Genomic DNA, 66587 nt, shown 5'->3' with positions numbered 1-66587 from the left:
TTGGTATCATGATCCAATTATTACGCTTGTTTATTATTGACGGAGCTGGTGGTATTGCTCAACGTAATTTTACACAGCCGTATTAGTTTCGCGGGGATACCAAATTCCGACATCGCGGCATAAAGGCAACTTCTCTTCGTGCTGTCGAAAGCGGCTTTGAAATCGACAAATAGATGGTGTGTGTCGATCCTATTCTCGCGGGTCTTTTCCAAGATTTGGCGTATTGTGAATACCTGATCTATGGTGGATTTTCCAGGCCTAAAGCCACACTGATAAGGTCCAATCAGCTCGTTGACGGTGGGCTTCAGTCTTTCGCACAATACGCTCGATAAGACCTTGTAACCTATGCTTAGAAGGCTAATTCCGCGGTAGTTGGCGCGTATGGCGGGGTCGCCTTTCTTGTGGATTGGGCAGAGCACACTTAAATTCCAGTCGTCGGGCATGCGTTCATCTGACCATATTCTGCATACGAGCTGATGCATGCACCTCATCATCTCAACACCGCCGTACTTGAATAGCTCGGCTGGCAGGCCGTCAGCTCCAGCAGCNGGCGTTCTTCCTGTCGGCCAGCATCTCAAGCTCTTCGCACTCACGTATTTCGGCCTCTCTCTTCTTATTGCGGCAAATACGTCTCGCTTCCTTCTTCAGTTCCCTATAACATGGCTCGCGTTGCGCCCGATCGCAGCGTGGCCCTGTAGGCGGCATCTTTTTTCTCTGCGGCTTCTTGACCTTCCTCATCGTACCAGTTGTTTTTTCGGGCTCGCTGAAATCCAAATACTTCTTCGGCAGCGGTACTTAATGATCGGGAAATGTTTTTCCACTGCTCGCGTATGTCGGATTGTTGAAGAGTGCTCTCAGAGAGCAGGTGTGTGAGTCGAGTGGCGAATAAATTGGCCGTCTGTTGTGATTGCAGCTTTTCGACGTTACGCTTTCCTTGCATTGTTGGGCGCACATTTTTTGCTGCACAGAGGCGGGTGCGTATCTTGGCTACAACAAGATAGTGGTCTGAGTCGATGTTTGGCCCTCGGAGTGTACGTACGTCTAAAACGCTTGAAGCATGCCTTCCGTCTATCACAACATGATCGATTTGGTTTTTCGTTTTTCGATCTGGAGATAGCCATGTAGCTTGGTGGATGTTCTTATGCTGGGACCTAGTACTACATATTGCTATGTTTCGGGCCCCGGCGTAGTCGATCAGCCTCAGTCCGTTATCGGACGTTTCGTCGTGGAGGCTGAATTTTCCGACAGTGGCGCCAAAGATCCCGTCCTTGCCCAAATTGGCATTCAAATCGCCAAGCACGATTTTGACATCGTGTCGGGGGCAGCGCTCATATGTACGTTCCTGTTGAAAAGCGAAGCTTGTTGACCGGAGCGACAAAGAAAAACGATGAGGATAAAGTATAATGAAAACTTTATGCTTTTTTTAATTTAGTTGAATTTGTTCACAAGAGAAAAATGTAATGGCGGTTTGTGTGTGTCTTTTCTAATACTCCCCCTCACACCTGGCATGCTGGATAAACAAACCAAGTCCTCGAATAGCTTCTTCATGTCGTGCTTGTGTCAGCGCTTTGGTAAATATGTCTGCTTCAAGCTCTGTACTGGGTGTATATGCCAGTCCAATTATTCCCTGTTCCACGACGTCTTTAATGAAGTGTTCTTTTATGCTTATATGCTTACTTCTTCTGTTTACGATGGGGTTCTTTGCGAGGTGTTGTGCTGCTTGGTTGTCGTTGAATATAGTGATTTTTTCGGTGCTCACTCTCATATCAGAGAGCAGTTGTCTTAGATTAATGGCTTCTTTTGATGTTTCTGTCAGTGCCATGTATTCGGCTTCAGCTGTAGAAAGTGCAATCGTCCGCTGCTTCCTTGATTCCCAAGTGAACACAGCTCCGCCATATTTGAAACAATATCCAGTATATGACCTGCGATCGACTTCGCAGCTGGCCCAATCTACATCCGAGAATCCTTGTAAAGCCTTGTTTTGTTTTTTGTACGTTAGACATAGATTTTTAGTACCCTTTAAATAACATAGTACTCTCTTGGCGGATTTGAAATGTGCGTCATCGTAGTTATTGTTGAATTGGCTAAGGTAGGATGTAGCGTACATAATGTCCGGTCTGGTTGCGATCGCTAGGTACATTAATGACCCGATTAGGTTTTGGTATGGTAGTTCCGTTTTAATTGGTTTTTTTTTGCAACTTTAGCCCTTGTATCATAGGCGTTTTTGCTGTTTTGCAATCTTCCTTATTAAATTTTTTAAGTAAATTTTCTATATAGTGTTTTTGACTTACTAATATTGCATTGTTTGTGTATTCAAAGTTAACACCTAGGCAATATTTTAATGTACCTAGGTCTTTCATTTCGAACTTATTCATGAGAGTTTCTTTTATTCTTTCCATATGATTCTCATTTGAATAAGCTATTATTAAGTCGTCAACATATAATGCCAAAATGACTTTATCTCCCCCTTTCGCAAGTGTGTAAACGCAAAGGTCAGCATTTGACGACGTGAAACCACTTTCTTTTAATGTATTGCCGAGTTTGTTAAACCATACTCTTCCGGATTGCTTTAATCCATATATTGCTTTTAGTAATTTGCATATTTTCTTTTTTCCAGGTTTTTGCAGGTTTTGTAACATAGTTAGAGCTTTAATATATACGGTTTTAACTTCGTTGATGCTTTCTTCAGCTATGATATCAAGTAAATATTTTTCCAAATTTTTTGGTATTTCCATTTGTATGTCTTCTTTTAGTTCGCCGTTGAGGAATGCTGTTTTCACGTCTAACTGAATGATTTTTAAATCGTGCTCGACTGCCATGGCTAAAATGGATCTAATTGATTTTAATTTTGTTACCGGAGCGAATGTCTCGTTATAATCTACGCCATATACTTGAGTAAATCCACGAGCAACTAATCTTGCCTTCTTTTTGTCTATTTGTCCGTCAGAACCAATTTTTTCTTTTAAAACCATTTTGCAAGATACGATGTTTTTACTTTTGTTGCCCTTTTCTATTATTGTCCACGTATCGTTTTGTAGATGAGCTTTAATTTCTTCTTTTATGGGTTGCTCCCACTCTATGGAGTTTTCGTCGTAATTATCGCTTGGGCACAGGTGTGGCACTTAGTCTTGTAACCGCTGAGGAGGGCGTCTGCTTCTTTGCGGCTTTGAATCATCTTGTTCTGTGTTGGTGGATATTTGTTGTTCCCCCTCTGGTTCGCTAACTCCCGTCTCGTTTGAACTTGTATTTACGTTATATTTTTGCTGAGAAGAAACTTGAGGAGGGCTGTCAGCCAGTGTTCCTGTTTTTGTGCTTCAAAGTGAATATGATCTGCATTACTTGTGGCTTTTACTTCAACATTTGAATATTCATTTTTTGTAGAATTTTCTTCGTTGTACATTTTATTTACTGATTTTATATCCCTCGTAATTTTTAATTTATGTGTCTTAGGTAGCCAAATCCGATATGCTTTGCTTGTCTCTGAGTAGCCTAAGAAAATTCCTTCATCGGCTCTGCTGGAAAATTTTTTCTTTTGGCCCTTATTTAGTGCATAAACTTTGGCTCCAAAACAATGCATGTGCCTTACGGATGGTACACGGCCAACCCATATTTCAAATGGAGTTTTATAATTTGTAATTTTTGACGGGGTTCTATTTGTTACGTAATTCGCATTTAGTATAGCTTCAGCCCAGAAACTTTCAGGTAATTTGGATTGAATTAACATGCAACGGGCCTTATCCAATAAGGTTCTATTTTTTCTTTCAGATGTACTATTTTGTTGTGGCGTGTATGGGGCAGACAGCCTTCTTACGATGCCATGACTTTTAAGGAAGTTTTTAAACTCAAAATTTGTATATTCCGTCCCATTATCTGACTGTAGGTATTTGATTTTTTTATTTGTAAGATTTTCGCCTTCGTTTTTGTGTTCTTTAAATTTATTTAATACTTCATTTTTATGTTTCAGGAAATATATTTTGCAATACCGACTGTACTCATCGCTAAAAGTAACAAAATATCTGCTGCCTCCTAAACTGTCTATTGGCATTGGTCCACAGACGTCACTGTGGACCATTTCTAGCAATTCGCGAGCTCTTTGAACGGTGACTTTGACATTTTTTCCTTGGATGCATATTTCACAATCTAGTTTTTCGTTTTCATTTATGTCTAAGCCTTTAAGTGCGTTGTTTTTGTAAGCTAGTTTCAGATCATTTTCATTTATGTGACCTAAATTAACGTGCCACTTATATAATTGACTTGACACTTAAAGTGATTTTTCTGTTTTTGTATGTTTTATTTCAGTACGTATATAGTACAGGTTATTTTCCTTTTTCGCCTCCATAATCTTTTTGTTTTCTTTATTGTAAATGACGGCAATGTTTTCGAAAAAATAAACCTTACACCCTTTTTCAGTTAACTTTCTCACTGAAATTAAGTTTGTCGACAGCCCAGGAACGAACAATGTTTCACGTAGATTTATTACAGTGTTTTTGTGGCTGAAGCTGACACTGCCTTTGCCTTTGCCACATATTTTCTCAATTTTATTAAACGAGGCTAAAGGCTCTGTTATGCATACTTGGCATTGCATGCACTGCTATACCATTTTTACGTAGAAATCAAAAACCAACAGACTTCTACGTATGTAGTGCTGTGCGTTCGATAACCGATTACACGCGAGGCTCATTTAACAGATTTTTTATGTGACAGCTCTCAAGCCGTGCCAAGTATGCATAACGGAGCCTTAACTTTAGTACACTTGCGTCAGTGCTGAAAATGTTATCGAACATTTTTCTACTGTAACACATGTGTGCTGTGCACCCGCTATCGAGACACCATTTATGAACATCTTTTTTTACCTAATTCTGGTGTTGAAGCAAATTCGTTTATATAAAGGTTTTGTACATTTTCATTTTTTACCTTCTTAGGGCCGGTTACTCAATGTCTGGTTAACACTAATCTGCGGTTGAACATCGTTATCGACGTCTACGACTCCATTTATACAGCAGTCTTTAATTATGTGTCCAGGTTTGTTGCAAAACCCACACTTAAGGAATTTTTTGCTGGTTTTCCCTTTTGACTTGCTTGTGAACATAGCCTCATCTTCAGACTTTTGACTAACCGCTCTTGCCTCAGACTCTTCTAAAATTTTTACTTTGAGTTCTTCGGGTGAGGGCAGTGAGTCCCTTGATTCGATTGCAATCCGGAAACTATCAAATGCGGTAGGAAGACTGTAGAGCATCATAATGCTCAGAAGGTCGTTGTGAATTTTGATTTCCATATTTGCAAGTTTATCCACGGTGTCCATGAAATCATTTAGGTGCTCTCTCATAGAAACATTTTCTGCTGAGCTAGCCTTTTTAAGTATGAGCTTCTTTAAGAGTGTGGCTTTCCTAGCTGGTCCTTTACTTTCGTAGATCTTCGCTAATAAGTCCCATAACTCTTTGGATGTGGTGGCGTTTTTTACCTGTCGCAGGTCCGGTGGCGAGGTTATAAGCAGCAAGTCTGATCGCGCAAGTAAATCTTGTTCGTCGAACAGGTCAAATGCCGCCACGATCTGCTGATTATATGGGATATTTCTATGCCCTACTTATAAATAAGAGTCTCCAAACAGGATCAATACCGGAAGAATGGAAAAATTCATCAATAGTGCCCGTCAAGAAAGTTAGAAAAACGGTTAAAGCTGAGGAGTTTAGGCCCATCAATACTCTCCCTAGCTTGGAAAAAATGCTAGAAACCGTTGTGAAAAACCAGCTACAGTACTATGTGGAATCCAATAAAATACTCATAAAAGAACAATCTGGATTCAGAGCTAAGCTGAATCTGGTGCTTTCTCAATGGAAAGAAGATCTTAACAGACACCTTAATGTAGTAGCAGTAGATAAACTAAAATACATTGGTATAAAAGACACTGAGCTTGACTGGTTTAGAAGCTTTCTATGTAATCGTAGGCAACAAACAATAGTTAATTCAAAGATGTCTAGTAAGGGCCGGTTGTTCAATGTCTGGTTATCACCACCACTATACTATCGACGATTTCGACATCATGCATATAACATGTGATCGATAAAGCAGTCGTTGTACATAACCGGAGCTTCTACCTCCGATTTGTGCTAATCAGACATTGAACAACCGGCCCTTATCCGTAGAAAATTTGTCACCTAAATGTAACTATATTTCTGCATTAATAGGCTGTTTTTGCTTACGCGTAAAAGCACATTTAGCGCATTTAGCTCTAAATGCTACTCTAAGGGCCGTTTGCACCATGTCTAGTTAACGCTAACTGGAGGTACATCCTTCAGTTAAGCACGTTAACTGCTTTATCGATCACATGTTATATGATGGGTGTCGATAACGTCGATAAAGATGTTTAACTGGGAGTTAGAATTAACTAGACATGGTGCAAACGGCCCTTAANGGCTATAAAAAATTGTGATACTATCCCTCTTTTCAAGCGGCAGCTATTTGACTATTGTAGAACGCAGCCTACAAGACAGTGATGTATCAACAATAGCGTGGATTGGAAACTAGGCCTTTCAAACCACCAAGATATCGAGACTAGGCGGATCGGAAACTCGGCCTTTCCGACTACCTAGACCCTTAGATAATAAACAATAAACGTGCGGATTGGAAACTAGGCCTTTCCAACTATCACGAAAGCGCGACTGGGTGGATCGGAAACTCGGCCTTTTCAACCACCCAGGAGATATNTGAGTGAATTACAGCCCTATTCCGCCACACTGACTCACCGCAATGACAATTGAATTATGCCAATTGTCATTTTTATTGTCATGACCTTTTGGGCAGGTGACAAGACAAAAACATATGTTTGTGTTGATATAAAAAGTGCGACGATTTAAAAAATTTGTGAAAAAAATGAGAGATGACTGCCGTCCGTGGTCCCCCACCTGTTCCAATTAAATCCACATGCACTTTTCGTGCTCTGCAGCGGAGCTGATTTTTCCACGCCGCTAATGTCTGCGAAATAATGTGTGTATGCAAATGTATTCATGCATAAAAAAAAGATATAAATACATACATATGTATGTATGTAAATATACAAAACTTACATCTTTCCACTTTGCTACAGAGTAAAAATTGAGATTTTTGGCCATTTTTCTAAAGGGTCCGTAGGGAACCATAGGGGGCCTAGGTGGTTGGGGGTTGCATTTTTGTCAATGGCGGTTCATGCCCTCTCCAAAAAGGTCATTTGGAGGTGCCACGCCCGCTCCCCCTTCGCCAACCGCACCTTTAACGAACGGCCATAATGCAAAGTTTCCCCCATTTTTGTATGTTTGAAACATTAATACAGCCATATGCTTACAGCAGTAGTACACGTGTATGATTAAGGTACGCATTCCCTCTGAGAAACCAGCAATTACTGAACCATGGCGATATATGTTGCACAAAGTTTGAACCTTGGATTTGTACGGCTTTTCTTAATGTATAAACAGTATTTAAAAAAACTAATTAAAATTGAATAATAATAAGATAAATGGTCAAATCTTGTCGTAAAGTTTTGATAAGCACTTGAAGTGCTATTAAAATCTCAAATTTTAGTACTGAATCCACAGGAAAATGTCTCTTTTATCCATTAATAATAACTTAAATATGCTTTTTGTTAAGATGTATACCTGAAAATGTATACATACATATTTGCGTTAAATGCAGTACATGCGCGCGTGGAATCAATTTGTAAAAGTGTCAAATACGTAAACGTATGTAAACGTATGTACATAAACAATAAAACTTTCTCATGAATACCATAAAATCATTGGTCTTGAAGGGAATATACTAAGAAAATATATGAGCGAATTAAAAAGTATGTACAATTTATAGCCGAAAAGGACATTTTTTGTATAGATTTCGTACTGAAGGCACACTTTTATTTCCCAACACTGATACAGAATGTAAACAAACACAGGGTTGCAAGGAAAAAAAGTTGAACGAGCTCAAAGTTGGCTGGCGACCAACTTTGTTGAAAGCGATTAGTTGAAAGGCCGTTCGGACGAGGCGATTTTTGCTTTCAACTAAAAGTTGCCTGAAAAATCGCCTCGTGCGAAAGCCCTATAATAGGGCATTCGCACGCGGCGATTTTACAGGCAACAAAAGTTGAATACGTAGTTGAATGAGAAGTTGAAAGTGAAAAAGTTGCCATCCCTATTCAGACGAGGCGATTTTGGATTCAACACGAATCGTTATTTACATTATTGAAAATCAATTTAATCGCAAAATTTTATCAATTGGCGTAAATTTGGGAAGCCAAGCGTTGGTAGAAGTGCTTTTAGCGAAGCTGAAAGATAAAATAAGAGTAAAAAAGTAAAAAAGAAAAAAAAGTATGTATACAGAACAGTGTTGGCATTTTTGGTACAATTGTACTTGTTTGATACAATTTCATTTACAATATACTTTCCTACTACGCAGTACTTTTTAGTAAAATTTTGTAATGAATACTAAAAATATATAGCTCTGAAAATTCACAGTTCGCCTGTTCGTATTTACCTTTGTAAGTTTTGAAAAATGGCTTGAACGAACCAGTATAATATAGCCTAGCCAAATTTTTAAAGAAACTTTTCGATATTAAGTTTTATTAAAACAAAATGTCAAAGTCAGCTTCATATAGAAACAAAGTCTTCGTTAGTTATAAGAGATTTTCTTAAATATAATACCTTTACGGCACTCACATATTGACAAGATTTTACTATTTATTTTATTATTCGTTAATTTTAATTATCTGTTTATAAACTATAATGTATTTGTAGCTTTATTAATATTCTTTAGTTTTTAGCCCATTCAATTTTAGTATAATAAAGTGCAAATTTAAAGTAGCTGGGACTTACCTTTGAACTTGGCAATTTTGTTTTGTCGACGATGTCAGCCATTTTCTTCCATACGAAAGGTGTTCGACGATTTTTTTATATGGAGTAACTTAGCAACACCTTCATCAAAGAAATCTTAAAAAGTTAGTTATATTAAAATTTAATGGGCTAAAAAGCCACACACTCAAAATAAAACTAGGAAATCGAATTAAATAGATCGAAATTTTTACGAAAGTGTGTTGGTTTTTTTAATGTTGCACAAAGTTTGAACCTTGGATTTGTACGGCTTTTCTTAAAATATAAAGCGTATTTGTACAAAAAATAATTAAAATTGAATAATATTAAGATAAATGGTCAAATCTTCTCGTAAAGTTTTGATAAGCACTTGAAATTCTGTTAAAATGTCAAATTTTAGTACTGAATCCAAAGAAAATGTCTCTTTTATCCATTAATAATAACTTAAATATGCTTTTTGTTAAGATGTATACCTAAAATGTGATAATAATATTTGCGTTAAATGCAATACATGCGCGCGTGGAATCAATTTGTAAAAGTGTAAAATACGTAAACGTATGTACATAAACAATAAAACTTCTCATGAATACCATAAAATCATTGGTCTTGAAGGGAATGTACTAAGAAAATATATGAGCGAATTAAAAAGTGTATACAATTTATAGCCGAAAAGTGACATTTTTTGTATAGATTTCGTACTGAAGGAACAATTTTATTTCCCAATCACTGATACAGAATGTAAAAAAACACAGGGTTGCAAGGAAAAAAAGTTGAACGAGCTCAAAGTTGGCTGGCGACCAACTTTGTTGAAAGCGATTAGTTGAAAGGCCGTTCGGACGAGGCGATTTTTGCTTTCAACTAAAAGTTGCCTGAAAAATCGCCTCATGCGAATGCCCTATAACCGATTCAACATCGCCTGAGAAGTTGCCTGAGAAGTTTTTTACACACGTGCACACGGGCGACAAAAGTTGAACGAGTTCGAATGTCAACGTTAACTTTTTAAAATTGTGGTAATTTATTGAATATGAATAGAAGAAAAATTTTAAAACTTAGCATCAACATAATTGCTAAAGAAATAATAAAGATTTAATCCATGAACTACGCAAGGAAGTGTTAAAGAGGAAACGTACAATATGGGTAAGGAAATGGGTTCGTCAGCGTGAATTTTTTGGCGCTTCTGATAATTTGTACAAGGAGCTTGCCTCAGATGATCCGAAAAACTTTCTGCAGTGTTTAAGAATGACCACCGAACAGTTCAATTATCTTCTCCAAAAATGTGCACCTTTAATAAAAAAAAAAACAGGATACAAGTATGCGAGCAGCGCTCTCACCAATAATTAAATTGCAATTTTCTTAAAAATTTTTGGCAAGTGGTGACAATTAGTAGTTTACTCGAATGCGCTATGTAAAGCTAGTTCATCTTCATAGGCTTCAAAATCGTTGCAAGGCTCCAACTCTGCCTCTATAACATATTAAATGCAGTCATCATCTTCAAAATAGTTGTCTTCACGCGTTTCAGCCAATTGGTTTGAAGTTGTGCGAATATGCTTTTGCTGCTTTGAATATTGTTGCTTGTGACCGTTAAAGTCTAGTCCGCTTTTGTGCTAAATAATTGTTTATGAATAATTGTGAAGAAAGTGGTTCTTCTAATGGCACAATGCTGCCCAAAAACATCGAGCTCGCTCTCTTCATTGTTAGAAATATTTTCCAACCTTCCTATAGCTTCCAGAATTGACTTCATTTGGTAAGAACTTACTTCTTTTTGCCTGAGAGCACTGCGGCACATCATGAGGAAATTGTGAATTTGTATCTTTTGCAGTATTTTTTGTCTAAACAGTATTATCATGACTAATAAAGAAAATTTAAAGCTATCAAAATGTGAAAATTTACCAAGTTACTTTTACTGGGTCTCCCGTCAATCACCTTTTTCAAAAAAACGGTCCGCTGTTGCAAACCACGACAGCCACGGTGCCAGCACCACTCTTCTTTGAGGCTGCTATTTTGCCAGCCTCCCTTGTATACGCTGTACGTATACCTTTTTTTTTTGTTTTTAGCTCTTCAACTGAAATTTTTAAATCCATCTCACTTAATATTGCCTGGAGGGCCTCTTTCCGGGCAAGCAATTATATTATTTTCATTCATTTTGTACGAATGTTTATAAATTTACTTGTCTCTATAAAAAATTATGCAATTATTTCCAATTTTAAAATTGACAAGAAAGGTAAACCTAGTTGAATAGACAAAAAATCACCTGGTGTCATGTCTATTTTGGGGCAAGCGATTTTATCGCTTTCTAGAAAATTTAAAAACAATTTGCACAGGCGATTTTGTTGAAAGCGATGTTGAATAGCTCGCCTCATGTAAATGCTGCTTATGAGAAACCAGCAATTACTGAACCATTGCATGAACCAAAAATATAAGATCACGTAAGAACGCGACGTTGTATTTGTAACTGGTTTTGAGAAAAAAGTTTGCGAAAGCGGGTTCGTCAGCTGAGCGTTTGTTTACATAACAAGCACCACTATTTTACACTTTTATTCAAGTAAAGAAGAGTTAATTCAACATGACAACACATTTTAAAGCATTTTGTTGCATCATTTTACCTAAATTGTGCGTTTAAAGTGGCTGACAATAATTTTGGCTAATTTTGGTTTTCGTTGTTTTCTTTGCTTTGTTTACTTTTCGCTCGTTTTCCAGTGAAACAAGATGGCGTAGAACCCGCTAAAAAAATCGACTTTTTTCACTCTCTTGTTCTTACGTGATCTTGTGTCTTTCGTTCATGGAATCATGGTGATATACATCGAGGGCGACGGCTTTATCTTATTTATCGAATTGGTAATATCGATGTTTTCGATGAATCGCTATTGTGTACTGTTCCAAAAAAACTCATATTATTTTTTAAATTGCCAATATAAAAATGTCACAACGCTCTCGAAATAGTAACCGTCGGAATCAACTTAAACACAAATATGCTCAAAATTCACAAACTACGGATGAGCAAAATCCAGTAATAATCGCATTCCAGGATTACGCGCTTGAACTGGATGACAAACATGATCGCTATGAAAGAATTGTTAAACTCAGCCGTGATATCACCATCGAAGCGAAACGAATCATTTTTCTTCTGCATACAATAGATGGTAGAAAAAATAACCGTTCACGAATACTGGACGAGGCGGAAGAACGGCTCGAAAAAGTTGTTGCAACAAATTTCAAGTCCGTAGCCCTCGAACTAAATGGACAAGACCCCTATCAATACCGGTGTGCGTATTCTCCGGGTCTACAAGAATTTATTGAAGCGTATAGTTTTATGGAGTATTTCAAACATAGCGGGGATGAAACGCCAACTACTGTATCGGACTGGAGCATTCTACAACAAAAAATGCAGTTCGCACATCAAGATGAAGCTAGTCAAAAAGATGACGGGTTAGGAAAAGAACTTGAGGTTTCACTTGGTCAGGAAAAACCCGTTGGCAAAATAGGTACGTCTAATACCAACTCATTTATGAAGCTTTTTATAGCTATTTTATTTGGGAGTGTCTATTTACACGCGCCACGGTAACTTACCGTGGATCCACGGTAAAACTACCGTAGATCCACGGTAAAAATTTACCGTAGATCCAGGGTAAAAATTACCGCAGATCCATGGTAAAATTACCGTAGATCCACGGTAAAAATGGCCGTAGATCCACGGCAAAAAATAACCGTAGATCCGCGGTAATTTCTGAGAAAGTTTATTTACCGCGAATCCGCGAAAAAAAAATTACTGGATTTACAGCTATTTTCGAAGCATGCGAATAACTATTTTTTAACAGTAGATCTACGACAAAAATTAGTGTGGACCCGGGGTTATCTATTTTCCCAACGTGAATGAACAATCTTAATTTCTCGTGGGTCACGGCAGTGTATTCACCATGCGTAGTATTTGATTTACTCACAATAGACGTATGGACATACCTAAGTGACAGCCATTCATTCAATCAAAATATAATTCGTTAATTAATTGATGTACAAAGTATAATGTTCCATACGCCGAACTATAAAATAGTGACAATGTATACTTTTCCAAAACGCATCCGAAAAGTTATCGAAATTAATCAGTGCATCAAAAAAAAAGTTGATGCTTCGTTTGTTTTTGGTTACCATTGGTGTTTTAAAAATGGAATATTCAGTATAATTGTTCACTGTTATATCGCATATTTAAAACATGCAATGTATGTGGTTGCAATGTTTCGCAACTTTGCACAAAAAAACAGTTTGAATGCCGCAGTATAACAATATCCAAACATTGTATGGTACGTTTTGGAAGTCAGCCTATCTTTACCGTACATCTAAATTAAAAAGGTGGTTCTTCGCGCACTTTGGAAATCAAACATCTTCTTCGGCAAGCAAACATCTTCAGAAATTGCCATGGATCCACAGTAAATTTTTATTTATTTGTTATTTATTTTTTTATTGCAGTCATATGAAACAGACGTTCCTTACAGACTAGAGATAAAAATTTAGCTACTTAGATGATACGTGTAAAACATAAAGCACTCTACAGTTTCGAGATGAAAGAAAAAATAAATTAACTTTTTGGAGGAGAGAAATCCAGGTCGATAGAATTCGAGATCGAGTTAAATTCGTTTAAAGCTCTTGAAATAAGAGCATTTCTGGCATACTCCGTTTTAAAATTTCCTCCATAAAACGGCAGAGGACTGCGAAGATTCCTTAGAGGAACATTGAAGTTGACCTGCTCTAGGAGCGTAGGGCAATCGATCAAACCATTTATTAAGTTAAAGGTAAAAGTTAGAGATAGCAAAGATCTTCTGGCTTCCAGAGATTTAAGGTCTATTAATAGCAAACGAAATTATACGATGGAATAGGCTCGCTGAAGTTAAGATTTCTGAGGGCAAATTTAAGAAAAACCTGAACCCTTTCAATCCTATTAATTAGGTTTGAGTGGTATGGCCTCCAGATAAAAGAAGCATATTCTAACTTAGAACGAACAAAAGATGTGTATAACAATTTAAGTGTATAGGGGTCAGAGAACATTGAGCTCTGACGCCTGAGAAAACCAAGTACAGCGTAAGATTTAGAAATGATGTGACTGATATGACTGTTAAAAGACCAATTAGAGCTGAAAATTACACCAAGGTCTTTGATTTCTTGGACTTTTTGAAGTTGAGTCTGAGAGATTACATAAGACGTCGAAAGAATATTGTGACTAGGAAAAAGTAACTTGAAAACATTTTTAATATTCAGAGAAAGGCGAGAGCTGAGACACCAGTTGTGTAGAATATTAATCTCGGACTGAAGTCTTACCGCATCATGCGCGTTTTCAATCACAGCAAAAATTTTTAAATCGCCAGCATACAGCAAAAATTTAGCAAATGAAAAACAAGAACTCACATCATTTATAAATAATACAAAGAGTAAGGGACCTTAAATGCTACCTTGAGGAACCCCCGATGAGGCAATGAAAGATTCCGAAGATACCGTGGTTCTACGGTAATTTTCCCGAGGATATACGGTAATTTTTACCGTGGATCTACGGTAAAAGTTACCGTGGTGCGTGTGTATAGACTGCCATTTTATTTTCTTGTGAATAAGCCCTTAAAGTTACTACAATATAGCATATATCGTCACCTGAAATGTAAAAAGACGTAACAAACATCATCGTTGAAATGCAAAAGGTCGTAACTAATAAAAAATTCAAAATTCACTTTTTGATTTATATGATGGATTTCGTCGAATTACAACTCCCAACATCATTTTATGAAAAAAACGCGTGAATCGAATCAAAATCCTTTTACACATACTTGTAGACAACAGACAATAGACAACGCTTTATTACAAAAATTTAATTTACTAAATCTGTGCACTAATTTAACAATAATGTCGGTTGGAAATATGGTACTTGTTGCAAATTTCCGAGGTATACGTACACTGATTACTCTTATTCTGCCTTAAGCAGCCACTTAATATCTTCATTCTTATGTTTATATTAACTTTACACATTACACTATTAGTTGTTAGTTGTTTTATTCCTTTAGTTGAAACTTATTCGTCTCAATTTATTAATTAAAGTTGCTATGAAAATCACCCGTGCGCCTGTGATTGTATATACAAATTAAATGGGGGGAGGGGTGACTTCATAAAGCGGCGCCCATCCTCTTTCGTTTAGGGGGGGTTTGTTTTTGCACTTCAGGTGACGATATGTATGTATGAGCATGTATTTATTTATTAGCAGCAAGCCAGGGTGTAAATTTTGTCGTCGATCCCACCGAGTTCATTTTGGGAATAGCGGATCTAACCGGCGAGTTGATGCGGCGATGCATTAATTCTTTGGGAAGTGGAGAAACCAACGTGTGCTTGGAGTCATGCAAAGTTCTTCAACAATTCTTCACAGGGTATTGTATATGCAAACAAAGCAAACCGTTGAACTATATTTTTTTTTTCTACAGCTACATAAGCCTTAATATACAGCGCTGCCGTGAACTATCTCGTAAGATTTATACAATGCGACAAAGTGTAATAAAAGCCGAAAACGTATGTTACAACGTAAAAGTGCGCGGCGGAGAAGCAGCAAAATGGGGATCTGTTTTGGAAAATAAAGTAAACGAAGATCTAGATGAAGGTTTCTATTAAACGAAATAAAAGATTTAACAAAAAATGCATATACATAAAGGATTTGTTATTTCACGGATATTCTTGTAATACGTCCTCAGTCTCGGGGGGGGTTTTTAAAGTGTACAAGGTGAAAAGAATTTTGCCTTCTTTTTTGACTATCTAAGCCCTATAATCAGCATTCGGAACACACAAATCTGTTCCAATTTTTTTTTTTTTTAACTTGTACGTTACTCCATAGTTTTAATATAGCAGTAGAGAATTATAAGGCCAGCTCAAAGTCTACAAAGCCATATGGCCATATATCGTCACTAGACACGAATAAAGGAGCGCTAGTGTTTCGACGGCGAAAAAAAAAACCGTAAAAAAAATTTTGCGGTTAAGAAAACCTTCGACGAAGAAAGACGCGTAACTTAGTTGACGGCGAAGAAAGACGCGTAATCATAGATTTATACTTGGTCAAAGACAGTCACTTCAGCATCATCCTTAAATCTCTTTGGGGAATTTACATACTTTTACACCCGCAAACATGGTTGGCTGCGAAAATAAGTTTACGCGTCCTTCTTCGCCGTCAAATATTTTAACGCGTCTTCGCCGTCAACTATGTTAAGAGTTTTTTTCGCAGAAGCTTTCTTTAAGCGGTCAACTTTTGAGCTCGCGCCTTTATTCGTGTCTACTGACGATATGTATCACATATCGTCACCTGAAATGTAAAAATTCGTAACTAATAAAAATTCAAAATGAACTTTTTGATTGACATGATGGATTTCATCGAATTGCAACTCCACACATCGTTCTATGAAAAAAAATATTAGTCACGGCTTTTTCCATTTCAGTGATGATGTTGTTGCGTCTTTTTGCATTTCAAGTGACGATGTATGCATATGGGTATTTCCATGATAAAAATATTTGTAAGGTTCAATCGCTGAGAGCGAACTTTAGGAATTTTGACGTTTGCTAGCATTTTGAAAATTTCGCTCGCCGTCATTTCGCATTTGTTTGTTTTTATTTTCACACAAACCAAAGAAATATATTTCTGTCGAAACAACAAAATTTGAATATACATACATATGTATGTAAATAAATAAATGGAAGCAATTGTGTGTAATGGACTTCTGCCCGCATATTAAGGCCAAGGTGTTGTACGTAGTGACAGCTCATGTCGACGGCTCCCTTACAAAAGGTTGTAATAAGGAAGCACGAGAGAAACGGGAAGAAAAAAAGGTAATTCTCTAGTGTAGGGTAACAACCCCTAAAAAAGGTCCGGAAAAGTCGGGAGGGGTACCAAACGACGCGTTTCGGCCCCCCTATTAACAATCTGTAGGGGGAGGGTTAATATTATTAACCATTTAAAAGTTATAAACAAAAAACTTTTGTTAAATTTCGTTGTTTTCTATGAGCAATTACCACGTCAAAAATGCACTAAATAACCAGTTTACACTTTTAAAACACTATTAGAACGTCTCCGGTTATAATTTTATGCAAACCAAATCATTTATTCACTTTTATCTTATATATTTCGTTAATAAAACATAGTAAACAAACTTTGCGCCTGCCAAAATTATTATAACCTCAAATCGCTGGTATTGCCACTTTATTTCACATTTCATTTGCGCTATTATACTCAGTTTACACTATACACTTCTTCTTCTTCTTCTTCTTCTTTTTTACTTTCACCTAAATAAGATATTCTAACCAAAATATAATAGCAAATTTCGCTATACCATGGCAGCGCTACTTTTATGGTTTACTGTTATTTTAGCTGTAATTAAAAGTAAGCGTCATGGAGTGCTAAAGTGCGATTTTTTATTAAAAATTTTCATTATTTATCAAAGTATTGATTGAAGTATTGAATCGCGCGATTTTTTATTAAAAATTTTCATTTATCAAAGTATTGATTTATATGGAAAAAGCGCCGCAGGCGAAAATTTTTAGTAAGAAATCGCGCAATTTTTTATTAAAAATTTTCATTATTTATCGAAGTATTGATTTTTATGAAAAAATCGCCGCAGCCGTAAATTTTTAATATCGCGCGATTTTTATTAAAAATTTTCATTATTTATCGAAGTATTGATTTTTATGAAAAAATCGCCGCAGCCGTAAATTTTTAATATCGCGCGATTTTTATTAAAAATTTTCATTATTTATATATATATTAAACGAAAGAAGATACCGAAAAGCATTGAACAGTGCACACACCTTATAAGGAAAAGTGAATTATTACGAAATACTAATACAGTGGCAGCACTATAGCTATTTTGGAATCTCGCGTTTCAGTTCGCAAAGATTGTCAACTTCTTTTTAATAACAAAATAATCTATCTTAGGTTGGTAAAACTATGTGTTTGTTTAATAAATAAGTTAAATTATATATTTTAATAGTGTTTAAAAAGTGAGAACAGGTGATTTAGTGAATCTTTGTCGGTGTAATTGCCCATAGAAAACAACGAAATTTAACAAAATTTTTTTGTTCATAACTTTTAAATGGTTAATAATATTAGCCTTCCCCCTCCGGATTGTTAATAGGGGGACCGAAACGCGTCGTTTGGTACCCCTCCCGACTTTTCCGGACCTTTTTTAGGGGTTGTTACCCTACACTAGAGAATTACCGAAAAAAGCCCGCTTTGCGAAGTAGTACGAAATTTGGTACTATTTTTCATATCAAATTTTGTATATAAATAGTTACAAACGGTATATTATAAGCTAAATTCGCGAAAGTAGTATATATAACGTAGTACTTATGCAATAAATGGTAATTTAGTTTATTAAACACAATGTCCTATAATTATAGTCAAACTTCCAAAACCAAAAAATTAGTGGTGACCCCGAGTCGTTACAACATGACGGAATCGACAAAAGGGCGCATCGACGGATTGGGAGAATATTTCATCGAACAAAATACCAACTAAAGATGTGGAGCTTGTATCGCAATGCAAGCTGCGACCGTTCTGAACTGAGATGCCAGACAAATGGTTTCTACAAATTGAGGCCACCTTTCAGTCGTACAAGACCACATCTTATGTCGGTAAATATAATCTGGTCCTCTCAGCAATTAGCAGCGATGCTTTAAAGGAAGCTGCGGATGTTTTAAAAACCTTACCAACTCAAGACCGATATATTAACCTCAAAAGTCAACTACTGTCACGCTTTACTGATTCAGCCGACCCACATAGGGTGTTCCGATTGTAGGAGGACGCATACTTACGTGTTCGTATCTAGGTTGGAAGATTAAATGCATTGCTGCAATATGGGCATCGGAAATGGTTTTGAAAACGCTTTATTTTTAGCAACCTCCTAGGGTGGTCACCGGTTAAAAAAATCAGATTCCACTTTAATTTAGGGAATTAGATAATTCAAATATGTATCACAGTAAAAGTAAGAAAATGTAATAAAACTACATTTTTGTAATAATTACAGTAATATAACAGTCTTATTTATTGTTAAATGAATGTTGTAAGTATTAACTTGGAGTAAATTAGGGTCCACAATTACTGAAACATCGGAGTTTTCGTATTTTAAACGTATTGCTTTTCCATGCCAAGATAATTAAGTGCACCGAGTTTGGTATAAATTTATACAAATTGACAGCATCGCGACAATTGTGCACCCTACGTCGAATTTGTCCAAAAGCAAGTCAGACGCATTCTAAGCTAACCTGTTGAAGGATTACATAGAGATCACACTACGTGATGCTGCACCAAATGTCGATAGTGAAACAACCGTACACCACATTGTCACCAATGGTCCCCCAGTCCACGAGCGCCCACGCAAACTCACTGGTGAGAAGTTAAACGCCGCAAAAGAAGATTTTAATCTGTTGCTGCATCATGGTGTCATAACACCTTCGAGCAATCAATGGACAAGTCCCATCCACATGATGCCCAAAGAGTCCGGTGGCTGGCGCACTGCAGGAGACTTTCGCTTAAAAATCAACATACAAAAATTCCATATCGGTGGAAGTGAAGTAGTCTACTTAGGCTATTCTGTGAGCCAGCATTGTTACCAGCCTCCTGAGGAAAAAGTTATCCAAAGCCTCAAACAGTTGTTGACTCGCGCCGCTTCCTCGGTATTGTAAATTATTATAGGCGTATTTTGCCTCACGCAGCAGAAATTCAAGCTTCCCTCAGTGAGTGCCCATCGTCCATCTCGCTGTAAATCCTTTGGAGAATACACAAAGCCCACGTTTTTTGTCGAACTAAAGTTTAAAATTTGTTATTTAATTTTCCGTTGTCAACGAATTAGAATAAAGTAAATGTCAAATAATTGTTCAGTGATTGCAAATCAGTTTTAGAATAGGGAATGAGGTAGTTTAGTACTTTTTTTAAGGCGGTAAAATGTAGTTTTTTCAAGAGGGAAACATCGATTTTGCTAAGGGAGTCAAGATGGCGGATTAGAGCGAGAACGCTGTCAATATCCAACACCTTGTATTAAGGCGAAGCTTTTGGCATGCATTTGAAGATATTTTACCTTAAAGGCACTGCACTTTTACAAAGAACTATCTTGTGCTTACATTAGGTCAGGTGGTACAAAACATGAGTCGAGCATACATAGGGGCACTTTGGCAAATCCGTTTTCATAACACCACAAACCTCGATCCATTTTTGCTGTATACACGATAGTTGCGGGAACTTGAGGATCTTTAGATTGCATTGCTTGCAGAGGAAAACGAATTTGGGCAGCCGTTAAAGCAGCAACTAATTTTTCGTTTCCAATTTTGTTTTTTCAACTTCTGAATAAATAAATATTTTAAATCTTAAATTTTCATTTGTTTATTTTGAATTTCTTTGACATTAGAAGCATTTCTAGAGAGAAAACTCAAAATGCTAGCAAACGTAAAAAAAACCCCCAATGGCGGACGAATTAAGCGAGCGGGTTTACCCAAGGCATAACAAGGTAGAAGTCAAGAATGATAGAATACAAGATTGCGCCGATCAGAGAGGATTTTTGAGAATAACTTTTGTGTGACGTCACACTGGTGCAATTGCGAGAGAGAAATGCCAAAACGTGAGCAAGAATGGAAGAAGAAGAAAAAATGTTGCAAGGAAAATGTAAACAAGTTGCACCAGTGTGACGTCATGCAAACAACGATTCTGTCAAATTCGTTAAGAGAGGAATAGCGGTCCGAGATCGGCGCAACCTTTGTATTCTCTCAATCGTGGGTAGAAGTGATTTCGACATTTCTCTCTTTTGAAGTGCGACTGAAATGTCAACTCTTAACGCTATAGCATGATAAAAACATAGCAAGGTTGAACCGTTCTCTCAATTTGTCGGCCATGATTTTTTTTTGAAGTTTGCCAACATTTTAAAATCATATAAAAGTGAAAATAAAAAATTNAAAAAATTTAAATTGTGCGAAATTGTTGTTGCTTGAGATTGAAAATGAAAATGTGTGTGTGAGTTTGTGAGTAAATTTAAAAATTAAATTGTTTGGAAACGTCAAGAATTTCAAAAGTGACTCTCAGCGGCTCTACCTTACTATATTTTTATCATGCGCTATAGTATTCAAAATTATTATTTTTTATATAAATTTTCATGCGACTGATTTTAAATACATAATAAAATGAAAAGGAATTGCGAGCGGTGCGTTGTGTTAGTCAAGAGCCTGGGCAACAAACTTGTGCGTTATTTTAAACATTCGAATTGTCAAGTGAAGCAGGAACGGTGGGCAAATTGCTGCGATGTTTCATTAGGAGACTCTGGAGACGTGTGGTCGTGACTTTATTTGTTGTCCATCGCAGCCGAGTATTTCTAAGTGGACGCGTTTGGTCCCAGGTGCAGGATTTATCATACCGAATATGAAAAGAAAATCTCCCTTTCATATACATACATGGATAGACCAAATTTCAAATGGTGGTCTGAAAAAACCTAAACCAGTATTCCTTGTTGACATATAGAAACTGAAAGTAATTTTTAATGAATTTAATGCAAAGCAAATTTCGAATAGCAAAAATTTAATAGCTAAATTATTGAAGTTAAGTTCTGATGTATTTTTTATGCAAATTTTACTCTTATTAAATCCCAAATATTTAAAGGAAAATCTCCCCAATGTTTACATCTGAATATGAAAAGAAAATCTCCCTTTCATATACATACATGGATAGGCCAAATTTCAAATGGTGGTCTGAAAAAACCTAAACCAGTATTCCTTGTTGACATAAAGAAACTGAAAGTAATTTTTAATGAATTTAATGCAAAGGAAATTTCGAATAGCAAAAATTTAATATCTAAATTATTGAAGTTAAGTTCTGATGTAAATTCAGAATAATCAAACTTTTTTAATGGCTAATATACTTTAGAATTAAGTATTTCAATAAAAAAATAAATGCTCAAAANGAATTTAATGCAAAGGAAATTTCGAATAGCAAAAATTTAATATCTAAATTATTGAAGTTAAGTTCTGATGTAAATTCAGAATAATCAAACTTTTTTAATGGCTAATATACTTTAGAATTAAGTATTTCAATAAAAAAATAAATGCTCAAAAACATTTGGATAGTAAAAGCAAGAAAATTGTCAAAACGGTCCTATAAATGAGTGTGTTTCATTTAGTGTGTAATTTTGTGTAAGTATGCATTCCCATATTTACATTAAACCGAAAATTCAATAAATAAAATGAAGCTGATTCTAATGAGATTTTAAATATTTTCATATTTACAAAAACCTTCTTTTCAAAGATGTTGAGTTCTATCAAATATGGTAACTGCATAACAAAGGGTTAATTTCTTTGTTTACATTTTTTGACATTACAGTCAGGTATGAGAGATCTCGACTGAATTGTCACTTCTACCTTCTTGAATATGCCTTGGTTTTACCCATGATACAAAAAAGAAGGTAGTTTCATTAGCTCTGATCCAATACTTTTCGTGAAAAATCCTGTAAAACTGCAAACAGCAAAATTACTCTCTGAAGTGAGAGTAAAAAGTGAGTAACAACAAAAAGTACGGGAACAAAAAAACCATTTTTCCTGTAAAAACGTCAGCCAGTGATTGCTTGACACTTTTCATGATTTTACCAGAACAAAAAGTTCGGGTAAAATATTGCAACTTCATTCTCTACACAACTCTCCAAAAGTCGTTCTCATTTACAGGATTTTGGAGGATTTCGGAGTACGGGAACATTTTTCCTGCAACTTCCTGCAAGTTCGTGTAAAATCCTGTAAGTTCATGGAGTACTGGATCAGAGCTATTGTCACTTTTCGGACGCCATATTAACTACCTGACAATTAAGCAGATGATGACATTTCGTGCTGCCATACCAAGTCATCAATAATCATTTATTTATTTTGAAAAAATTATTTACAAAATTAAAAGGAAATTTGTCTTTGATCTGAGCAATAACGAAAATGGAAAAAATTAGTTATTATTAAATTCGTTTATTCTAAAGCCAATCACCTAAAAGGATTTGGATGTGCTTTGCAAACGTTAGCCCCAGTAAGGCTTTAACTTCGGTGCTTCATGATATGAAAGATAATATGGTTATGGACGACAGGACGTACTCCCGATTGAACTGGCACTCAGAGTTTGGAGGAAAATAGTTAGAGGGAAGCCCAATGCCCTAAGTGCAGCTTGTCTGTCTGTCACCGCAGACATGTAAACTCATTCCCCTCCACCTCGCCCCACTCAGTGTTATACCGGCATCCGTTTCTTTCTAGTCTGCAGGTGGCCTTTAAGGCTTCCCTACGTATGAAGAAACAAAGTAAGTGCAGCAGTGCATCCAGAGTAGCGCCACGTGTTGTAGAGAAAGCTTCCGTACAGCACACGGCAGTAGTTCTTTGAAGTTTTGCAAGCAGGCTTCCTACGTTCTTGATTCAGAATCTGCTCCGCCATACGTGTTTACATTGCCAAAATGCTGCCAATTCTTTAGAGGTTTTGTTGTTGTTGTTGTAGCGGCTACAACAACCCCGCCCAGGACGGTTGGTATCTCAGTCGTTGTCGTCAAGTTCCACTAACGGCAACCCTAGGAAGCGTGCAGCTTCTGTGGGGTTTGTCCACAGGGACAAGGCCGTTAGGGTTGTCGGGTTTTCCGGGCATGCGAAGAGATGTTTCGAGTCATGTGGGGTCTCTCCGCATGCCGGACACTCATTCGGCACATCCTCATTCAACCTACTCAGGTAGGAGTTCAACCTGCTGCAGTAGCCGGAGCGAAGTTGTGCAAGAGGTTTTGTGTTCCACGATAGTTTTGTATACAGAATTACTTCTAGGTACTTCACTTCGGAAGAATTCTGAATTTCGGCTCATTCTCCGAAGCCTGGTTTCGGAATTCGCTTTAATGACGAAATAGCTAACAATACGTCTATTTCGGTTTATTAAAAAAAAGAGTTTTGGTATGTAAATATATTTATTTAGTTTAAAATAAAATGAAAAAAAGTATTTTAATAAATAAATGTTTCAAAACTGGTTTTTATTTTATTTCTTCGTCCCTGCACATCGATTTTATTCAAAAGATCTTTTAAACGCTTGAGAAAAAGGTTCAAATTTGATTATCGAACACATCAACTTGCAATTTTTTATGCAAATTTTACTCTTATTAAATCCCAAATATTTAAAGGAAAATCTCCCCTCAAAAAATTTCAATGTGGCAAAGCTCACATGTGGCTCAATGTTTACATCTGGAGAAATGTCAAAAATCCGCTTTATAACCAAAAAATAGTAGTAATAAAACTACCTTCTTTTTTGTATCATGGTTTTACCTTGAAATATTTGTATCATAGGTATTTCCACAATATAATAAACAAAGTGAAATTTATATATGACGTACGCTTATTTGAAAATTTAAACGTAGATAATTCATATATTTGTCTACATTACCCCTGGGTGCATTCCAAAACGTTAAAATACAAAGCATCAGTCTCTTATTTCCAGGCCGTACTAGATGAAGGGCCTGTTCGAGGCACGTAATTAAAGCGGCATTACTGCTGCACTGATGAAAATTTGCAAGTGCCCAACTGACAATACGTTCCTAGAAATTCGCACCGAACGTGATACTTTAATAATTCGCGCAACACTGCGGTTGTGATTGCAACTCGAACAAGCATGAAGTCTTACTTGCGTAACCTACTTGAAAACTAGCATCTAACCGTGGTTACTCACATTTGGCATTGCAATCTACTCAGGCTTAAAAATAAAAGAGACTGATGCTAGTCAAGAACGCAGAACGTATACTTAAACGCAGTCAGTGTACGCAGAATTTTGTCGATTACTGGAGCCCTCAGTATTGCTTACTACAGTGTTGCCGCTTCTCAATGGCTTTTCATAAACTTACCTTTTCAACTACAATTTTTCGTGCTATAATAGATTGTAGCTAAATATAAACTACTTAGTTTTCAACAAAAAACCTTATTCCATTATACTTATGTATGATATAAATTTCAAATATTTTAAACGTATTTTGAATAGGAAATTGTAACTTTTTTACCATCTGCAAAACTGACGAAGTGGCAACCATTTATAGAAGGAAGAAATCAGCTGACACGGAAAAATCTAAATTCCGCAGATTTCTGCGCTACGGGCTACAACTACAGAAAAATTCTGCGGTGAGTTTTCATTTACATGGCGCTCTGGTAAGACAGATCGTGTCAGCTGACTCGGGTTTACGTACCGGTAGGTGTACATTCTTGACTAATTTCAGTTTTTGCTGACAGGCTGTAGGTGTGGTTTTGGTTAGTTTATTGGTGTTCTAGGTTCGGTGTGTTGTGTATCTTGAATAAATTGTAATATAAATGGAAGAAATTGTAAAAGATAAGAGCAAATGGCAAAAAACAGGTGATCTCAGCCTTTAGGCATATTTTGGCAATCAGCTGATAGTGTGTTTACTTAGGAAACTGTACGATGATTCGAGTGCTTGGAAAGCAATTCTTGATCATAATAATAATATAATTCCACCCATGATAAAAACATAGCAAGGTAGAACCGTTCTCTCATTTTGTCGGCCATGATTTTTTTTTTTGAAGTTTGCCAGCATTTTAAAATCATATAAAATTGAAAATAAAAAAAAGTATCCAAATTCAGATCTTATCTGCGCTTTTCTGTATTCTGAGATTAATCGCTATACACAAAAAAAGTATTATGCTGCGCCATGGCTACTAGACCAACTACACCTTTTTCAGTTTAAGTTCAGAAAGTTGCAATTTAAATTCAGAAAGTTACAATTCAAGTTCAGAATTTCCATTTTAAATTCAGAATTTCCATTTCAAATTCAGAAAATTACAATTCATATTCAGAATTTCTATTTCAAATTCAGAATTTCCAGTTCAAATTCAGAAAGTTACAATTCATATTCAGAATTTCCATTTTAAATTCAGAAAGTTGCAATTTAAATTCAGAAAGTTACAATTCATATTCAGAATTTCCATTTCAAATTCAGAAACTTTCATTTCAAATTCAGAAAGTTACAATTGAAGTTCAGAAATTTCCAATTCAAATTTAGAAATTTATAATTTAAGTTCAGAAAATATCAAATTAAATTCAGAAAACTTTTTATTTTAAATTTGCATTGGAAGAAAAAGTCTTCCCAAACAACGACAGTCAATTTAACCAAGGACCGTAACGGCTATGATCTTTGTGATAAAAATCATAATTAAATTTTCATAATTGGACTTGTATTTTTACAAGTTTTAATTTAACTTCCTCTGTATGTATGTATGATTGCTAGGGGCAAATTTTGCAATTAATTTATTACCAACTTCCCGATGACCTAGAGAGTTGAAACTTCACGGTTGGCTCAGAACCCGATGACAATGAAATACAAAATATGAGTTAATCCGATAGGTGGCGCAGGAGTCGAGATATTTTAAAAATCTGTATTTATAGACCGATTCTTTTCATATTTAGAACGCATACTATCTACAAAAAGAAATAACTCCACGAAAAATTTTGCGGATACGTTTGGTAACCGAGTATTTATGGTCCGACCACCGTGGTTTTATTGTGTTAAATTGTAAAATATATGATTTATAAAAAGAATTAATAGCGAAAATCTTAAAAAACGGCGATTTTTGTGATGATATTAGCAAATTCTACACCTTTTTCAGTTTTAGTTCAGAAAGCTGCAATTTAAATTCAGAAAGTTACAATTCAAGTTCAGAATTTCCATTTCAAATTCAGAATTTTCATTTCAAATTCAGAAAGTTACAACTGAAATTCAGAATTTCCATTTAAAATTCAGAAAACTACATTTCAAATTCAGAATTTCCAGTTCAAATTCAGAAAGTTACAATTCAAATTCAGAATTTCCATTTTAAATTCAGAAAGTTGCAATTCAAATTCAGAAAGTTACATTTCTAATTCAGAATTTCCATTTCAAATTCAGAAAATTACAATTCAAATCCAGAAATTTACAATTTAAGTTCAGACAAATTAAGTTCAGAAAACTTTTTATACCTTGTATTCAATGGAAATATGTGTATGTATTGAATTTGTGCAATTTGTGTAATTATTTATTTTCATTTAGAAAAGGGTAACAATTCAACAATTGCAGTACATACTTAGTAGTCATGATAATAACACACAAAAAAAAACTATCACATTAAATTCACTGGCTATCGGCTATTATGAGCTATGCAAGCGTGTCGTTGAGTTTCGAGTTTTTTGTCGAACAGAATTTTGCTTTCGTTGGTGTATCGAAGTAATCGTACAGTTCCATAAGTAAAGTAACTCTTCTTCTTACCGTTTTTTCTGGCAGGCTCTAGGTGTGTTTTTGGTTAGTGTATTGGTTTTTTGGTTCAGTGTGCTAGTGTATTTTTAATAAATTGTAATAAAAATAAAAGAAATTGTAATAGAAATGAAAGAAATCGTAAAAGATAAGAGCACATGCCAAAAAACAGGTGATCTCAGCTGTAGGCATTTTCTGGCAATCAGCTGATAGTGTTTTTACTTATGAAACTGTACGATGATCGAAGTGTTAGAAAATTGTAAAAAATGTATGATTCTGCATTTGTTTTCTTACTTTTTGGCGGCTAGACACTAATTTTAAACAATTTATATTAATTTCAAGCAGTTCTAACGTCGTGAATAGTAAACACAAGCTCGAAAGTATGGTTTTAGATATGAAAGAAAATCCCTACACGCTATTGGCACGATCTCTGAAAACAAAATCATGGAGCTGTTTATAGTTTTAATATATTTTAAATAGATTTGGATCACAAAATTTCTTAAATATATTGTATGTCAAAATATATTCGAAAGACTGCACTTAAACTCTCTCGTTTTCTACTCTTGGCCAGTTTTTTAAGCCCTCACCAGGGATCTTATTGTACCCGATTTCAATTTCGCAACATCGACTAGACTGTTTTTCATAAATACTATTAGAAGTTGGAATTCCATTCCGTTTGCACTAAGAGGCAAGTTAAATAAAAGCAACTATAAAACTCTCATATATTCGCACTTCTCTAAAAACCCAAGCAGGCCATCAGAATTTAAATTAGTTTAGTTTAGAATTAAGAATTATGTATTATGTATTATTTATTATTTACCTATTTATTTATTTATTTTGTTTTGTCCTGTGTAATCACCAATATTTCCTATGTCCTAATTATGCGTACCAAATTTTGTTGTACTAAAAAAGAACACAATTCTTATTGTACTAATGTAACTCTTTGTTGATAAATAAATTCAAATTCAAATTCAAATTAATCCTCTGACGAATCGTTCAACCAGAACTCCGTTGTGCTAATTAAATTTTTTTTACCACGCTTTTATACTCACTTTCTTTTTTATTTCATATTAATTTCCACAAATTTACATATGTACATATGTATAAGCACTCTATTTAGTTTGCTCGATCTGTAAACAAAGCTTTTCAGCGGTAAAAAATATACTATTGTGAACAACCTAAACGAGCGAAATTCATAATAGCGCTATTCTTCATGGAATGAGCGCCATAATACCAAATGAAAATTCGTTCGATCAGTCGAAGATCGAATGAAACTCATAATAAGGGCCATTGAATCTGATGTATGTAAATTGTGAAATTTGTAATGTTTGTGAAGACGGTAATCATATCATTTTTAAATGTACCAAGTATTCTGTTATTCGTAAGAAATATCAATTTTTAAGATCTATTGAAGACTTATTTAGAAATCATAAATTTGATTATTTCGCTCCAATGTGAATATATTAAATTTAATTTATAATGTAATTGCATATGAAAGAGGGTTTAGCGCTCTCTCTGGGCAAATAACTCTTTCTTCTTCTAATAAAACTTTGGAGTAACTTAAGTTTAAAGGAATGAAAATTTGGAATTTTTAACCTGTACCAAAACCCATATCGTCCCGTTTCTGCCTCAACCACGTATCTACAATTTTTGGGAAAACTAATATTACCACTTATAACAGCTGTATAAGCATCACACTATTTGAAAATAGAACAAAGACTTAATGAGGTTGCTCACTACTGTTAGTGGAACCAGAAACATTAAGTAAAAAATGCGTTTATTGTATCCTAGGGGAAGAAATTAAGCATTTTTTCTTACACTCTCTAAAATATCTCTATTGCAGATACGAGGTTAAGGCAGAAACGGGACGATATACGAGGGTCCGTTTTTTTTAATTGTGAGAGCTATTTAAAAAAGTGAGCAATATGTTAACATGATCTTTCAAAATACATCCAGCCGTTGGAGACAAACATAGAACAGAAATATCGTCGCTGCCATGTCAAACTATCGAATGTGCAAAAATACCTTTTCATTTAGGATACCTTGCGCATGCGTTTAGAATGATACGCAACTTGCCAAATCGTCGAATTTCTAGCCGTAGAAGCAGAGGATATTGCCTTTAACAAAGTGTCGAATCCGACACATTTTCCTAATGACAAGATTTTTTACAACAGTTTCTTTGCTCCTGAAAAGTACCGCTTTCACATTCGATAGTTTGACATGGTAGCGACGATATGTACTCTATAAATAATAAAAAAAATTATAGCGATTTAAAATAGGTCATCGATTATTTATTCTTCCACTTTATCACAAGAATCATAATCATCATCATCATCCTCATCAATGCTATTAGGCAGATAGTCCGAATCAAATTCCTCGTCGTTACTAAACGGCTCATCCAAATCATAATCGTCGTCCAATACACAGCCGTTAGTACTTGAGTTAAGAGCATCCTCATCCTGTTCATGCTGACGTTGCCGTCCCCTTAGTCGGTAATTTTTGTAATTTTGCTCAAAGTTAGCTTGAAGAAGAAACCAAATTCGAGTAAACATATAAAAAAAGAAATTATTTATTCTAAATGCGAATTGTTATTCAATAATTATTTTGGATGAATCGATTAAAGCAAATGTTTTGTACTAATTTACTTTACTTTCTGGTGGATGATTGAAATGCTGGAAATGTGCTGGATTCCGACGATAACAAAGGCTACCGTATGGACAGTCAGGTGTGCCCTTAGGAGGGGGTGGATAATTTGGCCGTTTGTAGTCATTGTCACCGGGATGCGCTTCTTCTATTCGGTGCACTGGGTTACGTCTGCATAAAAAGTTTATGACGTATTTAGCCACGGATTAAAATTAATATAATACCTATAGCAACGAATCCCAAATCTACAAGATTCTCGCGAAGAAGAAGAGCAAGCATCGGCTTTCTCTATCTTAACAGCTCGTTTAATATCAATTGTACTGGTAGAGCCAGAACCAGATTGACACATGTCGTTAATGTTTCCTCCTTCATTGCTCTCAACCAAAGGTTCGGATTTAATTTCAAATACTAATCCGTTACCTCCGTGACCGTTTACACGTTCTTGATCAGAATTACTCGAAGTTTCGGCGTTTTTGTTTTCAAATATACTTGTATTTTTCTCGGCTTCATAGGTTTCAATTGAAGCATCGATGTCATCCGACAGCCTGACGCGCTTTGAGTCGTTATCTGCACAAGATGAAACGCGCTTGAGATAATCTCGGTTTTCATTTTCCTCACCATTAGCACCTAAAATGTTGCAGTTATTTATTTCAGATACGTCCTTTACTTTTATTCCAGTGCTGCAGTGCGCGCCATCATAAAGATTGATCCTTTGTGAAATAGCCGAACTAGTTGATTCTGCTGAAACCAATTTTCTATTTTTAGGATCTAAGCCAATATCATTTATCACTGGCAGCATTCTGAGCAATCTTTTTCAGTAAAATTTTAGAACCGTTGTAAAATAACGCATTTACTTTGTTTTTATTTTCTGCATTAAGCGATAGAAGAAAAATATCGTCGATACTATCGATATATCGATGGTTTGTGTTTTAAGTTCTGAACACATTGAAAACGACGAGCTACCGACCACAGCTTCTAATTTGTCATCTCTATTATCTAATACAGCGTTTTTGCTGCATTTAAAATTCAACATTTAGCACTTTCGAACATATGTTTTCGAAGAGCGTTCATGCTATAGCATTTAGCAAATGTACATTTACGCGAGTTCGAAATCGTATGCTTTTGACAAACAGCCGTGTTCCAGTCTCTTATTTAGATGCGTATATATNGCTTTGTCGATGGTGACATGATTTCTTTGAACGCGGCAGCGACATTATGAATTTGTATGAGTTTGACATAAAAGAAGAGGAAGAACCTTATCTGTCGCCAGAAAAATAGAAATAGATCTAATCTGGCCACAACCACAGCCGTCGCGTAGCCCGGTCGTCGCCAAAATAATTATCTACATAAGGCTATCTGCACACTTGTCGTCCAATCATAGTTGCGTTATCGTCTCGCCCTGAAATTTTGAGCCGAGCACATGCATTTCAAAGGAGATTGGCACACTTGTCGTTATCGGCTAGTTATCGGCAAAGTGTAGAAGATGCAGAAACGGATAAGTACGACACTGTCGTTTGCTTATCGTTGTGCACGCATTGTTTGTTTACATTTTATGGGAAAAAATTAGTGAAAAAGTTAATATTTTCATTAAAATTGCAAAAAAAATAGCTTTTTTTCATAAAAGCTGTGGAAATTATTAAAAAGTGCATAATTGCATTACAATTCAATAAATGTGAGCGTTTTAACTAAAAAATATGACGAAATTGTAAAAAGCCTGTGTTTGCATGCTCAAACCACATTTCAGGAAAAGAAAAGAAGAGATATTACTGAAAAATGATGTCTAGAATTCTTGCAGCACAGTCTATATTTTAAAAATTGCAGGTTTTTGTCAATACTTCACGAAAATATCAACCAGAAAAACAAAAAATACCTGCTCCAAGTGAATTTTTAGACGCCAAATGAATTGAAATATCACGACCGAGTGTGCGAAAGTGTAGGCGTCATGTAATCGTTGCATTATGATTGTGACGATGAAGCAACTATGATTGGACGACCAATGTGCAGAAAGCCTAAGAGTACGTGTTAAAATAATTTGACAGCTGTGGTTTGTAGCTCGTCGTTTTCATTGTGTTTGGGCTATAAGAGTACGTGTTAAAATAATTTGACAGCTGTGGTTTGTAGCTCGTCGTTTTCATGGTGTTCGGGCTATTACAAAAATACTATCGATGTTTTAAGACTCGATACTGTCGGCTATAAATCATTGGGCCTGAGCACACTAGTCTGCTCAGTCAGACTGAGCAGTCCACCCCTCGAACGCACACTGGACTGGGCAGTCGGCCAAAAACAGGTTTCAGTTTTGTATACATGAACTACGCATGATTGTGTTAGTGCATGTGGCACATGCCCACTGGGAAAATAGGTAAGCACCTAACGAGGTAAGCCATGTTTTCTTTCAGTTTTTAGTACCAAAATTGTCATCATGGCCAATGCATCTACTAGTAAAGCGCAAAATGAACACCTCCGACGACACATTACATACATACATAGATACATACTTCTGAGCCGCTTTACAAAGTAAGTTACGTGTAATGCAGAGCAGTCGCTCGGAGTAGTTCGGTGCTTGAAAATAACTTCGGCTGCACGTTATTTTGTAACTGACAACGTTATTAGTAGACGACATTGGCCATGATGACAATTTTGGTACTAAAAACTGAAAGAAAACATGGCTTACCTCGAAAGGTGCTTGCGTATTTTCCCAGTAGGTGCAAACAAAACGAAATAGAAAACATGTCTATGTGTTCAATCCGCGATTTTCGCGGACTGAAATGAGCGAGGTAAACTCGAACTCCCTACTCCCTCCTATCCACACAAAACCGGTTTTAAGCGGACTGAGAAGTCCAGTGTGCGGAGGCCCATTGTCATTTTGAAATAAACGTCACGAGAGACGAGAAAAATTGAAGTCGCATATAAATATGGTGAAAAGATAAAAGTCCCACGTAATTATTATGAGAAGACGTAAATAATTTTCGTCTTGAAATAAACGTTTCGAGAGACGAGAAATATAAAAATCCCATATAATTATTATGAAAAGACGTAAATAATTTCCATCTGAAAATAATCGTCCCGCGAGACGAAAAGGATATTTCTCGTAAATAATTATTATACAAAGACGAAAAGAATTCCTCTTAAAACAAGGCGACGTTCTTGATTTCAAATATTAGGATAATAATTATTTTGGGTCTCTGTTTAGAATTCTTGCGGGACCAAGAATTGCAGCTTGTGGATTTTTCGACGATGGAAGCTGCTTTGGAAGAATATATTGGAAAATTAATTTCAGTTAACAATTGTAAGTTATTGTTAGAATTTTAGCTTTGGATGTACACAGTTATTGCACCCTTTGCTATTGTTTATGCTCAGTTTGCGCATTGTTAGGCTTTCTGCACATTGATCGTCCAATCATAGTTGCTTCATCGTCACAATCATGATGCAACGATTGCATGACGACTACACTTTCGCACACTCGGTCGTGATATTTCAATACATTTGGCGACTAAAAATTCACTTGCAGCAGGTATTTCCTGTTTTTCTGGTTGATATTTTCGCGAAATATTTACAAAAACCTGCAATTTTTAAAATACAGACTATGCTGCAACAATTCTAGAGATCATTTTTGAGTAATATCTCCTCTTTTCTTTTCCTGAAATGTGTTTTGTGCATGCACACGGACTTTTTACAATTTCGTCATATTTTATATAAACGCTCACATTTATTGCAATTATCCACTTTTTAATAATTTCCACAGAGTTTGTGCAAAAAATACTAATTTTTATGCAAGTATTCACTTTTTCACTAATTTTTCCCCATAAAATGTAAACAAACAATGCGTGCACAACGATTAGCAAACGACAGTGCCATCCTTATCCGTTTCTGCATCTTCTACGATTTGCCAATAACTAGCCGATAACGACAAGTGTGCAGATCTCCTTTGAAATGCATGTGTTCGGCTCAAAATTTCAGGCGAGACGATAACGCAACTATGACTGGACGACAAGTGTGCAGATAGCCTTAGGCTCCCTACAAGACGCGATTGACAGAAATTGTAATTGTAATTTATTGCAGTCATATGAAACAGACGTTCCTTACAGACTAGAGATAAAAATTTAGCTACTTAGACGATACGTGTAAAACATAAAGCACTCTACAGTTTCGAGATCAAAGAAAAAATAAATAAACTTTTTGGAAGAGAGAAATCTAGGTCGATAGGATTCGAGATCGTGTTGAATTCGTTTAAAGCTCTTGAAATAGGAGCATTGCTGGCATACTCCGTTTTACAATTTCCTCCATAAAACGGCAGAGGATTGCGAAGATTCCTTAGAGGAACATTGAAGTTGACCTGCTCTAGGAGCGTAGGGCAATCGATCAAACCATTTATTAAGTTAAAGGTAAAAGTTAGAGATAGCAAAGATCTTCTGGCTTCCAGAGATTTAAGGTCTATTAATAGCAAACGAGACTTATACGATGGAAAAGGCTCGCGGAAGTTAAGATTTCTGAGGGCAACTTTAAGAAAAACCTTCTAAACCCTTTCAATCCTATTAATTAGGTTTGAGTGGTATTGCCTCCAGATAAAAGAAGCATATTCTAACTTAGAACGAACAAAAGATGTGTATAACAATTTAAGTGTATAGGGGTCAGAGAACATTGAGCTCTGACGCCTGAGAAAACCAAGTACAGCGTAAGATTTAGAAATGATNCAGCGTATGATTTAGAAATGATATGACTGTTAAAAGACCAATTAGAGCTGAAAATTACACCAAGGTCTTCGATTTCTTGGACTTTTTGAAGTTGAGTTTGAGAGATTACATAAGAAGTCGAAAGAATATTGTAACTTTTGGAAAAAGTAACTTGAAAACATTTTTTAATATTCAGAGAAAGGCTGTGTAGAATATTAATCTCGGACTGAAGTCTTANATGCTGCAACAATTCTAGAGATCATTTTTGAGTAATATCTCCTCTTTTCTTTTCCTGAAATGTGTTTTGTGCATGCACACGGACTTTTTACAATTTCGTCATATTTTATATAAACGCTCACATTTATTGCAATTATCCACTTTTTAATAATTTCCACAGAGTTTGTGCAAAAAATACTAATTTTTATGCAAGTATTCACTTTTTCACTAATTTTTCCCCATAAAATGTAAACAAACAATGCGTGCACAACGATTAGCAAACGACAGTGCCATACTTATCCGTTTCTGCATCTTCTACGATTTGCCAATAACTAGCCGATAACGACAAGTGTGCAGATCTCCTTTGAAATGCATGTGTTCGGCTCAAAATTTCAGGCGAGACGATAACGCAACTATGACTGGACGACAAGTGTGCAGATAGCCTTAGGCTCCCTACAAGACGCGATTGACAGAAATTGTAATTGTAATTTATTGCAGTCATATGAAACAGACGTTCCTTACAGACTAGAGATAAAAATTTAGCTACTTAGACGATACGTGTAAAACATAAAGCACTCTACAGTTTCGAGATCAAAGAAAAAATAAATAAACTTTTTGGAAGAGAGAAATCTAGGTCGATAGGATTCGAGATCGTGTTGAATTCGTTTAAAGCTCTTGAAATAGGAGCATTGCTGGCATACTCCGTTTTACAATTTCCTCCATAAAACGGCAGAGGATTGCGAAGATTCCTTAGAGGAACATTGAAGTTGACCTGCTCTAGGAGCGTAGGGCAATCGATCAAACCATTTATTAAGTTAAAGGTAAAAGTTAGAGATAGCAAAGATCTTCTGGCTTCCAGAGATTTAAGGTCTATTAATAGCAAACGAGACTTATACGATGGAAAAGGCTCGCGGAAGTTAAGATTTCTGAGGGCAACTTTAAGAAAAACCTTCTAAACCCTTTCAATCCTATTAATTAGGTTTGAGTGGTATTGCCTCCAGATAAAAGAAGCATATTCTAACTTAGAACGAACAAAAGATGTGTATAACAATTTAAGTGTATAGGGGTCAGAGAACATTGAGCTCTGACGCCTGAGAAAACCAAGTACAGCGTATGATTTAGAAATGATATGACTGTTAAAAGACCAATTAGAGCTGAAAATTACACCAAGGTCTTCGATTTCTTGGACTTTTTGAAGTTGAGTTTGAGAGATTACATAAGAAGTCGAAAGAATATTGTAACTTTTGGAAAAAGTAACTTGAAAACATTTTTTAATATTCAGAGAAAGGCTGTGTAGAATATTAATCTCGGACTGAAGTCTTAGCGCATCATGCGCATTTTCAATCACAGCAAAAATTTTTAAATCGTCAGCATACAGCAAAAATTTAGCAAATGAAAAACAAGAACTCACATCATTTATAAATAACACAAAGAGTAAGGGTCCTAAAATGCTACCTTGAGGAACCCCCGATGAGGCAATGAAACATTCCGAAGAACAACCATTAACAGAGACCACACAGCGCCTATCCGACAAATAAGATTTGAGCCATTGCAAAAATACTGAGTGGAAACCCAGTGAGGCTAGCTTGCTGACCAACAAACTGTGCGAAACTCTATAAAATGCTTTGGCAAGATCAGTGTAAATGCAGTCGACTTGGAAACTGTTCGAGATAGCTGCAATACAATACTCACTAAAGACGCCTAGATTAGTAACCGTAGATCGGTTGGGGACGAAACCATGTTGATTGGGTGAGACTAGACTTTTTGTCGCGAAATACATTTTCTCCTTGACGATAACTTCAAAAAGTTTGGAAATTGTTGAAAGTTTCGAAATGGGTCTGTAATTACAGACATCACTTTGGCTGCCACTTTTAAGAATAGGGGTAATTGAAGTCAATTTCAATTCATCATAAAAAATACCGGAGGCTAGAGACCTATTGAAAATAATTTTTAAAGGAGAGATCAAAGCAGGACACTTCTTTATAAAGTTTGAAGAGAGCCCATCAATATCTTGTTTTGTAGAAGCTGATAGATTTAAAATGCCATTAGCAATATCGTCAGACGAAAGTCTAAGGGAGCCAAAATTAGTAGAATTCACACTAGCAGAGAAACTAGAATCCACAGTAGGGTTATCATCTACAAAATTAGAACTAAAAAATGCAGCAAATAGATTTGCAACGTCAGCTGGAGTGGAGGCACATTTATCTTCAAAAAATACAGCTGAGGGAATACTAGAGTTTTCTTTAGACTTAATAAAATGCCAGAACGATTTCGGATCTTCTTTGATATGGATTCAATACCTAAGATATAATTTCTGTAGAGGAATTTATTCAAGCAGTTAAACTTTTTAAGATGGACCTGATATTTTTCAAAGAAAAACTGACTTCCAGAGGCCTTAAACTTATTATAAAATTTGTTTCTAAGATTCTTAAGTTTTTACAAGTCACGATTATACCACGGTAATTTATAGGGTCTTTTTCTAATTATTGGAATGAATTAAAACAAAAAAAACAGAAATTACAGATTTGAAAGTAGCGAAGCATTTAGCTACATCGGGGCAAGAGAGTAAGCTTTCCCAATTTAATTCACCCAGTAATCTATTTAACTTGGATAATCGCAGGCTGCATAATTAAATATTACTTAGGTTTGTCACCAGCATTGAAAGAACGGGAATACATAAAATTCAAATTTTATTAGCAGAGGAACATGATGCATATTAGATGGAGTGATCGGATTGTGGCAAACTTCAATGTTACATTGTTAATAGTTATCACTAATAAATATGAGGTCAAGAATTCTATCCAACTTGTAAACAAAATTATTGATTTTAATAAATTAAGGCTTAAGAGGCTATCTATAAAGTACACTTCATGGGACGCATTGACATTAATTGGCGAGAGACCAGCATTGGAAAAAGATGTGGACCAAGATACATTACAAAGATTAAAATCGCCTAACACACAAAGGTGGTCATCTCCTAGCTTATTTAATACTAAAGACATTATGTTGTCTAGCATGCGCTTTATAAAGATTATAATTACTATTAGGCGGGATATAAGAAACAATCAAACACAGAGAGTCATGACTAGATGAGGCACTGATGCGAACACAAAGCTGATCCAAAAGGGAATCATCATTTTCAAGCGAGACAGAGATCGAATGAAATTTACGCTGAATCGCAATAAGAACTCCGCCGCCTTTCAGACAACCAGTCTTAGTTGCATCTCTGTCCTTCCTAAAGACATTATAAATGTTTGAATCAAAAAATTCCTCATCAAAGAAATCCGCATTTAGCCATGACTCAACAATAACAAAAACATCGAAATCCCTTTGCGAGCTAATAGAGCGTACCGCTGCTGATTTTGTTCGAAGGCCAGAAATATTCTGGAAATAAACCTTCAAAGAGCTATAATTATATATCCGCCTATTAACATTTAAATATGCATTACACTAAACTTATTAATATCCAATACTACGGGATCAGGCGCATCCGAGGACAAATGAACTAATTCGGATGAGTTTGTTTTGTCCCTCTGTGAAAAAAACGGAACGGCCGAACAGAAACATTAGCTGGCCACAACTCTGGTCTCATTAGATTTTCGCAATCGAACTCGCTGACGCCAAGCTTAAAATTGACATAGATAAGGAATCCAGTCTCGACTCTTTTTTGACTAACTTGTAGCAGGTTAAGTGCGCGCTTATCAATGCAGCGTGTTCACCACATAATCAACAATATTGTCACAGGAGACGGTTGGACACGAAAGACGAAATGTGCAACCACTTAAAGCGGGCAGCCACTCCAAGATCACTACAATCATTTGATCCCACCACGCGAGATCGCTTTTGGAATGTGCTTTGTCCTTTTACTCTCAGCAGTAAGCCAAATAGGGCTGCGGGTAGGAGGAGGATTAGGCACTTCCGCGGCCGTAGCATTAACAGCATCAGATTCAGCACTAACACCACCAGTCGGTATATGTTGTGAAACAGGTGGCAAACCAGTAGAAGAAATATTGTTCACAATTACAGGAGCGAGTAAAGATGAATTAGCAGCAACAGAAACATTAGCAGTGCACGGTGTTGTTGGCTTCGTGGTGGTAGTAGTACCCGCAAGTAAATTGGCAGTGCAACCTGCGACAGTATTTGTGTCCATGAGGCCGTCAAAACAGAACTAGCAATCTCGCCAGAATCAGCTTTGCGAGCGGGAGAGATGACGTTAACACTCTGAGCCGATGTGCGCTCAGACAAGACGCTTTTAGAGCCAAACGAAAGAGGGGCAGCGGGAGCCACAACAGCACCAGGCGATGAACAGTAATTATTGTTGTTGTACGAAGCACTAGCATCAAACTCAGCAGCCAATAAACCCACATCAACAGCATTTAAATTGCTTGCATTCAAATTGTTGGTGGAATGCAAAGATAAAATAAGATTTTTTAATGCATCAATTTGATTAGAAAGATCTTTGAATTTAGCATCAAACGCGTCAGATATTAACTCAATACTACGCTTTTGGGTCCCCATGACCTCGTCGAGAACTTTGCAAAGTTTCTCCGGCATGACAACACAGTCTTCACAGAGGTAAATTAAATGCCGGTTAGTTCATATCGTATTCAGATATGCCTTTACAACACGCACGATGGAATGTTTTCCGGCTAAAACCATTACACGGCACCAAATTCGCGTCAGATCTCGAAAACGCTTTACTACATTTGCCACAGCAGTTGGCCATTACGAAAGAATAAATAAAATATCGGAGCAAAAAGAAAACACGTCTGCACACAACGAGAGCTAGTAATAGATGTAACAACACATATGCAAAATTTTATATGCCAGTTTGGCTCTGTAGCGAATGACTGTCATTTGATCGATCAAGTGAGTGACAATGCTGATAGAAGTAACGGTAGTTGGTTGCCATAGTAACCACAGGACTCACCAGGGCTGCATTTTGTGCTCAACAAAAGTAGTTGTACCTGCCAAATAATGTCGAGTATTGAAGTACTTGGATATAATTTTGAACTTAATCAGTTTAATTTTAATTTAATCATTATTCGACCCCGTTCATAGCAAAAGTAAGTAAAAATAAAAGTTTTCATTGTGGTATGACATTCTTTTTATATATATATCTTAACTTTACTGAGGAGTAAAGTTATAAAAAAATATATTTTTTCGTGCTCTATGAGCACGTCTTATCTTTATTGAGCAAAAATTTGAACTAACTTTAGTTGACAATCGGATTCTTAACCTAAGCTTGGAGTTGGATGTTGTCACATGCAACCACCGGGTGCTTAGTTGGTTTCTCATGGTTACGGCATTTGTGCTATATGATATCCAAGTTTGGTAGATATAGCGTCAGCAGAAAATTTGTTGCGCGTGTGAACGTCGCTGTTAACTTCTGTGGCGTTAACTCCTCCCCCTTTAAGTTCAACGGTGTCCTCACTGTTGTGGGTTAGGTTACCGGCAATATCATCTGTATTCTTTTTTGTTGTTTGTATGGTTACTTTTTAGTTCCTTCTGGAGGTATATGTTCTATATGATAGTAGGCAGATAACTATGACGAAGATAATAGAATTGATGGTTAGACTAGCGCCGTATTTATACTTGATTTCTCACAACTCTTCAGTGTTAGTAATCTGTAATTCCTTCAGCACCTGTAAGGATAGGGCTTCCTTGAAAATATTGGTCGCATTAGAAGTTTGTGCTATTGCAGGTAATGGTTTTGCAGCTGATAGCTGATTGCTTCTAAATATTTAGTTTTTCACCGTGATTGTTGAACTGCTGTGGTGAATTAAGAAGGTTCCTTGCAGTGACATGCATTTGTTATCTATTGTTACTTCCCCGCTGTGATCATTTGGTAGAAGAATGTTAGATGTGATTTCTTCGATTGTCGGTAAATGTTGGTTATTGGTGGTGGTGCATGTTGAAGGCAAGCTTTTCATTAAATTAGGAATACAACTAGAACTAGTAATATTAACAAAGTTCGATGTTTTACAAATTGATATTTCATCTAAGGTATTACATTATATTTTCAAATTCTAACTTAATGCTAACATTTTTCATTTTTACGGGTTTTAACAATTTTTTACAACTGGTTTTCTCTGTTAATGGTAGCGACACAACGTACAACAAGGTTGATTGGTTTGCAGGGATTTTTACTTCACTGAATTCTAAGGCTTCTATTAAATTTACAAAAGGAATTTTTGTTCCTCGAAAAAGTTTTTTGTAATGTTAATTTCGAAATTTGATAAGATAAAGGAGTTGACAATGCCTGCTTTGGCCCACTGTATCGAGTAATCTATCTGAACCAATTCTTCTTTAATTATCTTGAGTTTGTGTTCTATATTTCGTATTATCTCTTTTTTTGCTATTTCGCTTGACTGGACTGTGTTTAAAAGGGTATTCGTTATTTTCGAGATTTCATTCAGTCAGTTGATTGTTAATCTGTTAATTATTACTTGTTTGTCGTTATTGCTTAGTAAGTTATTTGTCTGGTCGGATATCAGTTGGAAATCGTCGTGGTCTGGAGAGCCTGCTAGCCATTTCCAAGCAGTTCCAAGGATGTTCAAGGATCGTTTTTGCCTAGGTTTGAGTCCGTTAAGTATGTTCTTTAGTAGATCGGTGTCGTGTTTGAGAAAAAGGTAACTGCTGTCCTTGGGTGTTAAATAGTTTTTTATTGTAGATTCTATGTCCAAGATAGCATCTTCGTATTGGTTGAGGTTAATTGCATGTATGAGTTTGAATGTACCTGTCTGTAGTAATGCAATACCTTTATCGATTGCGATTATTTGGGAATTGCTGTAATCCAATATCTGTGTTTTGCAGTGGCATATCGTCATTAATTTTAATAGAAAAAATATGTATCTTATAAAAGTTGTCATGTTGTCTCCTGTGAATGAAAATAATTATTTTCAGTTAGGTATTGATTATTTTTCATAATACTGAGCTAATATATTTCTAACTTATTTCTTATTAATCCTTTATGCACTATTCTTCCTGAATTTGTGGTAACTGTACTGTTTCTGTTTTCCGCTACAGTTTCTTCTTTATAGCGGCATGTAAGTTTATTTCCAATTCTCTTATTTGTTCTAACAAAAATTACGTCGTCCACATTATAATTTTTATAAGGCTTTCTTTTTTTGTTGTGATAATTAAGGTCAGCGTCCTGTTTATATTGGAGCCTCTGAATATTCTTTTGCTTTTCGGCTTCGACTTGAAGAGGGTCAGACGTTACACGTCGTCCAAAAAATAGCTCTACAGGTTTTGGTTCGTGGTAGAGTGAATAGAATAGTTGTACTTCCATATGGATTTGTCGAGGAGGTCTGCAAAGGATGAATGGACTTTTTCTGCCTTAAGACAACACATTACTTCTGCCAATGTGCTGTGGAATCGTTCGATTTGTCCGTTTACTGTACTGGTATAAGGTGGGCATTTAAATATTTCGATATTCAATTGGTCTTCTAAAAGATGTATTATTGAAGCTGATCCTAGTGATTTTTCGTTGTCGATAACTATTTTTTCCGGTATCCCGAAGCACATCAATAGTCTTCTAAGAGGTTCTTTAATATGTTGTGTGGCTCTTGATCTGACTAATGTCGCTTGGGCATATTTAGAAAACTTATCTATTGCAGTCAGTCGTAAATGTCTAGATGTACGATCTGTCCAAGATATTGTGGGATTGGAGTCGGTTGTATAATGGGTTTTGGAGGCTGTCTTTCATATTTCTGCGTTTTACAAATTTTACACTGTTTTATTATTGCGTCTATTTTCGATTGCATTCTAGGGAAGTAAAATGATCGTAAAAGCTGCGCGCGCTGCGATGTGCACGTTTGTGTTCTTTTAGGATTTCATTCTCTTATTCGGCTTCGTCCGTTAGGTCAGTTAACATTTTCCGCGTGAATCTATTTTTATAATTTCTGAAGTGTAGAGGGTATATTTCCTGTATTTTGCCGTGCTTAAGCCGTTTACGACTGACGGATTCAGATATCGTTTTAAAATTTCATTTTCAGTAACAGTATGTCTGTGATATGTTGGGAAAATTATATTGAACCTGTATGAGGAAATTACATCGACATTTAGGAATATTTGATTCTTAAAGGCGTTTATAGGTGCCTCCGTTATCGGTATTAAATTATGTTCGGAGGTTTCATCGCTATGCTTAGTACCTGTCAATGAATTTATTTGGGGCGGTCGTGCGAGTGCATCGGCGACCACATTTGCCTTTCCCGGTTTGTAATGCTACTCATAATTGTATTCCTCCAAGATGGCTTTCCATCTTTTCATTTTATTATTGTTGTTTTTTGTACTAAGCGCGTACGTCAGGGGCTGGTGATCGGTAAAGATTTTAACCTTAGCCGAACCGTAATGGTAGTTTCGTAAATTACATAAAGCCCAGATAATCGCCAACAACCTTTTTATTTGTGGCGTAATGTTCTTCTGTCTGGCTTAGTGTTCGGGATATGAAAGCAATGGGTTTATCATTCTGCGAGAGTACTGCGCCAATCGCGTAGTTTGAGGCGTCTGTTGTTAACTGAAACTCTTTTGAATAGTCGGGATGTATGAGCATTACTTCCTCTGCAGTGAGAGATAATTTAATTTTGTTAAAGGCTTCGATTGCGTTTTCATCTAGTGATATATGTGTTTTTTTTATGCTTTTGGGCTTACGTCCATCTTCCCCTCTTATAAGGACTGTAAGGGGTTTTGCCAACTTCGCATAATCTTTGATGAAGCGGCGATAATACCATGAAAGTCCTAAGAAGGCAGGAAGATCTTTCAAAGCTTGGGGCGTAGGAAAGTTCACTATCGCTTCGGTTTTTTTTGGATTCGTCTTGAGGCCCTTCTCGGAAATAATAAATCCCAGAAACTCAACCTCAGATTTTAAAAATTCACTCTTATCTAACTGTATTTTTAAATTGGCGTTCTCTAGAGTCTCGAAAATGATTTTCATGTCATTGAAATGAGTTTCCTGGTCCTTGCTGAAGATGATAATATCATCTATATAAACATAACATCGCTTGCCGATGTGATCCCTGAGAATATCGTCTAGGGCTCTTTGGAAAATTGAGGGAGCATTTTTCAGCCCAAAAGGCAGTCGAGTAAACTCGTACTTACCGTTATTTATAGAAAACGCTGTTTTTTCAATATCCGATTCTTTAAGTGGGATTTGGTGAAATCCACTTTTTAAATCGATTGTTGCAAAATATTTGTTTTTAGCGAGTTGTGCCAATACATCTTTGATTTCGGGAATGGGATATTTGTCGGGCACTGTTACTAAATTTAACTTTCTATAGTCGACCACCATACGGTATTTCTTTTCTCCTGATGCGTCTAGTTTCTTGGGTACTACCCATACGGGGGCGTTATACGGCGATCTAGATGGTCGGATGATCCCATCGCGTAAGTAATCCTTAATTTGTTTTTCCACTTGTTCTTTTAAGCACATTGGATAAGGGTAACTTTTAGTATAAACTNGGGTACTACCCATACGGGGGCGTTATACTGCGTTCTAGACGGTCGAATGATACCATCGCGTAAGTAATCCTTAATTGGTTTTCCACTTGTTCTTTTAAGCACATTGGATAAGGGTAACTTTTAGTATAAACTGGTCTGTCTGTGGTGGTGCGAATCTCGCATTTTACTGTGGTAGTAAAAGTTAATTTTTCTTCGGGGTCGGCAAATAGCGTTTTGAAATTACTAACTAACTTGTGCAGGTTTTCTTTTTGAATTTGGTTTAAANCAAATAGCGTTTTGAAATTACTAACTAACTTTTGCAGGTTTTCTTTTTGAATTTGGTTTAAATGTTCCGTTCCGATATTGATAAGATTTACGTCTTGTGAGAACTGTTGTTTCAATTTAATTTTTAATCTGTTTCCTATTGACATATAGTTATCCTTTGCGTGTATTACGACATCTAACTCTTTTAGGGAATCGTTTCCTATAATGGCATGGAAAGATTTTAATGTTGGCAGCATGAAAAATTTGATGGTGGTGCTCTTCAGTCCGAAGACATTTGCAAAAGTGTGATGGGTGATTGAAATATTTCCTCCTATAGAGGTTGCGAAAAATGGGTTGTCATTTCTAATGGGTTTCTTCACAAACTGGGGCTGCACATAATTTTTGTTAGAGCCAGTGTCTATTAATATTTTCATTATCTCTCCACTGNGGGGTCGGTTTCTGTTTGGTAATTTTCACCTAGGTTTTCGGAAGGATAAACGTAGTCGTGTAGCGATTCTCCTGCTACTTCGTTGTTATCCCTAACGTCTTCGTAGTCCTGGACTTCTATATTATAATTACGCTGCCTCTTGTCAGTATAGAGCTGGGTTGACGCAGGTCTTTTAGCCTGAGACGTGTTGTTTAGCGTCGGTCGATTTATGTAATTTATATTTCTTGTTTGAGCACTTTGGTCTACCTCCATTGGCTCTGGTTTTTTTTTGTGGCTTAGGTCCGAGAGGACGAGGAGGTGGTACAGAATTGTTTCTAATATTATTAGGATTGTTATAATAGAATTTCAGGACGTTAGCGTAAGCAGTTCCAGAGATAAGCTATATGAGAAGTTCAGTTTGTATGGAAGGAAGGAGCCACGCCCCGTTTCCCAATGCATTTGTAATATATGCATCAGTGCTATGTTTCAGTTCCCCAGCGTAATTGGTTTTAGAGATATATTGGTTATTTACGTTTTAGTCTGTATAAGAATTTTAGGAATAACCCGAGCTACGTACCGAGTAAATTTTTGGTCAGAATATTTGTTTTCAAGGTGTTGCCAAATATGAATCAAGTCGATGCAGCCGTTTAGTAGTTTAGTGAAATACATTGTAAAGAGAACTGTATGAAATTTTAAACGTGACGTCTCAGATTTCTTAATTTTTTGGTAGCAACAACGAAAAGTTTTAATTTTTTTTAGCGAAAAACCTTCCACACAAAAAAAAAAATTAGGTTTGTGGTATATCAAAGCGAAATTTTGAGAACGGTCCGTTGCTAACTCTAAATATAAACAACGACGCACTGGAAAAAGTTAATACGTTCAAATACCTAGGAATAATGATCGAAGATAAACTAAACCAAAAAAAAAAATGGATTCTATATTTTCAATTAGAGCTCTAGCAATATGTACATCGGTGAAAACTGAATTTAACTCCATAAACCCCCTATTAATTTTTCTTTAACATCTATTATGTACAGATATCGGCCTGTTGCAATTTTATTATTCTCAAATACTCTCGTTTGATACCCATATGGCAACACTTAGTTTATATTTTAAATTTAACTGAATTAAAGTTTTCAAATAAGTGGCAACCCGCTTCAAGAATATTTTCAAAAGTAAGCTTCGTAATCCTCTTTACTTTAATATTCGTATTGCAATATTTCATTTATTTTACTAATTATAATGAATACAATTTTTCAATCAGTTGGCAAATCCCCAAAAAATATTTTCAGCATTAAAATTTCCTGGCCTCTTTAGTTTGATGCCAATATTGCAATATTTAATTTATGCTATCAATTAAATTAAATTAAAGTTTTCAAATAGGTGGCAACCTTCCACAAAAATATTTTCAGCTGTAAGCCTTTGTAAATTTCTTTCTTTTGACAGCCATATTGCAGTATTCACTTTACCGTATCAATTGACCTAAACTGAAATTTTAAACACAGGTGGCAACTCTCTAATTTTTTCTTCTATATTGGAAGCTAGATCTCTAGCGATACATCGGTGAAAACTGCATTCAATTCCATGTTTTCGACTGATCCGCGTACAAATATACACACAGGCAGAGATTCAAAGATTCTAAAAATTGTTTATTTGGCTTCTGTGGCTTTAATAAAAACCCACCATATTAATTTTTCTTTAATATCTATAAGGTACAGGCATCGACCTGAATTTTATTATATGTCTAGATGTAGATATAGATTTCATTTATTTTATCAATTATTTACAATAAAATTTTTCAAACAGGTGGCAGCCCTCCCTAAAAATATTTTCGGCAATAGAATTTCCTAAACCCCTTCAGTTTGATACCCATATTGCAATATTCAATTTATCTTATAAATTAAATTAAATGTAAATTTTCAAACAGGTGGCAACTCTAAAAAAATATTTTTGGCTGGAAGCCTTCTTCAGCCTCTTTCTTTTGACGCCCATATTGCAATATTCATTTTTTCTTATCAATTTACTTAAACTCCAATTTTCAAACAGGTGGCAACTCTCTAATTTTTTTCTTCCTATATTTTAAGTTAGACCTCTAGCAATACATCGGTGAAAACTGCATACAAATCCATGCATTCGTTTTCGAGTGATGCGCGAACGAACATACAGACAGACAGACAGACAAAAATTCTAAAAATGGTTGATTTGGCTTCTGGTGCTCTAATAAAGACCGCCCGCATTAATTTTTCTTTAATATCTATAATGTACAGACATCGACCTGTTACAATTTTATTATATGTATAGATAAAAACTTTATAAAAATGTCGTGTCGTGTGTTGAATTGCAGCAGCCGTAGGGGTAAAGCCCCCAAATGCATTTTTTTGTTTCCCCGCGATGACGCCTTGGCCAGAAAGTGGGTAGAGTTCTGCCGGCAGGAGAAGCCATAAAATTTAGACACCAGCGTAATATGCATGAAGCACTTTACGGACCACTTTTAAACACGACATTTTAAGTTGAAAACGTTGAAATACCACAAGTTACAAATTAAAATCGGAGGTAAGCAAGCATCGACCACTTTCTGCAGGAAAACATGCGCTGCGACAAGATATTATCACTTTTTCGGCACCTGCAATACAAACACAAAAATTCTAAATAGTTAATTAATAAGACCTATTCTTTTGAACACATTTCAAGAGTGGTTGTATATTTTTTGTTAACGTAGTGCTTAATTTGCTATATTCAAAGATGGTTTGAGAAATTGGTGAATCGAGAAGAAAACACGTTTTCTCACTGCAAATTCACAACTGTCAACTCATTGTTCTTCGCCATATTCTTTGTTTACCCGTTGCCACAAATGTCATTCTGCGGGAATGCGCAATCTTGTATTCTATCGTTCTTGATGAAAACCAGCATTAATATTTATTTATTTATTTATTTATTTGTTACAGTCTTACGACCTAATAATACAACTATGATATTCGTACATATGTATATGAATTTTAATGTTCTTACTGTAAATTATGTATACAATAACTATATATATTACTAGCCAATGCCCGCTTACCTCGCGGCGCCTAATAAGAGCTTTTGCGTTGGCCAATGCAAAAGAGCGTTTAAAAACAAAATTAGTCTGTAAAGTCAAAATTTTTGATTTAAGTTGAAACCACTAAGGCACAGTGTCTGCCTCACATATAGGCCAATAATAGTAACGCTGTGATATCATATGGAATACCAACCCCTTTCGGTGTCATGAGCTTTACCGATGGTCTTATTTCCACCTGTGAGATCTCTGCCAGGCATGCGTAATCTTTTTGTATGATCTTGCAACTACACCATTGGTGCGATGCGTATGCCAATAAAAGTTCTTATAGGGAAACTCAAGAGCACAGAAGTGCGTTTTCTGTTATAGGAGGGCCAAGAATCCTCGCTGTCCCCCAGGATGAAAAGTTTTCCGGTACATTGCTAAATGAGTCGTGTGATCTCTTAAGTATCTTTCAAATGAAGCAATTGATATACCTACGGTGATCTTTCCTTGTTAATTCACCACTTTTACAATTCGTGGTAAAATTTATGAACTGATTTCCGCATGATCGTGCATGAGGACGTCAGAAAAACTTAACCCCATCCTTCATTTAGACATCTGAAAACTTAATTCGTATAACTTAAACATAGTGCCAACCACACGGGGTTTCTATACATTTCGTCTGCAGCGCCATCCATTGGGTTCATTTTCTGCAAAACCATTGCTTACCATAAAATGAATACGTGTTATGAATTTCAACCTTAACTCCAGCGGCACTAATCAGGTAAATTTTAATCAAAAGAATTTTCCATCATACAGCTACATAGCTCACATTTAAAATTTGAACGAAATCGGTTAATAAATACAATTTTTATAAATAACTCTACTCCAGCACCACCTAGCGAGTTTTCTAGTAGCATGTAATTGGACCATATATGTATGTAAGATAACCTCCGACAATCTGACGGAACTCTATTCAGTGTTTTTTGAGTTTATTCCGAACAACGAAAACGGCTCTCATTTTATGCAAATAGGTATTTAGATAGGAAAGTTTATAGCGAAACTCGTAAAAGCAAAGCTCCATTCTTTGTGAAAAATTAAAAAAAAATCTTCAAAATTTTCACATAAATTTTACCTTACTGAAAATTAAAGACAAAGTTACAATAGTTCAATGGGATTTGGAGATCTAGGAGAAAATGGTTCCCAATCGAATGATACTTGCGCGTTTACGTAAATGTATATCAAGCCAGCCTTTCCAATAATTACCACTTTTCGCCATAACTACGGTATTGATAACATATGTAGCTGTGTAGAATTTCAGGACGTTAGCGTAAGCAGTTCCAGAGATAAGCTATATGAGAAGTTCAGTTTGTATGTGCATTTGTAATATATGCATCAGTGCTAAGTTTCAGTTCCCCAGCGTAATTGGTTTTAGAGATATATTGGTTTTTTACGTTTTAGTCTGTATAAAAATTTTAGGAATAACCCGAGCTACATACCGAGTAAATTTTTGGTCAGAATATTTGTTTTCAAGGTGTTGCCAAATATGAACTAAGTCGACGCAGCCGTTTAGTAGTTTAGTGAAATATATTGTAAAGAGAACTGTATGAAATTGTAAAACGTGACGTCTCAGATTTCTTAATTTTTTGGTAGCAACAACGAAAAGTTTAAATTTTTTTTAGCGAAAAACCTTCCACACAAAAAAAAAATTAAGTTTGTGGTTATATCAAAGCGAAATTTTGAGAACGGTCCGTTGCTAACTCTAAATATAAACAACGACGCACTGGAAAAAGTTAATACGTTCAAATACCTAGGAATAATGATCGAAGATAAACTAAAACAAAAAAAAATGGTTTCTATATTTTCAATTAGAGCTCTAACAATATGTACATCGGTGAAAACTGAATTTAACTCCATACATTAGCTTTTGCGTGATGCGCTTACAAACATACAGACAAACATACCAAAATTTTATATTTGGCTTCTGTTTATCTAATAAATAATAATTTTTATTTAACATCTATTATGTACAGATATCGGCCTGTTGCAATTTTATTATTCTCAAATACTCTCGTTTGATACCCATATGGCAACACTTAGTTTATATTATAAATTTAACTGAATTAAAGTTTTCAAATAAGTGGCAACCCGCTTCAAGAATGTTTTCAAAAGTAAGCTTCCTAATCCTCTTTAGTTTAATATTCGTATTGCAATATTTCGTTTATTTTACAAATTTTAATGAATACAATTTTTCAAACAGTTGGCAAATCCCCAAAAAAAATTTTCAGCATTAAAATTTCCTAGCCTCTTTTATTTATCTTATAAATTAAATTAAATGTAAATTTTCAAACAGGTGGCAACTCTAAAAGAATACTTCTGGCTGTAAGCCTTCTTCAGCCTCTTTCTTTTGACGCCCATATTGCAATATTCATTTTTTCTTATCAATTTACTTAAACTTCAATTTTCAAACAGGTGGCAACTCTCTAATTTTTTTCTTCCTTTATTTTAAGTTAGACCTCTAGCAATACATCGGTGAAAACTGCATTCAAATCCATGCATTCGTTTTCGAGTGATGCGCGAACAAACATACAGACAGACAGACAGACAGACAAAAACTCTAAAAATGGTTGATTTGGCTTCTGGTGCTCTAATAAAGATCGCCCGCATTAATTTTTCTTTAATATCTATAATGTACAGACATCGACCTGTTACAATTTTATTATATGTATAGATATTACATATGTCTATATTAGGCCGCATGAATAAAAAATTGCCCCCTCCAAAAAGTTCCGACCTTCCACTTCAATTTATTTGAATAATCGAGTACAAGGTCGGAAATTCCCAGAAAACGCAATTGCAGTTCCCAATCATACGGCAGAGCAGGCAAGTTAGGCAAGTGGTCTGAAGAGGCAAGTTCCAGGCCATATTGTTAGGGCAGTTGGAAAGGACTAGTTTCCAATCTGCACCAACCCTTCTCAAATTATTGCCACAATTGTTTGTTCAGTTGGAAAGCACTAGTTTCCAATCTGCACCTTCCCTTCTCATATTATTGCCACAATTGTAAGGGCAGTTGGAAAGCACTAGTTTCCAATCTGCACCTTCCCTTCTCATATTATTGCTTCAGTTGTTAGGGCAGTTGGAAAGGACTAGTTTCCAATCTGCACCTTCACTTCTCACATTGTTTCTTCAGTTGTTATGGCAGTTGGAAAGCATTAGTTTCCAATCTGCACCTCTCTTCTCACATTGCTGCCTCAGTTGTTAGGGCAGTTGGAAAGCACTAGTTTCCAATCTGCACCTTTACTTCTCATATTGTAGCTTCAGTTGTTTGGGCAGTTGGAAAGGACTAGTTTCCAATGTGCACCCTCACTTCTCATATTGTTGGTTCGGTTCGATGAGGATTTCGGATGTTATACACTCTGTCTGAATGAACCAGATCCAGAGCAGCACTGTTTGATAGGGTATGAGGACGGTGCTTCGGAGATTGGTGTTTCGACTCTGTCAAGATTTGCAGATTCAGCAAGCTGTCTGAGTGGCTTGGATCCAGAGCACCCCGGGCGGATGGAAAGGATTTGTTTCCATGCCGAGCCTCTATGTGATAGGTAGTGTTCGACAGTGATCAAGTAATGGTCTCTGGAAGCTGGCAATGCTTTCACAATTTGTTGTTTGTGGCGGTAGTTCGTTAAAACACTTTAATCTTTTGTAGAACATGTTCATTTTATCCGCTTCTGTCCTATATAACGGCAATCTAAAGCTATTATTTTCCCTGAGTATGTATGAATGAGTTTCATTTATATATCTGAAATTGTCGCTCAGGTAGTCCGGCAACCGACCATTCTTTATATTGAATACGAATTTCATGGCGTGATAAAAAATTCATATCGGCGAACATCTCTCGTGTGGGTGCATCGTGACGCTTATTTAGTATAAATCGCATTGCTCTGTTTTGCATTTTTTGTAACTTGTCGATTTGTGTATCGCTTGCCATGAAAAAGATCGTTGGACAATATATGAAGTGTGGTTCTATTATGGACCTATACACTAGTGTTTTATATCTTCTTCCTTGGTACTCACATGATCTTTTCATGAGACCAATTTTTTTTAGCAATTTTCTTTACTGCATAGTCAACATGCTCATCGAATTTTAACTTATTATCAATGTATATACCTAGGTATTTAATGATTTTTACCGCCTCGAGCTTTTCATCTCTGATTTTTAAGCTATAGTTGAACGAGTTCGCATTAGCCACCCCAGATAAGACCATGAACTGTGTCTTTTTCACATTCACTTCAAGCTTGTTTAAACATAACCATTTATATAAGTCAAGATCTTCCTGCATCTTAGATATGGCATTTGGTAAATTTCTGTCACTGATGGTTAGAAGCGTATCATCCGCGAACAGTTTTATTTTACAGTATTTCAGTACCGTATTTATGTCATTAATGTAAGTGTTAAAAAGTATTGGAGCAAGAACCGATCGTTGAGGCAGACCGATATTTACTGCAACCGTTTTTGACATTTTTGACTCAATCACTGTTTGTTGCTTACGGTCCGAGAGAAAACTTCGACACCAAGCCAGCTCAATGTTCTCTATACCAATAGCTTCAAGTTTTTTCAACATTCTAGTCCTGTCAATAGTCTCAAAGGCTCTTTTCAGGTCAATAAACACCGCTAAGACATTCCTCTTGGAGGAAAGGTCCTCCTTCCATTGTGACAGTACAAAGTTCAGTGCAGTCTCACAAGAATGCTTTGCCCTGAACCCTGATTGCTCTTTTATGGGTATATTATTGCACTCAACATAATGTACCAATTGGTTTTTTACAACCGTCTCTAAGATTTTTTCCATATTGGGAAGGGTGTTAATTGGCCTAAACTCCTCATCTTTTATCGCATTTTTTACTTTTTTCACTGGAACTATTGTCGAAGTTTTCCATTCGTTCGGTACAGTTCCAGATTGCAGACTCTTATTTATTAATAACGCGTAAAAATGGCCCATGTATTCAACTGAGTCTTTAGTGATACCCTCCGATAGTAAGTTGTTTCCACCAATTTTTCTCTTAAATTTCTTACCAATTTGGATGATATCTTCCGTACTAACTTCTTCAAATTTAAATGTCGTTTGAGATTTTGCCGGCTGGGTTGAGTCATCACCAATGTCTTGTATATTACTGTTAATCTCAATAATACTGTCCACAAAGAATTTGTTTAAATGCTCTACGATTTCCCAGCTGCTATCGTATAGCATGCCACTTATCAGCACTTCTTTGATTTTTTCTTTGTTGTCTGCATTATTGACTACATTTTTTAAGTACTTCCACATTAATCGACTGCTCCCTCTATTTTCTTCAACTTTGTGTTCACGATGCTGTATATTTTTAACTTTAATCAATTTCTTATATTTTTTTTAGCCACGTGTATTCTGCCCAGTCTCCTGTCAAAGTGGCCCTTTCATGTAACCTAAACTTCATTTTATTGGTTTCTACTAACTTCCTATCATACCACTTATTTCTTAATTTGATACGATTTTCTTTCCTATAGGTTAACTGATTCATGATCGACATCATGCTTTGGTTAATATACTCCAGCATACCCTCAGTATCCAAACTATGCAAGCTCACAAAGTTGCATTGTCTCAAGAGATGTAATAAGTTATCGGGGCTATACCTATCCCAAGATGTTACTTCTGACAGTTTTGAAATTGACTTAGGCTTATTTACATTACATCGAAACAGTATAGTTTCATGATCCGATATTCTTTGTTGTTCCAACTTTTCACATGATACCTCTCTGCTATTAGTATACAAGTCAATGAGTGTTTCGGAATACTCAGTAACCCGCGTATTAAAATTGATTTGTTGTTTCATAGCTAGGTGAGCGAAGATCTCATTGAGTTTTCTAATATAGCTTGATATTACGTTAAGGTTTATATTGATTATGATAGTATCTACCATATTATCACATGTTTCAGATAGGATGGCCTCCATATAGGTCAGGAAATCTGCATCACTTGTACTAGGTGAGTGATAAACCACACCGATTTGACACCTCTTTACCCAATTTTTTAATTGTATGACTATGCACCATATATTTTTATTGACGGATCGATTTATTTTTATTTTGAAATCAATTGTGTCTCGCAAGATTATAATTACACCGCCTGTGTGTCTACTGTGCGAATCACACCTTATTACGTGGTACGTTGGAAACTTTATTTCTGAATCATTAATTTCATCTGTTATACACGTTTCGGAGCATAAGACTAAGTCAGGATCAACTACCTCAATAAGTCTTTCGAGCTTAGCTTTATTAGCTAGTATACTACTAATATTAATATAGACGCATTTCAAATTACTATGGTGCTGTTTGCTATAATTTGATTACTAAAATCCTACTTTTTGTTTTTCAAACTTTAATCTTCTTATATAGACTGGGCACTCCCTACTAAATACACTATGCTCTGTGTTTAATTGTAACCCTAAATCTTTGTTAGCATCGCAGCAATTGCCACACACTGGGTTCGTAATTCTTTCAGTGCAGTTTTCGGGTTTGTGTTCACCCATGCATTTACTGCATCGTAGTTTGTTTTTGCAATTATTAGTGAAACCTAAGCACTTGTAACATCTTTTCACTATCTGTCCGTCATAAACTGGGCAGCGGTCCCATCCAATATTCAATCTCTTAGATTCTAGGACCTCCACAAAGACTTTATGCTCTACCTCGATTAATGCATTAAATGATGTTGAAGTCACGTTATTTCTTTTTGGCTTAATGTCCGTATATATTTATCTTTAATGCTGCATTAAAACAAAACAAAACCTCTGTTTCAGTGTATTCAGCGTTTATACGGGTTATCAGTATTTTTGGCCTGTTCATTTTAGGTTCAGAGATCTCATACTGTTCCTTATTAAGATTATTAGCTAGAGTAGATTTAATTTTCTCTTTCTCAGTAACACTGTTGGCATTTATTACAACCGCCCCATTCTGCTTATTAGACACTTTGTCAATTTTCATATTAGTGGCATCGATTTTATTATTGGAGGTACACCTTTTACTGCATTAGCATACGAAACACCCACACTACGCTGTAAGTTCTCTTTACTTTGACATGCAGCTTTCTTAACTTCCGCAATAATGTCATCTTTTTGCTTGCTTATCTCAGTAGTTGATGCATCTTCTCTTGATATTTGATCTTTGTGGGTCTTGCACAGACGTTCTACCCTCTTTATTAGTTCCAATTTCTCTTGGTTAGTTTTTTGATGTTATCCATCAAAACTCTTATTTCTTTATTATGTTCGTTTGGCATCTTTTCAATGTCGCTTTTTTGCTCTATTATATTAATTTTGTTAGTCTCAGCTATGCTCATCATTTGTTTGAGAGCATCATCCACATTAGAAATGTAAATCATGCAGTCATGACACATGAAGCGCAAAGCTTACAATTTGCCAACCCTTGCAAACAGTAATCGTCTATTTGTGCACACGCAATTGTTTTGTGGTACACTCTCCCACACACACCAGCACAGCTCACACCGGTTTCTCCTCTGATGACTTTTCGACATCTTCCGCACTCCGTCATTCTCCCACTCACCTCTACTTTTTATTTGTTTATAACAGCGAACGTTGGTCGAATTTTGTGTACGTATGTTTGTTTGGTTGCGTATATTTATTTTAATAATATTAATAGTGTTTATTTGAATACATCACTTTCGCAAAAACATTGAAAAATTTTAAACATTTGTACCAATATGTACGTAGCTCAAACTCTGACTAATATGTGTCTTTTAACACTTTTCGACGAGCGATCAAAAAACACGTCCGTCGGCTTTGACGTTTAACTCGTTATAAAACTTAATTCACTATGCAAGCCGCTTCTTATACCATGTCCCCACCAAAAAGGTAACCATCTCAAATCGAACGTAACCACATTATTAACTATTGCTGTCCACACTCACGATCCAGAAAATAAAAGTCGCGCCATTCGCGGTGCTGTAACCCTCTCTTCGTCGATTTGACAGCATCCACCCAATCGCTGACGTCATAATATACTTTTGTGTACATTCACTTTTGCCAACTTGATGCTTTTCGCACCAAATTTAGTTGGTATTCAAAACGCAAAAATTTTTGAGTTTTGTGCTTGGTGCGTTGTTGGTGCTTTTGTTTTTAGTTTGAAGACTTAAAATTAGAAAATCTTAAAAAAATGGAAGCAAAATTTATAGCAATCGTAAGTGTGGTAAGCAATTTTACAAAAATTTCAACTAAATCATGGCACAGTGACAATCATAAGCGATAACGAAATATGTGCAGCACCTTCAATCATGCCAGAAGAAGTCGCCCGTTTTGCAAGAAACATTGATTTTTATTAATTTGAATCGGCATCCTTACAATAAAATTATGTATTCATATGAAGTCCATAAAATACACCAATAAAAATTTGGTGCTTTTTCAAATACAAAGCTTGGCAATACTGCCTTTTTTTCGATGCTTATTCTTTTTCTTGTCGAGTTCGTCTTGCTCTCTCATTCTGGTATATTTTGACGTCACGGCCAGTTGCTCTCAGCTCGATTGGCGCACTNACTTTTCGACATCTTCCGCACTCCGTCATTCTCCCACTCACCTCTACTTTTTATTTGTTTATAACAGCGAACGTTGGTCGAATTTTGTGTACGTATGTTTGTTTGGTTGCGTATATTTATTTTAATAATATTAATAGTGTTTATTTGAATACATCACTTTCGCAAAAACATTGAAAAATTTTAAACATTTGTACCAATATGTACGTAGCTCAAACTCTGACTAATATGTGTCTTTTAACACTTTTCGACGAGCGATCAAAAAACACGTCCGTCGGCTTTGACGTTTAACTCGTTATAAAACTTAATTCACTATGCAAGCCGCTTCTTATACCATGTCCCCACCAAAAAGGTAACCATCTCAAATCGAACGTAACCACATTATTAACTATTGCTGTCCACACTCACGATCCAGAAAATAAAAGTCGCGCCATTCGCGGTGCTGTAACCCTCTCTTCGTCGATTTGACAGCATCCACCCAATCGCTGACGTCATAATATACTTTTGTGTACATTCACTTTTGCCAACTTGATGCTTTTCGCACCAAATTTAGTTGGTATTCAAAACGCAAAAATTTTTGAGTTTTGTGCTTGGTGCGTTGTTGGTGCTTTTGTTTTTAGTTTGAAGACTTAAAATTAGAAAATCTTAAAAAAATGGAAGCAAAATTTATAGCAATCGTAAGTGTGGTAAGCAATTTTACAAAAATTTCAACTAAATCATGGCACAGTGACAATCATAAGCGATAACGAAATATGTGCAGCACCTTCAATCATGCCAGAAGAAGTCGCCCGTTTTGCAAGAAACATTGATTTTTATTAATTTGAATCGGCATCCTTACAATAAAATTATGTATTCATATGAAGTCCATAAAATACACCAATAAAAATTTGGTGCTTTTTCAAATACAAAGCTTGGCAATACTGCCTTTTTTTCGATGCTTATTCTTTTTCTTGTCGAGTTCGTCTTGCTCTCTCATTCTGGTATATTTTGACGTCACGGCCAGTTGCTCTCAGCTCGATTGGCGCACTCTTGTATTCTATCATTCTTGGTCCACACTGCGGTTTGAGGTTTATAAAACAGTACAAGTGTAAAGAACAGTGTTCGGACCTCAAAAACTCGATTCAGGACTAAATCGCTGCAAAAATCGGACCAAAAACAAATTTTCCGTACTTGATTGAATCTTTATTTTTATTTCTGACATTAATCCTTTGACTAAAATATTTTCTATTCATGCAAATAAGAACGCGAAGCAATGTAAGGATAATATGTTACATATTTAGGTAAGTTTTAGCACTTTCTNGTACATTCACTTTTGCCAACTTGATGCTTTTCGCACCAAATTTAGTTGGTATTCAAAACGCAAAAATTTTTGAGTTTTGTGCTTGGTGCGTTGTTGGTGCTTTTGTTTTTAGTTTGAAGACTTAAAATTAGAAAATCTTAAAAAAATGGAAGCAAAATTTATAGCAATCGTAAGTGTGGTAAGCAATTTTACAAAAATTTCAACTAAATCATGGCACAGTGACAATCATAAGCGATAACGAAATATGTGCAGCACCTTCAATCATGCCAGAAGAAGTCGCCCGTTTTGCAAGAAACATTGATTTTTATTAATTTGAATCGGCATCCTTACAATAAAATTATGTATTCATATGAAGTCCATAAAATACACCAATAAAAATTTGGTGCTTTTTCAAATACAAAGCTTGGCAATACTGCCTTTTTTTCGATGCTTATTCTTTTTCTTGTCGAGTTCGTCTTGCTCTCTCATTCTGGTATATTTTGACGTCACGGCCAGTTGCTCTCAGCTCGATTGGCGCACTCTTGTATTCTATCATTCTTGGTCCACACTGCGGTTTGAGGTTTATAAAACAGTACAAGTGTAAAGAACAGTGTTCGGACCTCAAAAACTCGATTCAGGACTAAATCGCTGCAAAAATCGGACCAAAAACAAATTTTCCGTACTTGATTGAATCTTTATTTTTATTTCTGACATTAATCCTTTGACTAAAATATTTTCTATTCATGCAAATAAGAACGCGAAGCAATGTAAGGATAATATGTTACATATTTAGGTAAGTTTTAGCACTTTCTATAAAGTAGAACGTATCTAACACTTATTTTTTAAAAAGCAAACCTTTTCTGCTTTATATAAATTTCATTCTACTTATATTTTTTAACAAATTAAGTAAAGCTCTGCATCCGCCAATTTGTTCAGCCATACATAAAAAAATAACGAAGTTACTTTATTGACGCATTGCTATGAAAGAGTTACTTTTTAACAGTGAGATTTGGCTAACTTTCAATTTTTTCTACTGAAACCGGTGGTGAACACTCAAAAAACGGCCACAAGAGGGGCATAACATGAATGAAAAAAAACACGGAATAGATTTGAAGTCAAGCGGAGTAGAGGAGTAGATTTCAAATTTTTTCAAAAACCGGAGTAAATCTAATCTGATCTTAGTAAAGTCCAAACACTAGTACGGAACGAATTTTTTACATTTTAACGCTAATGGCCCACAGATGGCGGGAAAACACAGGGTTGTATCAGACTTTCGACGTGGTTTCGAGTTGGTTAGCTTTTAACCATCTCAGTGTCTCCGGGCCCGGCAGTAAATTGATACAAGTCGCTAGTAAGATCCAAATTAGAATATGCGAGAACCACAGCATGTCACTCGGCCAAATATATTGACAAAAGAATAGAAACATTTCCAAATAATCCTTTACGCAAATGTCTAGGCTGCACCCCCTCTACTCCAAACCATATTTTATATGCACTGTCGGGTGAACTACCCTCTAAGTCAAGAGCGATTTTCCTAACTGCAAAAGAACTGCTGAACATAAAATCCTTTAACCGCAGACTATATCAAGAGATCTCAAATGAGACCCTAGTAAGGTCGAGCTACAGTTATTGTTATGAAAAATTTGTTAATATCTTTAATAAGGTCGAAAGTAATGTTGATTTTGTACCCACTCGTAAATATTGTGTTGATATGGATGTGCTGTCAACCATTTCTTCAACGAAATCAAATGTCTCGAATGATATAAGCTCTGATCCAGTACTCCATGAACTTTCAGGATTTTACACGAACTTGCAGGAAGTTGCAGGAGAAATGTTCCCGTACTCCAAAATCCTCCAAAATCCTGTAACTGAGAGCGACTTTTGGAGAGCTGTGTAGAGAATGAAGTTGCAAGATTTTACCCGAACTTTTTCTTCTGGTAAAATCATGAAAAGTGTCAAGCAATCACAGGTTGACGTTTTTACAGGAAAAATGGTTTTTTTGTTCCCGTACTTTTTGTTGTTACTCACTTTTTACTCTCACTTCAGAGATTAATTTTGCTGTTTGACAGTTTTACAGGATTTTTCACGAAAAGTATTGGATCAGAGCTATTGTTAACCGTCTCTATAATGAACGTTTATACCATGTCCCCACCAAAAAGTTAACCATCTCAAATCGAACTTAACCACCTCACTAACTATTGCTGTCCACACTGCGGTTTAAGGTTTATAAAACAGTACAAATGTAAAGAACAGTGTTCGGACTTCCAAAAATCGATTCAGGACTAAATTCCTGCAAAAATCGGAGCAAAAACAAAATTTCCGTACTAGATTGAATTTTTGTTTCTGACATTAATTGTTTGACTAAAATATTTTCTATTCATGCAAAATAAGTACGCGAGGCAATGCAAGGATATGTTACAATTTAGGTAATTTTTAGCATTTTCTATATAGTAGAACGTATCTAACACTTAATTTTTAAAAAAGCAAACCCTCTCTACTTTATATAAATTTCATTTTACATATATTTTTTAACAACTTAAGTAAAGTTCTGCATCCGCCAATTTGTACAGCCATACATCAAAAAATAACGAAGTTAGTTTATTGGCTCATTGCTATGAAAAAGTTACTTTTTAACAGTGAGATTTGGCTAACTTTCAATTTTTTTACTGAAACCGGTGGTGAACACTCAAAAAACGGCCCCAAGAGGGGCATAACATGAATGAAAAAACGGAATAGATTTGAAGTCAAGCGGAGTAGAGGACTTGATTTCAAATTTTTTTAAAAACCGGAGTAAATCTAATCTGATTCTAGCAGAGTCCAAACACTAGTAGGGAACGAGTTCTTTACATTTTAACGCTAATGACCCACAGATGGCGGGAAAACACAGGGTTGTATCAGACTCTCGACGTGGTTTCGAGTTGGTTAGCTTTTAACCATCTCAGTGAAATGGTTAAGTGCTGTCATTTTTATATGGCGAAACTACGCTAAATCAAGTGGGTTATCGGGATAACCAACTCAGTAGCCATAACTACGTGGGTAGCTCCGGTGGGGACATGGTATTAGAGTGGTACAAGGCTAACAGGTATGAAATTTTTGCAACGGATGCGTCAATTAAAGAGGAGATTTCCGGTATTGCGGCTTACGAACTGTCAAAAAACAGATCTTTTTCAACAATTTATATTGAGCTCGAGACCGTTTTAAATGAAAATTTTATTGTGGAAAAGCAACAATAATTTGAAAAAATGGTAGAAGTGATAGCTATTTCGGAAATCGCCACATTTTCTCATCGGGCTTCTTTCAGTAGGATTCGAACCGACGATCCCACTGACTCTGGCTAAGTTCGCCTTGCGAATTCTTGTTGCTTTTTTCCACTATATATCTATATATATAATACGCGAGGGATTTTTTGTGCAGCATAAAAGATNTTCCGCTATTTTTCAAATTATTGTTGCTTTTCCACAATAAAATTTTCATTTAAAACGGCCTCGAGCTCAATATAAATTGTTGAATATAATTGTTATAAAGGCCGGAAAAATAACAAAAACAAATAACTTAAGGACGAGCACACCTAAAAGTTAAACATTCTAAAAATAGAATTATTAGCCAAAAACCAACAATACCAACAACCACATGATCAAGTGAATTGCAGCGGAATAGCTGCGCTTGATTGTGTTGGCATAACAAAAATGAAAATAGTGGAAAAAAGCAAACGATAATTTTAAGGCGTACTTAGCACGGTACATAGGCAACTGGCTGAGTCAGTGGGATCGTCGGTTCGAATCCTACTGAAAAAAGTCTGATGAGGAAATGTGGTGATTTCCGAAATAGCTATCACTTCTACCATTTTTTCAAATTATTGTTGCTTTTCCACAATAAAATTTTCATTTAAAACGGCCTCGAGCTCAATATAAATTGTTGAGTATAATTGTTACAAAGGCCAAAAAAATTACAAAAACAGATCTTTTATTTACAAAATTAATGATAGGCTTTCTTCACTGTCTGTAGAATTAGTTGCCATTAAATGTGCAGTTCTGATAGCGGCGAAAAGTAATTACAAAAATATGGTTGTCTTCACGGACAGCAAGTCCAGCTGCATCCTTTAAAAAAAAAACAGAGCAAAAGCAATCACACTGTAGCTCAGATCAACACAATTATCGGAACATCGTCAATTGAAAGAAATATTTTTGTTTGGGTGCCTGGTCATTCGGGCTTTCGTTTAAATGAAATAGCGGATAGCGCTGCCAATACTCCTTTGGTCAGTGGTGTGGTCATTGACGTTTAATACAGCGAAAGCGACGCTCTACGTAAAATATACAACTGTTTAAAAGATGAATAGGAGCATGACTACAGATCCATATCACAAAATAAGGGTATTTATTTTGCTGAAATTTTCCCAGAGTTTCCATCGAACCCGCGGTACTATAAAACATCCTTGCCTGTGGGAAGCATAAAGATTATAAACCGACTTTTTTCCGGACATTGTTATGATATAAAATATTTACATAGAATAGGTGCAATTTCGTCAAATTCATGTGAACCGTATGGTGTAGAAGAAAGTTTGGAACACTCGGTTTTCCGATGTAGTAAATATATAGTCTGTTCCAATAGCAGTCCGGTTTACAGGATTTAGTCAGAACTTACAGGAAGTCGTTCCTATTGACATAAAACCTGTAAGTGGGAACACATTTGAGAGAGTAACTGAGCAACTGTTCCTANTTTATGTTTGTACTTAAGTTTTGTTTTGTTTTTACTGTTTAAATGACTTTTGACTTGACAAGGGACTGATTGACGTTTGACATGGCGCAACCATAATTCACAACAAACAATATTTTACCGATCTGGCAATGTGGTCTCTGACCACGGCCATCACATTGAAATCCCACAAAAAAAACCATCTCAGTGAAATGGTTAAGTGCTGTCATTTTTATATGGCGAAACTACGCTAAATCAAGTGGGTTATCGGGATAACCAACTCAATAGCCCTAACTACGTGGTTAGCTCCGGTGGGGACATGGTATTAAGTTGCTAGCCATTATTTACTAAACCACACACCCAATCGTTTCTTGGAAGGACTATGGTCATATTTTATGAACAATGGTGTTGTTACTGCAAACACACGGAGCCAATTTTAGGGCAAGTTGCTCTGGAACTACATGACCTGAATATACGAGCACAAAAACTTCTTTGTATACGATTTTCGTATTTACCGCGTGAAATGAAAATTCGTTCCTGCCCAACAATAATGTTTATTAAAGGCAGTGTAAAGGATGTTTTCAATGGTGATCGCATCAAAAACAGTTGGTTGACTTTTTTCTGTTTCCATCCTTCACCGTCTTTAATGGCTCCTTCACACGCGTTTAGTTTCTGGGAAAGATGGTTTCACTACTCTAGCAAACGTTTGCACCCGGTGTCATTCACGAATTTAGAAAAAAAAGAACCTCAACGATTTCATTTACGAGAAAATCTTTTTCATACCTGATGAGCAAATTCCCTGTGTTCTTCCAAATATTGAACAAGTACATATTTTGCTCATTTGTCACCCTTCTACTGTTGCAGTTTTCCATTTTTAATATGAATTACAACAACTTGTATTTAATGGAGTATTTTAAACAAACAACAATCTAAATATGACCTATTTTTTGTTGATTTACTTTTTTAACACCGAATATCTGTGGTCGTCAAATTTGCAGGCTTTTTAGCCAAAAGAAGTATTTTTAGCGATGGAAAAAACGCTGGTATCGACATTTTAGCTGTCAAAAACTGTTCACTCACTTTATTTCATTTTGTTCATCGGTAAACTTTGTGAAAAAATGAGCCAAAAATGGCGATTTTTAGAGTTGCATTTTCATGATAGAATCGCGAAAATCGCTGAAAATTGCGAAAATTCTTTTAGCACTTTTTGACGTTGGAGTTTTATAGGGAATTTACATGAGGCGATTTTTAGTTGGATGCAACAATCGCCTGGTGTAAACGGCCTTTCAACTAATCGCTTCCAATGAAGTTGGTCGGCTGCCTACTTTCGTTCAACTTTTGGTTCAACTAATCGCCTGTGAAAGTTGAATCATGTAAATTCCCTAATAGCAATAGCCAAAATTACTTGGTATCGAACGAAAAGTATCGAGTATGTACTTGTATTTACTCGTATCGTTTCATCCTTACGTGTCGACTCGAACCGACTTTTGATCTTAGGAGATAAGCACTTTAGTCACGACTTTGCGGCTTGTGCGTGTATTTGAAAAGAAAATATATATAAATATCAAAATGTCAGAAAAACTTGATGTAATCATATTTGGAGCTTCCGGTTTTACTGGAAAATATACCGTTTTTGAAGCTATTACAGTCTTACAAGACTATCGGTGGGGTATTGCTGGCCGTAGTCAAGAAAAGCTGGAAAATGTTCTCAAGGATATGGGCACAAAAGCACAAAAAAATCTTATGGATACACCAATAATAATTGCTGACATAAATAATGAAAACTCACTGCTTGGAATGGCAAATAAATGCCGAGTTTTGGTAAATTGTTGTGGACCATATCGTTTTTTTGGGGAGCCGGTAGTGCGCGCTTGTCTTGAAGCTGGAACCCATCATGTGGATGTTAGTGGAGAACCGCAATATATGGAAACAATACAATTGAAATATAACAAAGAAGCAATCGACCGAAAAGTATATATTATTTCTGCTTGTGGGTTTGATTCAATACCGGCTGAACTTGGCATCGTTTTTATCGAAAAAAATTTTGATGGTGTAGTAAATTCAGTTGAGAGTTATCTTCAGAGTTATACTAAAGGTGAAGATACTGGAGGCGCCCGTATACATTATGGAACGTGGGAAAGCGCTGTTTACGGATTGGCACATTCAAATGAACTTCAAGAAATTCGCTCCAAGTTGTACAACGAGAAACTACCCAAATTTCATCCAGTGTTAAAACATCGTCCACTCATATTCCGGTCAGAAATAGTAAATGGAGTTTGTTTACCGTTTCCTGGATCAGATCGGTCGGTTGTTATGCGTTCTCAGCGTTTTCTTTATGAGCGTGATCACAAGCGACCAGTTCAAATGCACGCTTATGTAACGTTCAAATCCTGGCTATCGGCTGCATTGGTTGCTTTGTTCGCTGTCACATTTGGCTTATTAACAAAGTTTTCTTTCGGTCGTCGGTTATTGCTAAAATATCCCAAAATTTTCTCGTTCGGATTTGCTTCCCATGAGGGACCTTCGGAAGCTTTGATGGAACGCACACATTTTTCTTTTATTATGAGAGCAAATGGATGGCCAAATTCGGATAGATTATTAGAATCCACTGACCAATATGCAGAACCTCCTACTAAAACTTTGACGGTTAAAGTTTCTGGTTCAAATCCAGGTTATGGAGCAACATGTGTAGCTTTACTTTGTACGGCCGTAACTATATTAAAGCAAAACGATAAAATGCCCGGACCCGGAGGAGTTTTACCTCCGGGGGCTGCCTTTGCAAAAACCAGTTTAATATCTGAATTGGAAAAGTATGAGCATGGTATTAAGTTTGAAATTTTAGCTAACAAGTAAATCTTGATCTTTGGTCATTTCGTTGTTTTTTATTAACTTTTAATTAACGCTTGAAGCTTTGTGTATAATTTTTTTACAATTTTGAACTGTTATACTTATGTACATACGCATGTCAAGAAATGAATTAACCGAAAATAAAGTAATTGAATTAAAATATGGGCTGGCTTCATAAACGCAGTTTGCAAAGAAACACTGGAATGCATAAAGTCTAACACCGCTATTATGAATCCATACGATACACGATAAACGCCGTGGGTTGTGCCGTATTACGAATTATGGGCTGTTTTTGCTTATGCGTAAAAGCACATTTAGCGCATTTAGTTCTAAATACTACTCTAAATGTACATTTATCCATACAAAATTCGTCACCTAAATGCAACTCCATTTTTGCATTAAGAATCTAAATGCTAAAAGCAACCCTGTGATCTTCCAAAATTTCCACGATTCGAACATGGTTTAATGATAAAAAGTGGCAACATTGCTTTTTCGAGTATACAGTTGCTAGCTGCGTTTCAGTGATCGCCGATCGAGATTTCTTTTATTTTGCATTACATATTTGGATAAAGAAAAGTTAAGCAAATTCAACATCGATTTGATACTGATAGAAATGTGGATCAATTTGTGATCAACTCTGTTTGGTTTGTTTCCTAATTAAGTGAGGAAATTTTAATTGACAGCACCGACAAATGAATATATACACAAACAAATGTTCGGTTATGGTTAAAACAATTCAAGTTTTTGTATTGAATTTTTGGTTTGAAATTTATTTTTTCCTTTTCAGTAGGGTTTTTGCACATTATCAACAGAAACCAGCAGCTTCCCCTCAAAATGAAATGTCATGCGTACGCGAACGCAAAAACTTGTAAGTTTTGGTTAAACATGAACATGCTTCACTTTACGTGACAGATTTGCTTTGACAGATAAGATGAGTTGTATGAAAATGCGCAAAGCATGACCATAGATCGTTGAAGCTGCAGCGCGAAGCGAAAAGATGGCTAAAGCTGATTCCACATAAAACTTTTGCTTCGCTTTACGTGACAGATTCGCTTTGACAGATAACAGCCGTACCTAAATTAGCGCGTTGAGCATTTCGCTTGTATCTTTATCTCTCTCTGACGCATTAAATTTATATACGCTAGAAGAAGAGAGGCCGACAGGTCCAACGCTTGACGCGCTTATTTAGGTATGGCTCTAAGGTGAATTGTATGAAAATGCACAAAGCATGCCACATAAATCGTTGAAGCTGCAGCGCGAAGCGAAAATATGGCCAACTCCCATCTTTCTGCGCGCTTTGATAATCAGCCGGTTTAATATTTATTTTGTTTCGTCCAAATTCGGGTTTTCATGCAGAAACATAAAACTTAATTACATTGCTGATAATTTTAAATCAAAATAATTAAAATCCACAGCAACTTTGATGAGTAAAAA

General features: G+C 35.9%; 2 protein-coding genes and 1 pseudogene across 3 annotated transcripts; 2 read left to right on the top strand and 1 right to left on the bottom strand.

Annotated features, from left to right (window-relative positions):
• The first annotated feature begins 11625 nt into the window (after positions 1 to 11625).
• Positions 11626 to 15490, top strand: Trax (Translin associated factor X). 2 transcript variants are annotated; one of them, XM_017617097.1, is made up of 3 exons: positions 11626 to 12310; positions 15061 to 15223; positions 15278 to 15490. In XM_017617097.1, the coding sequence occupies exons 1-3, from the start codon at positions 11746 to 11748 to the stop codon at positions 15459 to 15461; spliced, it is 912 nt and encodes a 303-aa protein (XP_017472586.1). In that variant the 5' UTR covers positions 11626 to 11745; the 3' UTR covers positions 15462 to 15490. The 2 variants fall into 2 exon arrangements, with proteins under 2 accessions (XP_017472586.1, XP_017472587.1); XM_017617098.1 differs by having other exon boundaries at positions 11629 to 12310; positions 15064 to 15223.
• A 13678-nt stretch (positions 15491 to 29168) lies between these two features.
• Positions 29169 to 30641, bottom strand: LOC108363666 (aprataxin and PNK-like factor). The gene is made up of 3 exons (XM_017617096.1): positions 29956 to 30641; positions 29739 to 29902; positions 29169 to 29609 (listed from the first exon to the last, which is right to left on the bottom strand). Exons 1-3 carry the CDS (start codon positions 30528 to 30530, stop codon positions 29380 to 29382), a joined length of 969 nt encoding a protein of 322 aa, XP_017472585.1. The 5' UTR covers positions 30531 to 30641; the 3' UTR covers positions 29169 to 29379.
• Positions 30642 to 63742: 33101 nt separating this feature from the next.
• Positions 63743 to 65315, top strand: LOC108363665 (saccharopine dehydrogenase-like oxidoreductase pseudogene; annotated as a pseudogene).
• Positions 65316 to 66587: the final 1272 nt, after the last annotated feature.

Source organism: Rhagoletis zephyria, unplaced genomic scaffold, assembly GCF_001687245.7.
Source record: "Rhagoletis zephyria isolate East Lansing unplaced genomic scaffold, Rhagoletis_zephyria_1.1 Rzeph_scaffold_01332, whole genome shotgun sequence".
Taxonomy (NCBI): Eukaryota; Metazoa; Arthropoda; class Insecta; order Diptera; family Tephritidae; genus Rhagoletis; species Rhagoletis zephyria.
Note: the sequence above shows the minus strand (reverse complement) of the source record. Positions and strands in the feature narration are given on the sequence as shown.

What these genes read in the sequence shown, in the direction of transcription:
- Trax (XM_017617097.1), top strand. Translation starts at nt 11,746, where the DNA reads ATGTCACAACGCTCTCGAAATAGTAACCGTCGGAATCAACTTAAACAC. An exon ending in AAAACCCGTTGGCAAAATAG is followed by an intron (nt 12,311 to 15,060) that starts GTACGTCTAATA and finishes TTTATTTATTAG; the next exon opens with CAGCAAGCCAGGGTGTAAAT. An exon ending in CTTCAACAATTCTTCACAGG is followed by an intron (nt 15,224 to 15,277) that starts GTATTGTATATG and finishes TTTTTTCTACAG; the next exon opens with CTACATAAGCCTTAATATAC.
- LOC108363666 (XM_017617096.1), bottom strand. Translation starts at nt 30,530, where the DNA reads ATGCTGCCAGTGATAAATGATATTGGCTTAGATCCTAAAAATAGAAAA. An exon ending in TTTGGGATTCGTTGCTATAG is followed by an intron (nt 29,903 to 29,955) that starts GTATTATATTAA and finishes CTTTTTATGCAG; the next exon opens with ACGTAACCCAGTGCACCGAA. An exon ending in TTTCAATCATCCACCAGAAA is followed by an intron (nt 29,610 to 29,738) that starts GTAAAGTAAATT and finishes TTCTTCTTCAAG; the next exon opens with CTAACTTTGAGCAAAATTAC.